The 59,487-nt window shown below is 38.5% G+C and overlaps 4 protein-coding genes and 2 pseudogenes across 6 annotated transcripts in view; 2 read left to right on the top strand and 4 right to left on the bottom strand.

Annotated features, from left to right (window-relative positions):
• The window catches only part of LOC137708309 (putative transcription factor GLK1), a 4,282-nt gene extending 4,239 nt beyond the window's left edge, over positions 1-43 (bottom strand). The window contains exon 1 of the mRNA XM_068447359.2: positions 1-43. This exon is cut by the window's left edge and continues 1,108 nt beyond it. The gene's annotated coding sequence lies outside the window, so the exon portion shown is untranslated.
• A 31,936-nt stretch (positions 44-31,979) lies between these two features.
• On the top strand, positions 31,980-35,475 carry LOC137749564 (transcription factor VOZ1). Of its 3 annotated transcripts, none has more exons than XM_068489683.2 (5): positions 31,980-32,186; positions 32,373-32,668; positions 32,781-32,960; positions 33,663-34,176; positions 34,379-35,475. In XM_068489683.2, the coding sequence occupies exons 2-5, from the start codon at positions 32,444-32,446 to the stop codon at positions 34,852-34,854; spliced, it is 1,395 nt and encodes a 464-aa protein (XP_068345784.1). In that variant the 5' UTR covers positions 31,980-32,186; positions 32,373-32,443; the 3' UTR covers positions 34,855-35,475. The 3 variants fall into 3 exon arrangements, with proteins under 3 accessions (XP_068345784.1, XP_068345783.1, XP_088545766.1); XM_068489682.2 differs by having other exon boundaries at positions 31,981-32,186; positions 32,403-32,668; XM_088689640.1 differs by having other exon boundaries at positions 32,074-32,186; positions 32,369-32,668.
• A 537-nt stretch (positions 35,476-36,012) lies between these two features.
• Positions 36,013-41,511, bottom strand: LOC137749563 (acyl-coenzyme A oxidase 3, peroxisomal). Its single transcript, XM_088689639.1, has 14 exons — positions 41,418-41,511; positions 40,282-40,908; positions 40,051-40,168; positions 39,858-39,965; positions 39,452-39,624; positions 39,251-39,350; positions 39,096-39,170; positions 38,836-38,966; positions 38,117-38,252; positions 37,920-38,039; positions 37,253-37,399; positions 37,034-37,138; positions 36,844-36,945; positions 36,013-36,437 (listed from the first exon to the last, which is right to left on the bottom strand). Exons 2-14 carry the CDS (start codon positions 40,737-40,739, stop codon positions 36,186-36,188), a joined length of 2,025 nt encoding a protein of 674 aa, XP_088545765.1. The 5' UTR covers positions 40,740-40,908; positions 41,418-41,511; the 3' UTR covers positions 36,013-36,185.
• A 988-nt stretch (positions 41,512-42,499) lies between these two features.
• Positions 42,500-51,576, bottom strand: LOC137707524 (uncharacterized). Its single transcript, XM_068446409.2, has 19 exons — positions 51,078-51,576; positions 50,860-50,934; positions 50,587-50,737; positions 49,684-49,752; positions 49,261-49,433; positions 48,650-48,787; positions 48,050-48,175; positions 47,510-47,608; positions 46,639-46,759; positions 46,394-46,457; positions 45,848-45,902; positions 45,645-45,769; positions 45,236-45,309; positions 44,840-44,889; positions 44,365-44,451; positions 43,748-43,798; positions 43,572-43,655; positions 43,259-43,309; positions 42,500-42,912 (listed from the first exon to the last, which is right to left on the bottom strand). Exons 1-19 carry the CDS (start codon positions 51,414-51,416, stop codon positions 42,829-42,831), a joined length of 2,016 nt encoding a protein of 671 aa, XP_068302510.2. The 5' UTR covers positions 51,417-51,576; the 3' UTR covers positions 42,500-42,828.
• Positions 51,577-52,744: 1,168 nt separating this feature from the next.
• LOC137749585 (pentatricopeptide repeat-containing protein At1g06270 pseudogene) lies at positions 52,745-53,790 on the top strand (annotated as a pseudogene).
• A 317-nt stretch (positions 53,791-54,107) lies between these two features.
• On the bottom strand, positions 54,108-54,993 carry LOC137708910 (KDEL-tailed cysteine endopeptidase CEP2 pseudogene; annotated as a pseudogene).
• Positions 54,994-59,487: the final 4,494 nt, after the last annotated feature.

Below are 59,487 nucleotides of genomic sequence, written 5' to 3'. Positions count from 1 at the left end.
TTATATGAGACTGCTACGTATAATTTTTCCTTTGTTATTATGTATGTTTCTGTTTGTGGATGGCCTTTTTTTGAAGCTTTTGAAAATCTATCAGAGATTCAGAATGTCTCGTGAGCTTTATTTAATAAACTTTTGATATCTAAAAGTAGGTGAGAGAAACTCCAAATTGCTAAATTGCTGTCAGTGTAGGGCTGAAATTGGAAATTGAAATTGGAATGATATACTGTCAGCTCATGTTCATCCATTTGTACAGTGAAAAAAATTGATGCAATGGTCATATATGGACGCGAAAAGAAATCTTATTCGGATCTCTTCTTTCAAAGTCATTAAATTAAGTGATATGGACTTTTGAAATTTAATCTAACGGCTAAAAACAAAGAAGTTAGTAAAAACTTTTAAATATTATAATAATTTTTTACCGTTAGATCAAATTTCAAAAATCTAGATCCCTTGATTTAGTGGTTTTAAAAGAAGAGATCTGGAGATGACCTCTTTAATTGACCTTTGTACTTGTATGGCAGTTAATTCGTAGGGAAAATGATATTCAGACTGCCATTTTTAACAAGTATGTATTTAGTTTTGTTGATTATTTTCGTTCAATCCATCCAACTAATTAAATGAGGTAATTGAAGCAATAGTTCTTAAATTTTTAGCTTTATTAGAGGTTTAGTCGATAAACTAAAAATTCGTTAGTATTGATTTGTGAGTTAAAGATTCTGATTTAATTACAAGCCAAATTAAAAAGGAGACAAACTAACTTTAATTTGATCAAATTATATCAATTAGGATTTAACTTCCTAATTAAAGATTCAAATTAACTAATAGTTAAATTAAATAATTAGTACTTATTAAATCAAATTTGAAATCAATCCCACAAATTACGAGAATCATATTGGAGATTCTAAACTAAGATTCAATTGCTCGCTTATAAATACTAGGCTCATTTTCAATAATAAAGAAGATTGGAGACAAATGAAGCAAGTCCAAAATCTTGGAGAAAACTAGAAAACTCTCTGGCCAAAGCAAACACCAAACACCCCAACACTAGTGTTCTTCATCAAGCTCATGGAGAATCAACATGCACAAACACATGTGTCGATTCATCCAACACCAAAGCCGAAGACGGCCCACCACGTGAAACTCCTCTTGGTCCTATTTTGTTCAAGATCCAGCCTCGACCGTCCTTGAAGAAACTTCAAGCCCGAAGATCAAGTGTTCATCGCCCTCGAGTCGAATTCTACCTTGGAGATCGAATTAGAGGAATATTCTTCTAAGAAAATAAATCACAGAGATTGTAACCATAAACATTAATTTAATACATATATTATTATGTATATGTAGGAAATTTTGTGTTCACAAATGTCATACGGTTCTTTTCTATATCAATAACTCATATTGACATTGTTTGGTTAATAGTTTATTCATGTCTATTATCCAATGTGATTCACTTGTCTATATGATTACTTTAAGTGTGATTTGGAGCGTACTTCCTGAATTGAATCCATGTGCTATGGTCATAGATCTTAATCATATCCTAAAGCATTCTCCTTCAAATGGTTTGAAGATTAATTAGAGATCCCTTGTGTACCCTCACTTGCCTCCATGATTGGGTAACTTAATCCCAATGATGCAATAGACACCCTCACACATCAAAGTGCATTTACATAGTCAAATATTAGAGACCTAACCAAAAGAACATTGTGGTGTCTTAGGTTAAAGGACTACATTGCATTATCCAAAATAGTGAGTTCTCAAATGACACGGGTATGAGAACTCCTGGTTGATTGTGTTCAATGGACTTAATTTCTATTGAGCACTTACATACTTGCCTTGGTGTCTTTTTCACCAATGACTCGAGAACAGTCAATCTCTGAAAAGAAGACATAGTATGTACTGATTATCCGGATTATCAATGCCCAATTTGCAATTCAATGATCCTAAACGTTTAGGATATGTGTATGAAAGAGAAATGTCTCATAAATCTAAGGGTAAATTATATAAAACTACCTCAACTATTGGGTTAGTCACAGTTTCAAACTTCGTCTTTAAAAAGTTTCAATGTCATAAATCATCTTACGATTTGTTACAATTTCATACATTCCATCAGTTTGTCTATCAATTCTTCCGTTAAATAATGACGTGGCTTAAAAATGAATAAAATATTTAAAAAATGAATTAAATATTAAAAAATAAAAAAATAAAATCATTTATTTTTTTTCTTTTTCCATGGGGGACCCACCCCTTTAAACCACCCGTATCTCCTTCCTCCCCAACTTATCTTTCTCACTGTGCCCAGAACCCCCCCAACCCACCTGGGTTTTTTCATCCGCTATCCTTTTTCCTCATGTATTCTCTCTCCCTTTCTCCTTTTCATGTTGCAACAGTGGCCTTGTGACAACCCGTTCCAAATTTTACGTTTTTATTTTATTTTAAAAGCGTGAATTTACGAAATTGCCCTAGAGGCAAGGACTTTGACTTCCGTTGACCATCGTCTAGAGAGACGTATGATTTATTCTTTTAACATATTCTCGTAATACTTGTGGATGTGAACGCATAGGCGAAAGCCGTTTGCGAGTCCGGAATATAACGATACAGTTACGGACGTTCGAAATTGATTATTCAAGGTTTAGTGTTAATTAAATTAAATCCCCAATCAGAAATTGGTTATTTAAGGTGAAGCCCAATCAGAAATGGGGAAAGAGAAAGAAGAAAAAAAAAAAAAAAAAAAAAAAAACAAGTTTTCCCGTGGGTTTTTCTAACCCGCGACCACCCATCTTCCAAGGCCGATTCCGGCCAACTCCGGTGGAGTTTTTCGATGCCACCACCACCATCTTGAAGCTCTCATTCCCCTCTACAAAACCCACCCAAGAACCACCTTGATTAACCATGGCATGAGGCGGTTTGAGGCCACGAAAGTTGACAAAAATCAATGGTGCTCCGGCCACCCTTTTCAATTTTCCGTCAAATCGGCAAAGCAATGGTCGATGCCACCACTTGGGCTTTGTAGCCCATCATCCCAGGAGCAAAACCCAACCAACCTTGACCCCGTTGGACCACCGTAGACGACGAATCGACGTCGGGAAGTTTTAGGCACCCGCCGGCTTTGTGGGCAAAATTGACCATCTTCCGTCCACTTTTGGACTTCGTGGCAGGTATGAAAGTTGCTCCACTCACTGAGATCTTCATTTCTGTGAAGTTTGAGAATTTTTGGAAATAGTTGAATTTTCCGGCGAGTCGGGGCGGCCGACCGCCACCCGCGGCGGCGCGTGCGGCGGCGCGTGGTCAGTGAGCCGCCAATGCTATTTTTAGGCTATGTCGAATGTTTTGAATTCAGTTTTGTCATTTGAATGACGTAGGTTGATAGTTGGAACCTAAATTCGTTACGATACGTTACTTGATAAAATGTGAATCGATGATCCGACCGTTGGATCGTCACCAAAATTGGATACATTATAATACGTAATATTTAAAGATTACAGGAATTTACAGATCGGGAATCCGACTTACGGATCTTCCTGAATTGGATTTGTAAGTTAGTAAAATAAATGTTCACGACCACTTATTTTAGGCAATTGGCGGAGATCTGACCGTTGGATCGTAATGAAATTTTAGTATGTTATTCTAGAAACATATTGTGGATCGTTGGGAGTTGCGGATTGGAAATCTGATATGCGGATCTTCCGGGTCAAGTTATACAGGGTTGTAAACCCTACCGTCGATCAAAGATCGACGGTTGACTTGTGGTCAATGGGTATCAAACTATTTTAGAATGTCGTTGAGGTTGTGTTTTATGTGAATTACATATTCTACGGATAAGAGTTCTGAGATGTGATTTGATAATTGGTCACAGGGACCAATCATTCAGGACGCCTCGATGTGTGCGCTAGAGAATCATAGCGTGGGCTCCAAGTGAGTGGATCTTTTCCTTTTTATCTTACATATTGTTGACAGTTCTATCGACACTTTTAAATTGATTAGGCATATTACTTTCATATATAATTATTGTGAATGCTTGAAGTATTATATGAACTACGAATGGCTTGATCCCTGTCTAGGGTACGTAGGCAGTCTAACGAGACGTTAGATGCAGCCATAAAATATTTGAGACAAAAGCCTTGCTTGGGAAATTGAGTAAGGCGAAGGAAATTGGTAAAGGCAAGTTTTAGTTTTATGAATTAGTTAACTAAATTAGTGTTAATTGGGTCGTCATGGATAATTATCCCTGAAAATAAGTAGTTTGGGAGTAAGGCGTTATTGATTGTACACTTCTCACTGTATTGTTTATAATTGAACATGCTACGACATGGTTGAGTATTAGATTGCATCATGGTATAGCAATATGTATATTACTTGCATATAATTATTGGGAATGCTTTCAAGTGCAAAGGTGAACTCAGGACGCCCAGGTAAGTTCAGGTGAGTTTATGGTACTAGTTGAATCGATTGCGTTATAGCATGACTACAGTTATGTGTTAGGCAACTTCGATACTGTCGTACTAGTTGCCATGAGTTGCATATGTTATATTGAGATGCATTGAGAGCTCATAAACCTGCACCCCGGTGTTAGTGCTCCCGCCCGTGGCCAGGGCACAGTCCTTCACGTGATGTTCACCTCCCGCACCTTATGCTCACCTTGGATTCAAGGTAGGTGCACAGTCCTGTCGTACAGACCACTTTAGGTGGTTCCGACTCGTAGGTGACCCGCGATTATTCGCCCAGTCTTCACGTGATCGTAGCACTTATTTACACCCAGCCCTGTCGTACAGACCACTTTAGGTGGTTCCGACTCGTGTGCATGTATACTTATTGAGTTATTGGCTAGCCAGGATTGATGAGATATGGATAAGTCGTACAGGTCACTATAGGTGACTCCGACTTATATGCTAGCCAGGATTGATGAGATATGGATAAGTCGTACATGTCACTAGAGGTGACTCCGACTTATATGCTAGCCAGGATTGATGAGATATGGATAAGTCGTACAGGTCACTATAGGTGACTCCGACTTATATGCTAGCCAGGATTGATGAGATATGGATAAGTCGTACAGGTCACTAGAGGTGACTCCGACTTATATGCTAGCCAGGATTGATGAGATATGGATAAGTCGTACAGGTCACTATAGGTGACTCCGACTTATATGCTAGCCAGGATTGATGAGATATGGATAAGTCGTACAGGTCACTATAGGTGACTCCGACTTATATGCTAGCCAGGATTGATGAGATATGGATAAATCGTACAGGTCACTAGAGGTGACTCCGACTTATATGCTAGCCAGGATTGATGAGATATGGATAAGTCGTACAGGTCACTAGAGGTGACTCCGACTTATATGCTAGCCATGATTGATGAGATACGGATAAGTTGTACATGTCATTTTAGATGACTCTGACTGATATATCACTTTGTATTGATTTAGTTCATTTGGCCTACTTATTAATGTATGGTGGAGTTAATGGCAAACCGTGGTTTTGGTCATTTCTGAGTATGGTTTGGATATATGTATATATGTCGTATTGTCTTATGGAAAACGATACGGGTTTTACATTTAGGGGCATTACTTTTAGAAAGGTAATAACTTTGGATAGCTTGGTTTTATTGCTTACTCACACCTTCTGTTTGGTGTCCTCCAGGTTTTAGCTGCTGAGTTTGTATCGACCAGAATCTATAGCTAATCTTAGTTTTGGTGGCTTCTTTTAAGGGTATGATTCTTACCCACACTACTGTACCTTACTTATGCTCTGACATCGCGTGTGAAATGGGTTCGCTCCCACTCGTAGCGCACTCTGTTAATTAGACACTTTTAGATTCAAATTTATTCACTTTTTATACACTATCACATTTTATGGCTTCGTCACCTTCCAGGTGTCGGCCAGCACAGCTCGATTCAGGGTCCAAGTGGACTTTCTGGGTCGGGGTGTGTCAGGCCTCGTCGGCCCCAAATCCAGATCCCACTCCAAACCCAGATCCCACCCATTCTCGTCTTCCCCCAACCCACCCCCCAACCTAATCAAATCAAATCAAATCCCAATTTTTCTCGGAAAATCCTTCACTGCAAACCCAAGAACCCATTAGAAACATTTATTTTCCCAGGAACCAAACAACCCCCTGAGAAATTTTTTGATTCAGATTAAGGGTTGCTTTCCTCAAATTTTCTTTTTTGGCTTTGGTGGGTCGATGGGTAGGGATTGATTCAAAAGAATGGTGGTGAAGATGATGAGGTGGTGACCATGGCAGCCTCTGACGACAAAGAAGTACGAGGTGAGGCTGGTGGTGCGGAGGCTTGAGGGTTGGGATTTGGTGAAGGAGGGTGTAGACGGGGCCAGTCTATAGGACAAAGAAAAAGAGGACAAGTGGATAGCAAAGATTAGGTGGAAGGGATCCAAGGTCAAGGTCAGGGTTGGAGATTAGGTGGAAGGGATCCAAGGGGATGGTAGATGAAAAAACTCAAGTGGGTTAGGGGGTTCTGTGCACAGTGAGAGAGAGAAGTGGGATAGGAAGGAGATACGGGTGGTTTAGGGGGGTGGGTCCCCCATGTAAAAAGAAAAAATATTAAATGATTTTATTTTTTTAATTTTTAATATTTTATTAATTTTTTAAGCCACATCACTATTTAACAGAAGAATTGATAGACAAATTGATGGAAGGTATAAAATTGTAACAAATCGTAAGATAAGGTATGATATTGAAACTTTTTAAAGACAAGGTATGAAACTGTGACTGACCTAATAGTTGAGGTAGTTTTATGTAATTTACCCTAAATCTAATTTATTTATATTACATTATCTTAATTACATATTTATTGGACTTATCATTTAAGCGTATAACGTTTAATATAATCTTTGTCCATGGATTAATCTGGAATAGTATAACATATGAAATATTTGTAAGTATCATATAATGATTGGCTTTTGCGCACATTTCTAACATCCATATTACATAAATTTTGATCAAGATATGGATAATAGAAGAATCGAATTGCATTGTAAATATAATCAAGGTTCGAAAGAGTATCATGATTATATCACGAATACTTCTATGTAATTCAGGTAGCCATGACATGGTGCAAGATGTTACTTATGCCATGTGGAATTAAATTAATTAATAATTTCATTGTCGTCTTTAGTTAGAACCTAGGAGGTCACACACCTATGATAGTAATAATGACGTTACATGAATGATGTAATTAATTGTTAATTTATTGGATTAATAATTTGGTCATTTTAGACATGATTTTAATTAAATAGGTTTTGGGCTTTATTTAATTAAAAAGGGGTCCAAGTCACAAGCTCAAAGTGAGCAAAGGAATGGGCTTGACACAAAGCACAAGACGTAAGAGTCAAACCCTATAGGGAGGTACGACTAGAGGATGTAGCAACGTGTCTATTTATAACACTTGTGTTCTAATATGCTAAGTGAAATCAATTTTGTCTCTCAAAGAAAAGAGAGAAAAATCCAAAAGTCAAAAACCACCTTGTGTCGCCTAAACTAATTGTTCTAAATGAATGATCTTGTTAGGACAATCGAATTCCTCACACTATCATCTGTCGTTGGTGTGTTAGTGTGAATACTCCTAGAGGCACACTTGGGAAGTTCTCTCATGAATCATCATGAAAAAGAAGAGCGCAAGTACAAAAAAGATCCTACAAAACAGTACACACTTTATTCATGTAAGTAAATCTCTTCACCCTTGTTCTTTGTTGCATTAGTAATTACAACCAACCGAATATATAATCAAGATAACTGGTTGTATGTTATTCACTGCGTAATTAACTATTCAAATTAAGTTTATTCTATAATATGCCAACAAGCCCAACAAGCCTAATTACTCTGGCCAGAGTTTGCCAAACTAAGAGGTTCATTATATTCGACCCCTAATATCACCAAGATCTTTTATGATAAAACTTCACATTTAGTAATAGGTTGTTAAGTTGGGAAGAATATCGGTGAAGTTGGTGATCGGTTATACTAGGACTAAAAAAATTATTATGATATTAGAGCAGGTTATTCTTCTGACATGTCATTGGCTAGATTTTTATAAGCTCGATTTTCTTCCTTAAATTGTGCTTTTGAAAGGTTCCGCTAGCTCAAACTTAAGGGTATTGACTGAATGACTAGGCCAATCTTTACTGAGCCTGAATTTTCTTCCTTAAGTTTTGCTTTCCAAAAGTTCTGCTAACTCCAACTTAAAGGTATAAACTGAATACTAGGTCTTCAAAAGAATTGATTTTGGCTCCAGCCTCCAGTGAGGTTTTCGAAAAGAAGAGCATTGACTCTAGTGAATGAATATTGATCGGGCACTTGAAAAGATTGACTTTAGCTTCAAAATAATTAAATGACCAATTCTGCGTGACCCTATGTGGGGACACTCATTAGGGGTGGAGAATATAGTCTCATATATAACAAAATAATATATAACTTATATATGGAGATTCCACCTCTAATATCATCGAGACATTTTATGATAAACCTTGCATCTAGTAATAGGTGCCTAAATTGAAAACAGTACGAGTGATGTTGGTGGCGGACCATGCTAGGCCTGAAAAGCTTTCTCCAAAAAACAATTCCTTACTTAGCCGAATAATCATGTGGTCCAATATCCTAGTAGCTAGGATACTCATGCATCCCAAACTCCTTTCCTGAATTATTTGTAATGTTTCAAACTCGAATGCAAATGTATGAATCATATATACTCTCTGTCCAACGCATCTACGTTCTCATGTCTGCATTTTTTTTCTTGAATTATGATATAAATTGTAAATGTAGAGGATCACAAGGCTTGAAGATGAAGATGGTCCTTCCCTCAGATTCACTCAAATGAAATTAAAACTGAATGAATGATGCACATCAATTTTTTTTTTTTTTTTTTGAAAAATAACATTGACCATTCTTGGTGAGGGCCATTACATCCATCACCATCTACTGGCTCGTGTCATTCTTGTCTCTATACCTTTCTTATAATAGTGCTGGTGCCGTCCCTTTCACCTATGTCTCCATTTGTCCTTTAACCTTTCGCACAAAGGAAAGGATCATCAAACTTGAAATGGATAATTTGTTTTCTTGGTCAATTATTAGTAGGGATGTGCTATCCATATACACCTTTTTACTTCTCACTCACCCTTTGTTAATTTCTGTTATTTGATCGTCTTCAATTCATCCAATCCGACGACCGAAAATTAGAAAGGTGTGTGAGAAGTAAAAAGGGGTGTGTGGATATCACACCCTTTATTAGTATTATTATCAATTCATCTTTTACAATACATATAGGAACTTAGTAAACGCTTTATCAGGACTTGACTCGATCTAACCTAATAAGTGGAAAGTAAGAGCATCTTTATTGGAAAATGTAATTTTTTTCAAATTGAGTCAAGTCATGAGAACACGTTTTAAATTATAAAAAACGTGGTTGACTGAAAAAGGTAAAAATTCTTATGAGTTTAAAAATGGCATTTACATTTTTTATGGGCATGTTTGGAAGAGAACACGTTTTAAATTATCAAAAACGTGGTTAATTGAAAAAGGTAAAAATTCTTATGAGTTTAAAAATAGTATATTTACATTTTTTATGGGCATGTTTGAAAGTGCTTTAAAATAATTAAGCATGTTATATCACCAAAAATGCTTTTGATCATGTTTCGCAAAAATAAAAAAAAAAAAGAAAAAGATTACTTAAGAAAAAAGAAAAAAAAAAAAACACTTGAAGTGATTTTTGAAATAAGCACGTGTTGTGTGCTTCTTTCAAAAGTACTTGCATTTTTATTAAAAACTTCAATGTGCTCCTATTAGAAACGCACGACTATTTTGGAGTTTTGAAATGGATGACCTAAAACACCCTATGTCACATCCCGGCCCGGGCAGGACCACTTCCCGGGCCCGCTCCACCACCGTAGCGCGATATTGTCCGCTTTGGGCCCCAACCACGCCCTCACGGTTTTGTTTATGGGAACTCACACGAGAACTTCCCGATGGGTCACCCATCCTGGGAATGCTCTCGCGTATTTCTCGCTTAATTTCGGAGTTCCTATGGAACCCGAAACCAGTGAGCTCCCAAAAGGCCTCGTGCTAGGTAGGGATGGGAATATACATATAAGGATCATTCCCCTGGGCGATGTGGGATGTCACAATCCACCCCCCTTAGGGGCTCGACGTCCTCGTCGGCACACTCGCGACCAGGGTTAGGCTCTGATACCAATTTGTCACATCCCGGCCCGGGGTGGAACCACTTCCCGGGCCCGCTCCACCACCGTAGCGCGATATTGTCCGCTTTGGGCCCCGACCACGCCCTCACGGTTTTGTTTTTGGGAACTCACACGAGAACTTCCCGATGGGTCACCCATCCTGGGAATGCTCTCGCGCATTTCTCGCTTAACTTCGGAGTTCCTATGGAACCCGAAGCCAGTGAGCTCCCAAAAGGCCTCGTGCTAGGTAGGGATGGAAATATACATATAAGGATCACTCCCCTGGGCGATGTGGGATGTCACACCCTAAGTCATCAACAAGATTGAGATGATTATGAGTGGAAGTTTAAAATTGTTTTGGTAAATGATAAATACAAAAATATAAGGTTTTGATATTCTTCTTCTTTTTTTTTGGTCGAAAGTCGTATCTTAGATATTCTTCAAGATGGTCTGTTTGCATATGATAATACACATTCATTTTCACTGTCAAACTGTCACATGCAAGAAGAATACACTAAGATTTTTTTTTCCTACCAGACAAATGTTGAAAGCCAATCTATGACTTACACGTATAAGCTAAAATGTAAGCAAGTATAAGCTAAAATGTAAGTAATCAGTTTTTATTTTTTATTTTTGTCAAAATTTTAATTAATTACTTGAGCTCCAGTAGTTTTACCTTTGTAATGATCGACTGGCTAGCCTGCATTTAGTTTTCACTTCATCGGAGGTTAAGAAAAAAAATTGAAATTGGGAAAAGGATCCTGGGATTATGGAGATCTCGTGATTATGATCGTTTATTGTATATCGTGCGATCAGTTTTTATTAGGTACTATTTATATTTAATTTTAAATTTTAAATAATTTCTGACCGCACGATATACGATGAACAGTCACGATCACAGAAATTGGGCCAAAAAAGAAAGAAAAAGACAATTGAAATGAAATAAAAAATGGTACTTCGATTCATTGTTTTTGTTTAGTCTAAATCTTAATCATTTCTTGTTCGAATGAGGATCCTCTCTGGATCCTCTTTGTGAAGATTTTAGGAATCCTCAAATCACATCCGTTTATCGTATATCGTGCGGTTAGAAATCATTGTAAATTTTTTTATTTAAAATTAAATATAAACAGTATCTGATAAAAATTGACCGTACGATATACGATGAACGGATGTGATTGGAGGATCCACGGGATCCTCACAAAGAGGATTTGAAGAGGATCCTCATTCTTCTTGTACATATATCGTTGACCTATTCACATATCCTTTTTCATTTAAGATTATTTTTGCTATCAACTTTTAAGTAATGGTGATGTTCACCACCATATTTATAATCGTTGGATGAGTTTAAATTTCGAAATCTGTGTAGTTGATAGACATAAATATTAAAATTTAAACTCATCCATGATAATAAGTTGAGTGGTGAGCACTACCACCACTTAAGGGTGGTTTGCATAAATGTACCATTTTTGCCTCCTCTACACTTCTTGTTAATTATGTAATTTGATCTTCTTCAGTTTAGTTCATTTGATCCAACGAATTTAAAAAGAGGAATGTGTAGAAGGTAAAAATAAAGAAAGAAAGACTTACATATAACGATTTTGTGGATGCAAATTTCTGCCTCCTTCTTCTTGGACAAAATTGCACCTACAAAACAATTAACACCTTTGGTTAAGGCCAAGAGCCTCACGCACCACGATGAATGGGGGGGCTTTGGCCGAAGAACCTCTGATGCCAAAGTTAGAATTTAGAGAGAAAGTGATTGAGAATTTTAGCCAAAGAGTTGGAAGTGTGTTTTGGAGAAAATATGAGCCTTTTTATAAGAGAATGGCCGGCCTTTTTGGATAAGAGAGGACTGGCCACCTAGCTCCTTTTGTGGGCTAGGTTCTTGATTTAGGTTGAATTTAGGAGTTATGGGAATAATTGACTAGTTAATTTAGCAAATAGAATTATTTCCAAATTAACTAGCTAATTAGTATGATAAAATAGGTAAATATGATGAGATCAACAAGGGTGGTCGGCCTTTTGGGATTTTAGGGTATATTTTGTGGTTAACTGGGTGACGTAATTGACATTTAATGGATTAATTAGGTAATTAATCCATTAATTAGCCAATTAACATATTTTTGGAATGAATATTTTGAAGGTTATGTAATGATAGCTAATTGATTAGCTAAAAGAGGGAAAAAGAGATAAGAAATATATGGAATGAAATAGGTTTTGAATTGTTACCTATTTTGGGCATTTCTGACTTAGTTGAGGGTGATTGTCTGCTACTCGCGCGTAGGAATCCTGATACACCCCAAGGGTATTTTTGACTTTTTCATCCAAAAATCCATGTGTCGCCTTGTGATTATTTTTGGCTACACAAATGTCCCCACACCTGTTGGGCTGCTCGCAGAAAAGGGCAATAGGTGTAGAGATTTTCTTGTCTTGGGAAACTTTGAATTGTTTCCTATTTTGATGTTAATTCTCTCTTTTAATAGGAAATTAGATCCTTCTAGGAAAGGGAAATAAATTTCTCTCAAAACCTATTGAAGTCCACCTTAAGTGGGTTATTAAATCAACTTTGGAGAGCGATTTATTCTACCCTACAAGAGAGAGAAAGCTTAGAGGATATTTGTTCCCCTCCTCTAGCAATCTTCTACATCTTGCCTGTGCAAAGGATAGTCTTTCGTTGCTTTCTTTGTCTTCTCCGCGACGCACCGAGGTAAGAAAAAATTAATTTTCCTTGTCTTCTCTTTGGATAATGTTGTTGCGGGGCAGCCGTCGGGGTGGTGCGGCACGTTGGTTGGCAGGGGCCAGGAGTCGACTTGGCATGGGCTAAGAAGGTGTTGTGGCAAGGACCACTGCTTGGGTTGCTCGACTTGGCTAGAGCCAAGGGCAGCTTGCGCGGCTGGGGCCGCAAATTGAGGCGCTGGGGCGCAATGCTAGGCAAGTCGTATGGCTCATGTCTTCTGGCTTCTTGGACCTGACGAGGGTCATGCCTGCGATTGAGAGAGATGATGAGGTCGAGGACCTCATGAACTGTTGGAATACTGGGCATGCAGGCCTCCTGCCTGCTGGTCTGAGAGAAAAAAATGATGCTTAGTTCTCTTCGCCGAGAGAAATATGGGTTGCTTTCTCTCGAGAATGTAAAGAAGATCAAGGCGGAAGAGATCTTCCCCGTCTGCTCAAGAGACGCTTGTGAAGAAAAAACTGAAGACTTCCTCCGCTGCTTGTGAGGGTCCACGTGCTGTCAAGAGGCCTGTGATTGACATGACTTCTTCTAACAGGAAGAAAAATGAGGCTGGTAGATCTGAGCCTATGGCGCCTGTTATGTCGAGAATGGCTAATTCGATTGTTGATAGTATTGCTCAGTGTGGAGGTCTTGTCATGCCCCCAGTGCCGAAGTCTGTGCCAAGACGTCCGTTGGGAGTTAAGTCCGGTTCTCATTCGAAAAGGCTTACTATTATGAAAAGTGATAAGGTGGGCTCTACTGCTAAAGTGGCGCTAAGGCTCACTCCCTCTATTGCTGAGACTGATTCACCTGCTGGGAAGGAGGAGACTGCTCGTATGGCAGCTGTGAGAAATCCTCTAAGCCTGCTTCTAGGGAGGCTGCTGAGATCTGTGTGCTCTTGAAACCAAATCTACTTGAAGACATGAACCCTTGTGCCAAGTTTGTTGATGGCGTTAGAAAGGTTTGTTTGCCCAAGTTCTTTTGTGAAGCATACGACCTAATATAGAAGGACTGCTCTGCTTGCTATGATGCATATATAACAAGGCTACCAATAAGGTGGTGAAGACTATGGCAGCTAAGGCTTATTCCTCGTCCAATGAGATCAAAAGGTTGGACTCTGAGCTTGTTGCTTTGAAAAAGTCTAATATTTCTGCCCTCACTTTTCTGCAACTTGAGATTGTTCACCAAGATATCGTTGTCTTGAAGACTAGGCTTGACGTGATCCAAGTTAAGTATGAAAGTGCAGAAAAGGAGATTAGATGTTACATACATCATATTCAAGATCTTGAGTTTGCAGTTTCTGAGTTTCATTTCGCTGCTTATGCAAATGATGAAAAGTTGATTATTGCTTATAATCAAGTGATCCACTTCAAGAGAATCGTCGATAAGCTTGAACCCTAAATGTTGGAACTTCAAGGTGTACTGAAGATCAACGAAAGTTTGAAGAAAGAAGTGGATGAGCTGCAACGCGTCCGTGTTGGTATGCTCGAGGAGAACGGTGAGAATTATGGCCTCAAGGTTTCGAGACCTTCTCTATTTCTCCGGAAGACTTGTTTGTTTATACTTTTGAGGCTTCCATTGGTGAAGTAGTTGAATAAGTTGGTGCCCAGGCTATGGCAGTCAGGGGTGAAGCACTAGATGATGCCACTGCTAAGAGCGTCACTACTGCTGAAGGTGTGGTGACCGAGTAGTTGTGGGATGTCCAAGCTGCTGGAGTATAGTATTCTAGGTAGCCTTTAAGATTTTCTTTGTTTTTCCTTGCAGCTCTTATTTTTCTTGAACTCCTTTGGCCTTTTCAAGTTGTTTATAGACATCATTCCTTCGCTTTCTTCATCTTCGCTTCTTTTGTTCATACCCTAACCTTTACACTTAATAGACCAATGGCAGGCATGCTACTTTTTTATAAGCAGACAGGCCCGCATAGTATATGCAGCCGTAGGTGTTAGTATAGAACTTTGCAAAGTTGTTAGCCATAGGGTTGGCAGCCGGATGCCTTACATACAGAACCAAACAAATCCGCGTAACCACTAGGCTGTTAACCTTGACTTTTTCCAATTCCGTAGGTTGCGTAGCAAGTATCACAACACTTTAGGATGGTGTAAGTTGTTTCACGCTTGGCAGAGGTGAAGTTTATCGACTACGTAGCATGTCAGCAGTGGATAAAGCTTTGTATATGGATGCTAGCTTGTTTAACCTTTCACAAGAATGTGCGGTTGTATAAGTCTAGCATGGCTTTACTACTCAAAGGGCAAGCCGTAGGCAGTTTTCTAGAAATTGTAGGCTACCTTATTGCACTCGGTAGCAACTTTAGGGTTCCAGGGCAGTCGTCCATTGGATATACTGCGTAATGTGCCATTTTCGTTTCTAGGGGCCGGTTCCCCATGAATTAGGCCAAGAAACCCAAAATCCTTCAGTTAGCTAAGCCTTGAAAAAGACCATTGTGGCTACTTCTAGGAATCCTGACGTAAGCCATCGTGCATCTAGTTATACTAGGGCAGCCAGACTCATCCACGTCTGGATATTCGGAGTGTAGAGTTTATCCTCCCGTCTTGGAAAGCTGACCTGTGTAGGTGTCGTGGAATTGGTTTACCCTCTCGCACTGGAGAACATGGTTGGTCTCTCGGGGGGCGTAATTCCTGCAATGAGTCCCTAAGAAGGGAGTGGTCTTCTTTTGAAATACAGGAGTGACCAGTTGTTGTAAGCATGCAGCCGAGCCAAGTTGTGATTACTTCTGAATTCGTCATTTGAAAAACAAGTAAAACAAACGAGAATTTAGCTGTAAGGTAGGAATTACATAATAACTGGATAGTGCTGGTATGGGCTTGTAGTGTTGGTAGCGGTCACACTTTTGTACTAACTTCTTAACATCTTGGTGCATGGTAGGGAGTCGTGGAGCTGGGGCCATGTTACACGTAGCAGGAGATGCTCAACTGCCAGTATTAGACCATTCTAGAGCTAAATTATGGAGCAAGGGTTGGCTAGGGCCGTGCAACGCGTAGTAGGAGGTATTGTTCAACTGCCGGTACATGTTGCTCATATGTAGAATCTTTTGGGGTGACGAAGACAATTGCTTCCGAGTGTGTCATTCCAGTGTTCGTCTACCTTTGGCGTGTCTTTTAGGCCAAGTTGTTGCGTTCGTCAAAAAGCTTTGCATCTGCCAGGGTTTACGCCTTTATCGTCGCGTGTTTGGATTGGGCAGAATAATGCGTCATGAAGATGACTGCGTGCGTTTGAAGGTAAAACTTAAGCTTCTAGGTTGTAACAACTATCGCCAAAATTAGCTTTTGAATTTATGATAGCATCGAGGAGAGTTTTTAAACTGTGGAATACAGGTAGTCGAGCCCCCAACTCTTCTCATATAATGGTAGAGCTTATTGCTACTTCAGATATCATCAAACATGTGAATTAGTCCTTTTATGCCTCCGGTTTAGATAGTAGGGAGGTGATGTCGGGTACTTCTTCAAGTCCTTGAATGTGCATTGATGTGCCTCGTCTCAAAGTGCATGCTTCTCTGCCACAACGAAAGAGTCTGCTAGAGTTAGATTTTCTTTCATTATCAATTTTTCGAATAGCAAGTGGTCTGCTGGAAGTCCTTTTTGGAAAGCTGCTCTAACTATCAAGTCGTTGCATCTGACTATCCTTGCCTTCTTTGTTTTGAACCTCTTCACATAATCACGAAGCGACTCTTTTGGGTTCTTCTTGACGTTGAACAAATGGTCGGACTTCTTTTTGATCAAGCGATATGATGAATATTCTTTGGTTAAAACCAAAGAAAGTTCATCAAAACTTCGGATAGATTGTGTCGGCAAGGTGTAGAACCAATCTTGTGCCTCACATTGTAGAGTGGTGGCGAATATCTTGCATATAAAATCTTTGTTGTTTCAATAGAGGATCATTGCGCTTCGGTAGTGCTTTAGGTATCTCTCTGGGTCTTCATCCCCTTTGAAAGATGTGAAATGTGGCATGCTGAACTCGCATAGAGGCTCTACCTGCTCAATTTCGTCCGTGAAGGGTGACCTACTTATGTTGGTCATGTCTCATCGTAGAGCCTCGTCGGCCACTTCGTTGCGTTGGAAATCACGCGATCGTTTGTTTATGAACCATTCTATTTCTTCTTGAATTTTCCTTTGTTGGTGTAGCGGAGCTCTCGGCTGCCCCCACTCTTGACCTGCTGGTCTAGGCTACTTTTTTACGTGCTCGGCTCGTTTATGTCCCGACAACGGTGCATGTGGTAGATTCCTAGTAGGCGATGAATTTCGTAGTCTGTTGGTTGAACTTAAGCTGGATTGAGTGACTGCTTCTCTCCACCCGTCATGCTGCCTACTCCGATGTGATGTGGATGATGCTCATTGCGGGCCTAGCTACGAATGAACACTTTACTTGAAAGGCTGCTCATGTTGATTATTGGAGTGTGGCCCCAACCGTGAGTGTATGCTTGTCCGTGGGCCTAGTCGAGAGTACACGCTCCTCCACGCGCTAAGACAAGAGTATACGCTAACTTGGAGGCCCAATCGGGAGTGTATACTGCCCAAATGCTCGGTTCGTGGTTGGTCGAGTGGCTACTTGTCGGGACGCTATTGGCGAGGTTCTTAGTCTGCCCTTGTCCTTCTTCGGGACACCTCATTTGGAACACGTTGCATCTTGGTGTGCTGCAAGAGCTGGTTCACCAAGGCCGTCTGTTGTGCTAGGGCGCTCGTCAACTCTATGACTTGTCGAGACAAGTGTTGTTCGCTATTTGGATTGGAAGATCTTGGAAAGAATGTTTCTCCATGAGCAGTGGAAGTGTGGTAGACTTCGGGCACGAGATTTGAGCTGTGAAATGTCAAATCCGCTGAAAAATATGGTGAAAATGCTCCTGATTTGATCATCGGTTCTGAAATTTAGAGCCGGGATGATTGAACTGGTCTTGGACCGATTTGGGATGCTTGGAAGGCCACAGGAGCAGGCTGCTCGGCGAGATCAAGTTGGGCCACATGAGTGGGCTGCTCAGCGTGCGGCACACGTAAGTGCGAGGTTAGGGCTCAGCTTGGCAACGCATTGGTCTTGGAATGACATGGCTTAGGTTATGGTCTTGGTGCCATGAGCCTTGGATGGCACCGCTTGGGCTTGCTTTGGTGGCACGGCTCGAGCCGTGGTAGTGGTGCTACAAACCTCATCGTAGGTGGCCACCGCGGTGGTTCTTATGGTGGAACCTTGTGATGGTGGTGCCGCTCCCCTTAGGATCACATTTAGTCTCGTGGATCGTCGCAGTCCCATTTCTTGAATGTTGGAATTTTCACTCATGGAGTTTTCTAAATTTCTAACCATTGTCTTTCTCTTTTTCATTTTATCAACTAATCTTTGCAAGTAAAAAGATTCTAATAATAAGAACGTACGAAAAATACAAGTGGACTAGAAAATAGAGAAAAAAACCTTTTTATGCGAGAGTCTTCTACGAGTGTGAATTTCAACTCTCAATGAAAGCACCAATTTATGGATGCAAATCTCCGCTTCCTTCTTCTTGGACAAAATTGCATCTACAAAACAATTAACACCTTTGGTCAAGGCTAAGAGTCTCACGTGCCCACGATGAATTGGGGGGGGGGGGGGGAGGGCTTTGGCCGAAGAACCTCCGATGCCAAAATTAGAATTTAGAGAGAAAGTGTTTGAGAATTTTTAGAGAATTTTAGCAAGAGAGTTGGAAGTGTGTTTTGGAGAAAATATGAGCCTTTTTATAAGAGAATGGCGGGCCTCTTTGGGTGAGAAAGGACCGGCCACCTAGCTCATTTTGTGGGCTAGGTTATTGATTTAGGTTGAATTTAGGACTTATGGGAATAATTGACTAGTTAATTTAGCAAATAGAATTATTGCCAAACTAACTAGCTAATTAGTATGATAAAATAGGTAAATATGATGAGATCAACAAGGGTGCCTGGCCTTTTGGGATTTTGGGGTATATTTTGTGGTTAATTGGGTGATTTAATTGACATTTAATGGATTAATTAGGTAATCAAGTAATTAATCCATTAATTAGCCAATTAACATATTTTTGGAATGAATATTTTGAAGGTTATGTTATGATAGCTGATTGATTAGCTAAAAGAGGGAAAAAGAGGTAAGAAATATATGGAATGAAATAGGTTTTGAATTGTTACCTATTTTGGGCATTTTTGACTTGGTTGAGGGTGATTGTCTGCTACTCGAGCGTATGAATCTTGATACACCGCAAGGGTATTTTTGTCTTTTTATCCAAAAATTCACGTGTAGCCTTGTGATTATTTTTGGCTTCACAGATTTCATTGCAACCATGATGTTTTGTTCTAGTAAAACAATTACACATGTAAATTTTTCAACATGTATTATTATTTTGGGTTAATCTCAGTTTACTACCCTGAAGCTTCTTAGTTTTCAACATTTGGTACATGAAATTTTTTTCGTCCCAGTCTGGTACCTTAAGTTATAATTTTGGTGAACTCTCATACATCCGTTAAGTTTTCCGTTAAAACTTATGTTAATTGATGATGTGACGCCTACGTGGACAATAATTGGGCACCATATGTCAATATGGGCCCACTTGAATATTAAAAAATTAAAAAAAAATACAAGAACACAAAAAAAAATTAAAAAAAAATAAAAAAATAAAAAAATAAAAAATACCCACCCGTCTTCTACCTCCCTCCCTTCTTTCCTCTGCAACCCCCACCCACCTTTCTTCCCTTTTCTCCTCTGCAACCCGCACCACTATCCCTCATCTCCTCTGCAACCCACACCCACCTCTCCTACCTCACCTCACCCCCGCTCCCTCCCTTCTTTCCTCTGCACCTACCCAACGCTCTATACTCAACCTACCTCCACCCTCTTCACCTTCCCTCCCTTCTCTCTCCTCCATCATTTTCACCTCCACCCTTTGCAAAAACCCTAATTGCCAAAATTTGAGGAACACAAATTCGAAATTCGATTCGAAGCAGCTATGGTTTGCAAACCACTCGAGGAGAGAAGAACCGAAGCAAGGGAGTCACCACGTGCCGTTGTGGAAGTCCAGTGGGGTGGTGGCAGGGGCTAGGAATGCTCAAGAATCGGTTAGGATTTGGGAATTTATCCAAATTAGGGATTTGAGTCAACTGGGTTTTTGATAAATTTTAGAAATTGGATGGGTTTCTTGTTGATTTGGAATTCCTTTGGGTGGGATTTGTTGGGTTAGGTGTGCATGAAGGGTGGGTGCGGGTTACATAGGAGAGAAGGGAGGGTGGTGCAAGTTGTAGAAGAGAGAAGGGAAGGAAAGTGTGCGGGTTGTAGAAGAGAGAAGGGAGGGAGATGGACCAGAGGGTGCGAGGGATGAGGTAGGAGACGGAAAACTTAACGGACGTATGAAAGTGTCCCATAATTATAATTTTAGGTACCAGACTGGGACAAAAAAAAATTTCATGTTTCAAATGTTGAAAACCAAGAAACTTTAAGATAGTAAACTGAAATTAACATTATTATTTTAATAGATCGAAACGCGCCTAATGATGAATTCGTTTCATATATAAGATCAAGATTTATTAATTAGAGGGGCTCTTGACAATTGACAAGTTTGTTAGTAGTACTAAAAAAAGTAAAAAGGACATACACGTCTTCATTGATGGTTCTAGTATGCATGCACATGTACGAGTTCAAATGGGTCCTCAAAATAGCAATAATTGCGGGTGCTGGTGCTTGTGATTATATACATATATATTGTAAATATGAATCTGACCTTCTCTATCAATCCTGTTTCAAAGAGGTCACCGATTGTCACAGCGTAAAACAACACAAACATAGACCCAACTGTGAACACGAAAGATTCCTTGAAACAAGAAACCAGAATAACGTGTACAAAATAATATTTTTTGTGTTTATGATTTTTGGGGTTACGATCTCTCTTAAATTTGGTCCTCTGATTCTATCTCCGTAAGATCTAGATTTGTTAATCCAAGGGCCGTCGAGGCTTGATCTTGGATGAACAGTTGTAAGTTTCTTCAAGGGCCTTCGGGGCTTGATCTTGAATGTTGATGGATGAGCGGATCTTCAAGGGCTTTTGGGCTTGATCTTGAAGAATGGGTGTATGGGTTTGTTGAGGTTGTTGATCCAAAGGGCCGTTGGGGCTTGATCTTAGGATGAACGGATGATGAATGATGAACACTTTCTTCAAGGGGCCGTCGGGGCTTGATCTTGAGTTGGTGGGAGTTCTTCAAGGGCCGTTGGGGCTTGATCTTGAAGGAGGATTTGACGAAGAAACGAAGAGTGCTTTCTTGATCCTTCGGGATTTTCTTGAGAGCTTTAGAACTTTAAGGCTTCAAGGTTTTGGTGTGTAGAGAAATGTATTTGTGAATTGGTTTTGGTGTGTGTTGGCTTTTCTTGGGAATTTGGATGGTTGGAAGCTTTGGAGTTTCAAAGCTTCAAGGATTTGGGGAATTCTCTTCCAATTTGGGAGTAGAGAAATGTATTTGTGAATTGGTTGATGTTTGATACCTTGATGGAGAAGCCTATTTATAGGCTTTGAGAATGAATCACCACCACAAAATATTTTTTTCCTTTCCAAGCACCATTGCCTAATTTTCCCACTTAATGCAATATTGAAATTGAAGTGGTCTAACTTATGGCCTAATTTCCCACTTAATGCAATATTGAAATTGAAGTGGTGTAACTTATGGCCTAATTTCCCACTTAATACCATTTTAAACTTGAAATGTGTATGCTTTGTCATTGCCCAAATGAGAAAAACTTTCTTTGATCCGTAATGGATTGAAGTGTGCTTACCTTGTCATTGCCCAACATGAGAAGAAAAACTTGTTTTGATCCTCAATGGATTGAAATGTACTTGCCTTGTCATTGCCCAAAATGAGAAGAAAAACTTGTTTAATCCTTCAAGGGTATTTCTTCCTATTTTGTTGAGTCACACGCCATGTGTACAATTTGTACAACACGTGGCGTATGCCATGTATGCCTTGACACGTCAAAACTTTAATGCATTGGTGAACATTTGTTTTACTGAAATTTCGATGTCTACAAATGCCCCCACTTCAAGGCGCGTCGTAGACATGTGCTTGTCACGTGTAGAAGATGCGTTTTGAAGTCCCTTAATGTAGATGTCAACACAAGGGCCGTCGAGGCTTGATCTTGAATTAGGCTGGAAATTTCTTCAAGGGCCATTGAGGCTTGATCTTGAATTCGACTGGAAGATTTTCTGGTTTCCTCCAATCGTTGATTTTCCTTTGTGCTACTCTTGAACTGGGCAGCAGGATTCTTTTGGTCTCCCCCGAAGGTCTGAGCTTTACTCTTTTTTTCTGTTTCTTTGTTCAATCTCTCCAATTCGTATTGAAGAGGGTTCGAGGATAGCTCAGCATATGCAGTTGTTGCTTGTCTCCACATGCTTTAATGTATCATTTTCACTTGCCTTACTTGCTCCCCTTTGCAGAAGTGGTCCCTTCTCTGGAAGTGTATCAACCGTTGAAGATGACTACTCGAGAGCAACGCTAGGTAAGCAACCAGGGAATAGATTCCAGGCAGTCGGTTCCAGATCGGAAGACTGACTCCAAGTGCCGGCTGATTGCTTCTTTCACTTTGCCATGCGAGTAAGAACAAGGACAAAGGAAAAGACAAGGAAAAAGCATGATATGAGATACCTTTGCTTTCGACCTTGATGATATGAGATACCTTTGCTTTTGAAGAAGCGGCGAATGGATCAGCACATGTATTTGTTGTGCTTGTCTCCACATACTTCAATCTACCGTTTCCTCCTGGGTCATCTGTACTCCAGGCATCTGGTATCTTCTTTGGGGAAGAAGAAAAAATTGAGTATTTCGAAAGGCTTTGCTGGGAGTGCGCCCTCAGAGGTGAGGAAGAGTTGGGCATTTTTTTTTTTTTCAGGTCTGCCTTGCCATAAAAGATGAAGGTCGACATATATAGGGATTTCCCAATAGCAAGTGGTGGTTATGTTCTTTTACCCTTGTCGACAAACGTCTCTTCGATTTTTTAACAAGCGTCTCTTCGATTTCTGAGCGAGCGCCTCTTCGAAAAAGTAGTCACGGGTGCGGCTCTGTCACCACGCTTGTTGGCAAAGGCGCGTAGTTGGGATGATAACCTTCACGTGTTTTCAACTTTGTCAGAGATCTTTTGACAAAGTTGAACGCGTTATCTGAAAAGCCGCGAAAGCGTCGCCGAACTTCACGCAGGAAAATCCGATTTTTTGAATCGGTGGTCGTGTCGCCTTGGCTTTTTATAGAGGTATCGATCACCTCCAACATGCACACTTTGAAGATCGCCCGTTTGTGAAAATCGTCTTCGGCCCTTTCTGATTTTACTCCATCCACCTTTCTCTTTTAACCTTTTGACAATGGCTAACCCGTCTAACATTTGCTTAGATTTGAGTCTCAGCAGTGATCCGAGTGCGCCGCGTCAGGTAAATGTATGGTGCCCTTCTTTCTTATCTTCTAATGGCCCTTTGACAGGTGAAGATTCTGTGATGAAGGACGCAACAACAGCTACGATAGTAGCTAGGAACTTCCTCACTCCAAAAGATAGCAGGCTGCTTTCAGAACGGTCCGATGAGTTGGCCGTTCAAGAGTCCCTAACTCTCAGTGTTCAGTGCGCAGGCTCTGTGTCCAACATGGGCCAACGCCTATTTGCTCGATCCCGCCAAGTGGAATCATTGATGGCGGAGGTGGAAACTCTTAAGCAAGAGATTAAACAGCTTAAGCACGAGAATAGAAGTTTGCATGTGCTTGCAAATAACTATTCGACGGGCATGAAGAGGAAGCTTGATGAGCTGCAAGAATCCAGTGGTCGAATTCAAAGTGACCGTCAAAGTGACCGTCGAAGACTTGCTGCTTTCTTCCAGAGGCACATTTTTCCTGGCTCATCTAGCGTTCCACCAAGTATTGAGGCCTCTTCTTTGATGCCTCCCGCTTCTGTAGTTTTCCCAAGTAATGGGGCTTTACGTGAACAACCTTTATGAAAGCTCCATCTCTTTTTTTTTTTTTTTTGTTTTTTTTTTTTTTGTACGCACTTGTAATTTCTCGGAGATCAATGAACATGCTTTATTTTATTTAGTGTATTGTGCTAAATACAGATAAAACATATACATCACCAAGATGTGTTATTTCCCTTTTTTTTTTTTAATTTTTTTTTTAATTTTGATGATGTGACTGTACTTGAAGTTTTGAAGTTTCAAGTTGCCTACGTACCCTTGGTTGAGGAGGGATCAAGTCATGACGTAGTTCAAATGAGTGATGGTTTTGATGATGATTTTGCCGTACACAGTTTATGCTCTTGCGGGCCAGGAGCGTTTGGTGCCGTTTGCAGTTTCAGCTCGTGCAGGCAAGGAGCGTTTGTTGTCACCTTTTAGGCTCGTGCGAACGAGGAGCTTTGGTTGTCGCCTTTTAGGCTCGTGCGAACGAGGAGCGTTGGTTGTCGCCTTTTAGGCTCGTGCGAACGAGGAGCGTTGGTTGTCGCCTTTTAGGCTCGTGCGAACGAGGAGCTTGTGGTGTCGTTTGCAGTTTCAACTCGTGCAGACAAGGAGCTTTTGGTTGTCGCCTTTTAGGCTCGTGCGAACGAGGAGCTTTGGTTGTTGCCTTTTATGCTCATGCGGACCAGGAGCGTTGGTTGTCGCCTTTTAGGCTCGTGCGAACGAGGAGCGTTGGTTGTCGCCTTTTAGGCTCGTGCGAACGAGGAGCGTTGGTTGTCGCCTTTTAGGCTCGTGCGAACGAGGAGCGTTGGTTGTCGCCTTTTAGGCTCGTGCGGACGAGGAGCTTTTGGTTATTGTTGTGGATTTGTCAAGCGGTCTGGGAGAGGCGTTCCTCGCAATCTTCATAGGAAGGAGCCTTGACCGAGTAATTGAAGAAGTCTTCTGGGAAGAGGTCGCACATTGTGATGGGGATGGACGATCTTTGTGTCGAAATTTCATTGTCTCCAACACTTTCACATTGTTCTGGAGGTTGACAAGAGCTGTTTTGCCCCATTTTCGACTGATAAACTTGTGGACAAGATGGTTGCTGCTTCTCCAATTTCTTCGAAGCGATCTTCGAAAGGCATTCCTCACAATCTTCATAGCAAGGAGCCTTGATCGAGAATTTGAATAAGTCTTCAAGGAAGAAAAGATCCCGCATAAACGATCTTTGTGTTGAAATTTTTTTATCTTCAACATTTTCACATTGCTTTGGAGGTTGGCGAAAGTTGCTTTCCCTCCTTTCTGATTGGTGCACTTGTGGAGAAGACATATGTTTCTCGTGCAGTTTCTTCGGAGTGACATGAGTCCATCTTTCAATTTCACTTGACTTAGAACATGCCCCCAACAGTCGAGGTGAAGACTTTGAGTCGAAAGAGCCAGAAGTGACATCTTTCTTAGGGATTTCATCTTCAGTGCCGTTCTCTTGGGTTTGTTGGCATGAAGATTTGCTAGTGTGGACGATGATGCGCCTCTTTACCTTCAGTGGTTCTTTTGTGTCGACCTCTAGGATTGCTTGGCGCTTCATCCTTGAAGGAATCAAGCTTCGAACGTCGCCTTTTTCTGCTAACCCATCGAGCTTTTCTTCCTTTGGTGTTGTCTTCCTCTTTCCAAAAGGCTTCTCATTATCTTCAAATCTTTCCGAAGCTGATCGTCGCAGAGGAGAGATAGCTGTGTTGCTTTGTTTCTTAGGCTTTAACAACCTTTCAAAAACAGAGCTTTGGGATGTTGGCACGTTAAGCCTCTTGAAGACGGAAGTTCGGTCTTGCCCACCAATACGATCAAGTGCCGAAATTCTGGGTTTTGAATGATTCAGCCTATCGAAGACTGACACTCGAATAGGAGGTTTAGGCTCCTCTTGATTTTTTTCAATGCTCACGCTGATGTGTTGAGCGCTAGCGTTTTTCGCTTTGCTTGAAATCTTCACGAGTGCATTTGGTGTGAAGCCAAGTCCAGCTTTGTTGTTGTCAACTCCGTAATCATGCTCCTTCAACTTCTTTTGAGTCTCGGTGAGGTCATGATCTTTGTTGTTGACGGTGTTTGAAACCTTATTTCCAAGATTTGAAGAAGAAGCAAAGTCATGCCTAGCCTTTGACATGAGTTCGTAGGCATTTGGGTCAAAGCCTTCTTCGGTCTTCTTAGTTGGAAGAGAGCTTGGTTTCACTTTGACGCCATGCTGTGCCTCTAGACGGTTGATGAGTCCGGCGGTTTGCAAGTTTTTCTCCTCTGCAGTCTTTATCAGCCTTGCAACTGTTTCCTTCATCTGAACCAGCTGTTTTTCAATGGAGGTAGTGCCGATAGTCACGACTTGTTCTTTGTTTGAAGTCATGGACTGTGCTTGAATATCTTGAACGGAGACAGAGATGAGAGGTAGAGATTGTCCCACTGGGCGTGCCAAATTTGTGAACACGAAAGATTCCTTGAAACAAGAAACCAGAATAACGTGTACAAAATAATATTTTTTGTGTTTATGATTTTTGGGGTTACGATCTCTCTTAAATTTGGTCCTCTGATTCTATCTCCGTAAGATCTAGATTTGTTAATCCAAGGGCCGTCGAGGCTTGATCTTGGATGAACAGTTGTAAGTTTCTTCAAGGGCCTTCGGGGCTTGATCTTGAATGTTGATGGATGAGCGGATCTTCAAGGGCTTTTGGGCTTGATCTTGAAGAATGGGTGTATGGGTTTGTTGAGGTTGTTGATCCAAAGGGCCGTTGGGGCTTGATCTTAGGATGAACGGATGATGAATGATGAACACTTTCTTCAAGGGGCCGTCGGGGCTTGATCTTGAGTTGGTGGGAGTTCTTCAAGGGCCGTTGGGGCTTGATCTTGAAGGAGGATTTGACGAAGAAACGAAGAGTGCTTTCTTGATCCTTCGGGATTTTCTTGAGAGCTTTAGAACTTTAAGGCTTCAAGGTTTTGGTGTGTAGAGAAATGTATTTGTGAATTGGTTTTGGTGTGTGTTGGCTTTTCTTGGGAATTTGGATGGTTGGAAGCTTTGGAGTTTCAAAGCTTCAAGGATTTGGGGAATTCTCTTCCAATTTGGGAGTAGAGAAATGTATTTGTGAATTGGTTGATGTTTGATACCTTGATGGAGAAGCCTATTTATAGGCTTTGAGAATGAATCACCACCACAAAATATTTTTTTCCTTTCCAAGCACCATTGCCTAATTTTCCCACTTAATGCAATATTGAAATTGAAGTGGTCTAACTTATGGCCTAATTTCCCACTTAATGCAATATTGAAATTGAAGTGGTGTAACTTATGGCCTAATTTCCCACTTAATACCATTTTAAACTTGAAATGTGTATGCTTTGTCATTGCCCAAATGAGAAAAACTTTCTTTGATCCGTAATGGATTGAAGTGTGCTTACCTTGTCATTGCCCAACATGAGAAGAAAAACTTGTTTTGATCCTCAATGGATTGAAATGTACTTGCCTTGTCATTGCCCAAAATGAGAAGAAAAACTTGTTTAATCCTTCAAGGGTATTTCTTCCTATTTTGTTGAGTCACACGCCATGTGTACAATTTGTACAACACGTGGCGTATGTCATGTATGCCTTGACACGTCAAAACTTTAATGCATTGGTGAACATTTGTTTTACTGAAATTTCGATGTCTACACCAACATTGTCCCCACTCTTCAATAATTTCGCCCAAACTAAATATTCAATACATGTTTTGCCTTAGTTGTTAAGATATAAATATTGCTTATATTAAAAAAATGTATGCAATATGTATTGTCACATTAGTTTCTTTTGAGAAATTATGGGGTATGACTTCAATGATACGTATTGTTTAATGCTCAGAGTGTTTTAACTGTTAAATTTGATTTTCACAACTATTTTGATCTTCTATTTTAATTTCAGTTTTATTTTTTCGTAACATTCAATACTATGTAGTTCCTAAACTAGAAGCTAGCTTTGACAAACAAAGAAAAAGAAGAAAAATAAAGAGATTTTTTATTTGTTTTTCCTTCACAAAAATACTAGACGAAAGCATACAAATCTTCAAATATAAAGTAAATGACTAAAAGCTGATAAAAATGCTTCTAAGGCCTTTCATATTAGACCGGAAACTAAGCGTGATACCAAAATATAGGAATCAATATAGGAATCAAACTCCTATAGTAGGCCGAAAATCTAAGTGATAAGAGGCGAATCTTACTTTTTAGTTCAATATATTAAACTCATGAATGTGATACTCATACAATAAATAATAGAAAGAAAATCGGTCGCTGATCATAAGATAGAGATAAATAAAAAGTATATGAGTCTCACATTTAAAATATAAAACTCATCTGTATCAAACTTATACCACTATGACAATATTGTATTACGAATCAAACTCACGATGCTTGATTCTTATATATAAATATCACACTCGCCTAAACAACTAACGTACATATCAGATTAAACGGAAATTGAGGAGAAAGTAAGATCAAGCCATCTCAAGCTAGAAATTCGCCATATACGACTGGGGATATGAGTGTCAGGCTAAAATTAGAAGCTTTGTTCGATGAGAAAGGATGATCAGTCAGGAAGAACATCAACTAATAGTTATATATACTAAAATGTAGCGTAGCAATTGTTTTGCATTGTGTTTTGATGAGTAAATTTAAGATTATTAAGAAATTATGAAATGACTGAAATTAAAATGACGAAATTTCAATTCGTCTCTATCAAATCTTACCATGTGAAATATGTAATGTAATAAACAAGATAACTTGTACACAAGTGCATTAAGGTTTTTTTTTTAATTTTTTTTTTTAATTTTTTTTTTATAAATGAAAGTTTATAGGTTATTCTCATCACCAATGCCAGGACATACCTACAACCTTAAGCTAGAAGGACTTATGCGTGACACCTAACTGTCAGCTGCCATCCATATAAATTTACATAGGAATTTACAGATCGTGCACTAAAGAGAACTGCTGACGGCATGAATTGAAATTGGATTAGGAATTAACCACAAGCACACCCTTACCAACTAAACCAAATTCTCGTTGGCGAGTGCGCCAAGTTTTAAATCATATTGTAGGTAGAAAAAGTGAATTTTCGCATTATGAACAACATTGTTTACTCGATTTCTACCTTGTTACAAAATATACATTGATTGTTACACTAGAGCGTCCATAAAATGGTTTCTCAATATCTTTGTGTATGGTTTGAAGGGTAGCAGCTTGTTGATTTTGTTCATGTTTGTGTGTTTGTTAAGACCAACATTTTATGCCTACAATCAGAATTCGTTAATCTATGCTATAATCCAGCACATGGCAGATCTCGCAACTAGTTATAGTATTTAAAAAATGGTTAATATATATTTAAGTATTTGGAGAGAGAAACATAGCAACTATTAGGTTGTGGAATACTTTAGGCCGCATGTGCGCAAGATTGACAGGTGAAGTAAGCGTAACTAATCATATTAACATGCATAGTTAACAGAACGTTGGATTTTGTTTAATTATATTAAATTAATTCTAGTGATTGTGGTTAATCGATGTGTTTGTGTTCATGCAAAATAAATTAAGAACACACGCTAGATACTTAAAAGTAATTTTAGAATTCCACCCTTTACGATTCGTATTTACTTGAAGGAGAGGCATGTGCTCAGCCCACCTAGCTCGCACAAGTGCCGCTTAATAGACTTTTCATTTTTTTATGCGAATATGCATTAATCGAGGCAATGACCAGTTGCCTAGCAACAAGGCCTATTTTCAAAACATTGTTTAGGCATATGAGATTATGTCTTTAATAGAGATCTTGCCGCGTGATTAGATCAATCAATTGTATTGGCCAAACGTTCCATCTTATAATTGGCTTTTAGGGCATATCTAACGCTCTCCGACATGTAATAAAGTCAATTATTTACTAATTCCTTTTGATGTCAACCGTAAGCACTAAACTAGTAGGCATATTGCGTTATGTGTAGAAGCTTTCCTATGATGTTATTACTCAAAATGTTTCCAAATCATGTAGTGGTGTCTCACTGCTTTGTTTGAATCTATAAGACTAACTAGAACTTGATTCTAGGGCTTGAGCTATTGATCTTTTACGTTGCAGTATAGTTATACTAACGACCTTATGGTTTGAGACCACTAATTCGTTCAAAGCGAACCCTTTTAATCCAATTAAGTTACCACTTAAGCAGTAACGCGTACATGTATATTTGTTATATGCATATAATGATATTCTCTTATAGATCATTGTAGTATTATACGTTGGAGTATCAAGTCACACAATCAGTATGTAACAAAATAGTATACAGCTGATATGTGGGGGATTCAAAGAGGCATTTTGTGATAAAACGTCACATCCAGCAATACGTGATTAAGTTGGGGACAATATCGATGATGTTGGTGGTATACCTTTTGTTAGAAATTTTGAGTATAATTTTATCGTCCCATATTGGTCACAACCAAAAAGTTCCCTCACTTTATAAGGCTTTGTCTCTTATAGAAAGTGATTGAAGTGATAGACCATGGAAAATAAAATTGGACTCAACCTTAGTTTGGGCTCGGGCTCTAATAATTAATTTCGGATTTAATTAATTAATTATTTTTTACCAATAGACTCATCTTTTCAAATGAAATCTGAAGTGTGGTGAAAGAACACAGAGAGCAAACACCCATTTGAAAAGATGTCTCCCAACAAATGCATCCCTTCTTCATATTTGTTGCGAGCATGCATAATTATATACAAATTTCATACCTCTTTTACCTATTATTTATTCATGATTTTGTATTAAATCGTTGGGTTGAATGTCTTTTACACGAGTTTTATTTTATTTTTTATTATCAAAGTACGAGTTTTGTTGAAAACATGATTTGAGAACAAAGCATGGATTTCATGATTAAAATACAAAAAGACCGGTAGAATTTTTAAGTGGGCCGAGTGAGCTATGTGGGCTGGTGCTAGATTTAGAAGATTTTAATTTGGGCTAAGTGCAATTTGGCCCGGTATAGCTGGAAAGTGGCGGTGCAGTTTACGTGGGCCCAGGAGCGCACAAATATATAGACCCTAGGAGCGCGCGCGCATATTCGAACGAGAGTGACCTAGATGGAGGAAAATAACGTCTGATGGGCTCAACTATAACTGAATTTTGCCGAGTGACATTATTATTTACTTAAAATTTGTCACATGATAAGTTGGAGTATAACCTTTTACTACGTATTTATCATTAAAATCATCATAATTTTTTTCTTTAAAAAAGGAGACAATTATTGGCAAACTACAGTTATTCACCCATTCCAAAGACGAGGAAGACTTACGAGATATTTCAACCTTCTCTGGGCACAAGTTTGATTTCCTCATGATTAGATGTATCAAATGACCCATATGTTTTCCCATTTTCTTCCCATTCTTTTTTTCTTCTTAGACTTTCCCTTCACCATGTAGTAGTCGTTCTTCCCCAACTAGGTTTCTTGTTCCCAAAAACTTTGTAGAAACGTATTAAAAATGAAAAACCATCAATACAAATCATTACACCTTTATTTGTTATTTTTCATTAGAATTAAAGGTTTTTTTAGACTTTTCGGTAATTTTCCTTAAAAATAATTATTCCAACCTTTCCAACAAGTCTCAGTCGTAACAAGGCACCAAATTTTCTCCGCCACCTAACTCATAATTTGTTCATGGGTGTTTCAAGTTTGGTGATAAGTAACAATAATGTTATTGTTACCATATTTTTGTAACACAATTGTATACTATCTTAGGTGACATCTAATTTGGACTGACATATCATCTAAATTAATTAGCATTTAATTTTAAAATGTTAATCAACAATTAATAAAAAAATTGTTAATTAAATAATGACTGTGGTATACTAGGAGTCTCCTTCTTCCACCTAAGATTATTTAAGTGTTTTAATTAATAAAAAGATTGAAATTAAATGATGTAGCTTGTCAAACTCATCTGCCACTTAATGTAATATAGAAATGTGATATAAAAACATGGTATGAATAACATTACTCCGTAAACTAAATGATATGTCACCAATAACAAATAAACATGTTAATCAATACTTAATTAATAATCTAATCATCTACTACCAAATCGTTAGATTTGTAAATTTAATTTAAAAAGTTTAGTACTCATACAAATAGTAGTACAAATATAGGGTAAGACAACCATTTTTGTTCTCTCGAGAGAGACGCCACCCCAGTACAAAGTAAAAAGGACAGAGGTCCCGCCGTTGTACCCTATAAATAAGGGATAGGTAAAAAATCGAGAACAAAGAGGGACGGATCGGCCGAGTGAATGAACAAATCGCGGAAGGAGACGGAAGAGCAGCCAAAATCTCGGAACCCAAAAATCTGCACAAACGTTTAGTTCAGTTGATTCGAAGTATATACTCTCTCTCTCTCTCTCTCTCTCTCTCTATGCTGTTCGTTTTTCCATTTCATTCAAACATTCATCTTTCTTTGGATTTTTATAATTAGGGTTTGTATTATCCCCAATATGATTTCAATTATGTTTTTTGTTCGTTTAATTCTCTAATTAGATTGCTTATCAACTTAACATACAAGAAAGATTCTTGAATTTAAAAAAAAAAAATTTTAGGGATTTTATTAGAAGCGGAAGGGAGAGAGCAGAGGGCAGCAATGCTGAAGGACTCCAAGGGCAAGTGTGAGGCTGCTTCTCACAAGCTACTGAAGGAAAAAGCAAAGACTCGAGTCCAAGAGCTTCAAGGGATGGTCACCAATATTCAAAATGCCAGGAAGGAGGGTCGGACTGCCGACATTGCTATCTGGGAGGACCAAATGCATCAGATGCTTGGCGGGTGGGGTGCCGAGCTCAATGACCCGTCCCCTGCATCTTCTTTGCACGTGGGTTTTTTTCTCATTTGCTGGTTTTTTATTTATGTTTTCGTATTTTATGTTTTTGTATCGAGTAATGTTTGGTATGTGTATAAAATCCTATTACATTCGAAATCTGTAGGGTGGTAGCCATGGAAGCCTTGGATCATTTTCTGAGGAGTTAGCCCGGCTCTTGAAACAACATTGTGATGAGAAAGATGATGCAGAAAGTCCATTGAAGGAATTGCCACAACCTAAGCTTGAAGGCCCAGAACCTAATCTTCAAAACCCTCACTCGATTAATTTCACGGAATTTACAGAGGTAAATACTTGTTTCTTTTTTATGGTGGAAGATTTCCAACGTTTGTTTATGTGACTCGTCTGCATATTAGTTTAACTTTTCTTCATCATTCAGTCTGATCGTATATTAGCTAAATTTTCATATGACATTTTCTTGATGTTTTCGCAATAGGACATTTTCTTGATGTTTTCGCAATAGGACATTTTCTTGATGTTTTCGCAACAGGACATTTTCTTGATGTTTTCGCAATATGACATTTTCTTGATGTTTTTGCATTTAGTGCAACATGGTTTTCCTTTCCTGTTGTGGAATTCTGCAAATGAACAAGATTTTGAGATATATTTGACATTGTTTGGTGTTTATCGTCCTTCACATAACTATCTGGAGTCCTGGACAACCAAGAGGTTTATTGAACAACATATTTGTTTGATTTAGGGATGTTTTGTCCAAGTTTTCAACAGTTTTAAAGTCCAATTCAATGTTTTCTTCCCATATTGGATGCTTTCTGGTGACTAATGTAAATCTTGTCAATTGACCCAAATGTGGAATGGAAGATAGAAACCATGAATTGGGAAATTAAGCATATGATTTGCTAGGTATGATTTATTGTATTCTTGACAGTACTCATTGTTCTTCTATGCTGTGGTTTCGGAATTTTTAAGGATATGTCTATATGAGTTGTGATTGATTACTGATGAGCTCCATGCTTAACCAATTTTTCAGGACTTTTTCATTTCTTCTAAGGAACCTCAAGAAGATATTTTTCAAGGATTGGACCTTGACCAATGCCACACTGCGTCCAATTTCCCGAATACAGTGGTCGATATCCCAGATTTGACTACTCAAATGAATGATAATCACTTTGAATTTCCTGATTACTTAAATGAAGGGCCTTTCATCAGTCACAATGACATTAAACAGTCTGAAGAGGATGTTGTGCCAAATGTTATGCCGGATATATGTCCTCCAGTATCTGCTTTCTTGGGGCCAAAATGTGCTCTTTGGGATTGTTCCAGGCCTGCCCAAGTTTTGTGTCAGGACTATTGCAGTAGTGGCCATGCCCTTTTAGCAAGAAATGAAGGTCTTCCTGGGAACACTCCAGTTCTACGACCTGGGGGCATCGCTTTGAAGGATGGTTCACTTTTTGCCGCGCTTAATGCTAAGACACAGGGGAAGGATGTCGGAATCCCCAATTGTGATGGGGCTGCTACTCTAAGATCTCCATGGAATGATTCGGGTATATGCCGGAGTCCCCTCTTTTATATATATATTATCTTGTTTGGTGTTATCCTCCAGACCATTCTACAGCATTGCTCACTTCTGTCAACGTACTTTTGTTTGTCATGTTTTTCCTATTAGCAAGTCATTTATCGGTTCAGAGTGAAGTAAATTATTCCTTTATTTATCACTGACTGGCTACCAATAATTCAATATTGCAGAGCTATTTCATCTTTCTTTGCTCGAGGGTGAAACGCTTAGGGAGTGGCTCTTTTTTGGTAGGCCTAGAAGAGCCTTTGAGAGTGGAAATAGGAAGCAGAGGTCACTGCCAGACTACAGCGGGCGTGGTTGGCATGAATCAAGAAAGCAGGTAATGAAGGAATATGGGGGGCAGAAAAGGTCCTATTATATGGATCCACAGCCTTCTAGCGATCACGAGTGGCATTTGTTCGAGTATGAGGTCAACAACTCAGACGCCTGTGCACTTTATAGGTTGGAGCTCAAGTTTGGCACGGCAAAGAAAAGTTCCAAAGGAAAAGTATCAAGTGATCCGCTGGCTGACCTGCAGAAAAAGATGGGAAGGCTCACTGCTGAGGCTTCTACAGAAGTTGGAAACAACAGTAAGGGAAAAGCTGGCAAAAAGGCTGATGCTGGAAATATTTTTGGCTCGGATAATCAGACAACTCCAACTACCTAAACTCCGAGATGAGTTGGAAATGTTAGGTTAGCTCTGCTCTATAAGTAGACGACGGCAGCATTCACCAAAACCTTTAGTTTTGTGATCGCTTAATCATATCGCCTCTAATATGACTTGACGACTGTGGCACTTGGTTGTGAATACTTGCCTGCATGTTAAACGTATATAACAGTCAAGTGGTCAAGTGGTCAAGTTGCTGGAGTTTAGTGGCATTTTGTTTGGGTTAATCGCCAGGGATGGCGTTTTTCTACCTAAACACTATTTTTCGGTGGGGTGTGATATCCACACATCTCATTTTACTTCTCACACACCTTTTTAATTTTCAGCCATCAGATCGGATAAATTGAAGAAGATCAACAAACATAAATTATTAAAGGGTGTGTGAGATGTAAAATAGGGTGTGGATAGCACACCCCTTCTTCGGTCATGAGGGGACCGATATGTTTAGTTCCTTTCCCTAGAGTGTTTTGATGCTGGCAGGTTTCCTAAATTCTGGAAGATGTTTACAGGGATAAGTTTGACTCCAATATCTGGAATCTCAACTCAAGTTTCTCGATTCGGAATTGATGAATGCTCAATGAAATAGTTGTGTCTAATAAGACAATGAACGTTACTGCTCTACTCTCCAATCTTAACAAAACCTTGTGACCTTGTGTCGATTGGCGTCGATTGTGTGTCAAGCTTGAAAGTATTTCAACAACTTGATTCATTTATGACCATTCATTGCAAAGATTCAAATCCAGCCATTCAGATAATAATTGTGCTGCTACATTCGTATATTTTTGTGTAGCACACAACCTTCGTTGGTTTTGATGGACTTTTTATCGTTTTACAGTTTAATGTCAATTATCGTGCTAACATATGTAAAAAAAATATGAGACAACAGAGTTCATGAAGAGTCCCACTATTGAGAGTCTTCTTAATGTTTGTCCCTTCTACTTGTTATAGAAGGTAACCTACTAAAAGTCCTTGGTATCCGTTTTGAATCCAATTTTTATTTTCAAAAATGATAAATGTAGCTAAATTATTGAGAACTTGTTAGTTTCAAAAACTGAACCGAATTCAAAGAACAATACCAAACACCGCCTCTAATTTTGGTAAAAAAAAAAAAAAAAAAAGAAAAAAAAAAAAGCCAACAAACCGAGGATTAAAACTAAATGAGAACAAGAGCAGGATTCATTTTTTGTTGTTAAAAGCCAGCAGATTTATTTTTACAACATTACTTTGGAGTTGATGCCATTAATTAGACATAAAATGGCGTACATTATTACAAGTATTAGACGACAATACTTGTGGCTCAAGAAATCATTTGGGAAAAGCTGCTAGTTGTGCTAATGCCGCTCAACTGAAGACCACGAATTTGAATCGATCCAGTTAAAAGCTATGGGACTCAGACATGCATCGGGGATGCCGAAGGAACTCACCAAGGCCAGTGCATGCGGCCGCAATTCACCACAGAGTCTCCTTACTTCTTTCCTCACAGCAGCGACATTATCGGTCGATAAGTACCCATATCGGAGGAATGCCGCATCTTCTTCCAAGCAAATCAATGCGTACATAGACCTCAACAGAGCTAAGACATTCTGCAGTGAAACAAAACTCTGACCATAACTTCATAGGTTTTAAAAATGATGTGGGCATAAGCGAGTTTATTAACAAACATTCCAGATTGGAAAGTGTTCACATCATTAGTGGGGAAAGCAATCTTCAGGCAGAAAAAGAACCCAGACAAAAATGTCCGATGAGGGACGATTTTGACTCAGACACAAAGAAAAACCCTGAGATTATTTCTGCATCCATAAATCTAACACCCCCTCCCTTTCAACCCATCTCTCATTCTAATCCAGTTTTATGACTGCATATCCGATTACTTCAGTCATATGCTAAACTAGAATGTGTACTGCAGTAATAAACAAGCAGTTTCAGATCCTAGGACTAAATTATCAAGCATCATGTCTGACAATGTCAAAAACAGTTGGTAAGATTTACCTTTAATGAACCAGCAGGTAGTGCCGCCTCAGCATCTATGAAGGTTTGCAATATTGCTCGATCTGCAAAAGCTCTGCCCAGGTCCCCTGCAAGCTGATAACTCTGGTACAGGAAGAGTGAAGAGCAATGAGAGAGTTCTACACAGAGAGAGACAGAGACAGAGAGGTTTTAGTAAGAAGACGATTCTTACAAGAATGATTGAGTACTCTTTGCTTTCTCCCTGTTTTTGACGTTGTGACACTTCCATAGCAAATCTATTCAATAGATCTCGCTCTCTTAAGCAGAAAGCGTCCATCTAATGTCGACAATCAATGAGAAGATTTAAACATGAATAATCTTAAAAAACAATCCAATGATGCTTCTAATACTATTTAAACATAAACCAGTGGATCTAAGAAATAAGATCAACCTGGAACTGGCTACACTGGAGGGTAGAACTTGTAAGCTGAGATGGAATGACAGGGCAAGGTTTATTCATATGCTCTAGTCCCAAAGCTTTAAATGGTTTGCCTCTCTTCTGAGCTGCTATATACTCTGCAAGCAGTGCTTTGCTGACCTGAGTTAAAATCCAAAAATTCCACTATTTGAGATAGAACTCCGATGAATGGCAAAAGAGAAAACACTACTTTTCTGGCAGGTTCAGAGACTAAAAGAATACTTATCTACTAGCATATTCCCACCATTATCCGAACACTAACCTAATTCATCCGTGTTACTATACATTCTAGCAAGAAAGCATTTCCGGATATAGTATTAATCTTACACACACACACACACACACATATATATGTTACCTTACTAAAAGCTTGGTTTCAATGCAAAACAGGAAAAGTTACAATCAATTTCAAAGTAACAAACTTGGAACCTGTTTGAACATAAAATGATGTCCATCCAAAAAGGTCATTCCTATATTACAGTCAAATTTGCGTCAAAAGGCAATTATAAAAGAAGTTCTGAACACACTACAGCTCACATCAGCCTTTTTCGTTTCTAGTTAAGAAAAAATTACTTCAGTTCCTAGAAATTCTATGTCAACAGAAAATATCTTGCAGTTTGAACAGAAGACTTGAAACTACCTGTTGCATCAAAACATTGTTGTCCCCCTCAAAAGTGGACTGCACATCAAATTCACCTTTAAAATGACCAACACGGTTTTCAGTCTTTATACCTTGCCCTCCACAGGCTTCGCGGCATTCCTGAAGTATACATCAACTTTCAGCAAGGCCAAAGAGAACAATAACTTTAATTTGCAGTTCATAATTCAATTCCTAACCTGAAGAGTCCGCATGTTATGCCAGGTATGTATAGCCTTAAATGCACTAGAAACAACATGGATGGTTTTGCTCGACTCAGGCGTCCTCTTAACATAAATCATCTTTAAGTAATTTGAAGCAAAAGTCATAGCATATCTGAAGAAACAGAGAAATAATAATAAAAATAATATCAAAACCTAGTGGTTTAATGTTTCAACATTCTGCTCACAGTGCCAATAATTTCATCACATAATCATTGACCATTTGTACCAAATCTGAAAGAATCAGGACCAACCCTTAAGCACATAATTATAAAATAGAAAATATCTATTATTCACTTTTTCTTATTGAACACATGTTCACTGTAATATTGACACCAACAAGAAAAGAAATTTCAGAATTTGTCTTCAGTTTGGTTACAACAACAACAACAAAGCCTTTTCCTACTAAGTGGGGTTGGCTATATGAATCCTACAACGCCATTGCGCTTGGTTATGTGTCACGAGTTTGGTTACAGAAGTAGCAAATATATTATGAACTTGGCTGGCTGTCTTAGTTACCACAAAATATCCAAGATCTAAGAGCATGAAATATATCAGTAACTACAATGACAATAAGAAGTATTTCCTAGACATGAAAAACCAGTGATTCTATACAGACAGTATAATTTAACTTGTGCAAAAGCTGTTCTAGCAATAAGTTCCAATTGAACCGAGAAACTGCAATGCTACAATCTTACGTCTTTGCAAGAAGAGGTAAAAGCCGCTGTTGATGACTGGGGTAGTCAAGCAATAGGACTTCAGGCCCATTTGGCGTAACAGAAAAGGCCCGCCTTGTCAATGAGTACCTTATGGCTATTGCTAAACTTACCTGACCATAGGGAAATAAATGATTGGTCAATGATGAAAATTCAGTTGGCAGAAGATATCTGCAATCCCTCAATCTACAAATATGTAGATGCAAGAATAGTTAATTGCCACCATACTTGAAACCCATTACCTGTGATGAGTAAATGGAACTGACTGCTATAGTTACACGACCAGATGTCAATGGAGCCATGAATGCTGCAAATCTCTGAATGAAAGAAACAAAGTGACAATAAAAGGAGAGAAAATGAAAGGAAAACATATATGTCCAGCTGGAAATAGAACTACCTGATCTGGGTCTTTTATTGCACTCAGATATTTCCCATCTGGAGAAACATCAGCTACTGAATTTAACAAATTTTCCCTTGGAATTCGAACGTTGTCAAACCTGTAAACACATTTCTAAATCCTCTAAGCCAGAGTTAAACTTACAGAAATCTGTAATAGACATGAATAGTCAATTAAAATGAAAACTAAAAACATGATTACCATATTCGACCATTATCAACACCATTTAAGCCAATTTTGTGACCACAATCGGCAATACGAACTCCTGGACAGACATTACCATTTTCATCCCTGATCTGAGCTATAAGAGCATGGACGCCTTGGTTGTTCCCGGAGATACTGAGTTGTGAAAAGACTATAGTGTGTGTGGCATGCTAAACATCAACAAGAAAAGTAATATATCAGTGTACAGACAGCACAGATGGAGAAACTTTATTGGGAATTTGCAGTAATGTGAAATATAATTGGGGCAAGAAATATAAAAAGCACGACGCTATGCTTTTAAGGTGATCCTTGCATTATTTTAAGGTGATCCTTGCATTATTTTAAGGTGATCCTTGCATTATCTTATCAAAGGTAAAAAAATCAGAAAATTAATGATCCTTACATTAGCTGCTCCTCCAATCCAATACTTCTGAGCTGATTCACAAGGAGTATTAATAACAAATTCTTCAGTACTTGAATCATAAGTGGTGACTGTTTCAATCCCTCGAACCTAAAAACACAATTCCGAAAGCAATAAGCGAAAACTAAGCAAAATATAAGACAAACAACAATCTGCAGGCATGAGCTCAACATACATTACTGCCATGGCCCAACTCAGACATTGCAAAGCAACCCTTGATTGCATAGTTCTCAGTGTCACTCAGCCACTTGTCGTGATGGCGCTTTGTGCCGAAAAATTGAATGGCACCGCCCCTGAAATTCATCAACAATCCGAAAACTTGGAAATCAATTAAATCCTTCCTTAACATTCCACAATTGAAAATTTGAAATAACAAACAATGCCATGAAAATTCAATTGGTTATACCACAAAAAGAAATGGACACCGAGCTTGACAGCAAGGGAATGATCAAAAATCCCGATAACCTCGAAAAACGCAAACTTTCGCAATTCGGCATCGACCCCTCTATCAGTAAGCCAGCCTTTGAAAACCCCACGATCCAGCAAGTAGGCAATTCGCTTCATGGTCATCTGCCGCTGCTGCTCCATGCTTTGGTTGTAGTCCGGCGCGATAAACACCCGGCCGCCAGCCTCTCTCGGATTAAAGAGCTTGCTCTGCTTCATAAGGCCGAAGAGCCAGTCCCTGTCCTCGAGATTGTGCGCGTCGAGGAGCTTGCGCATCTCCTTGGTGTCGAATTCGAAGGGTTCCGAGAGCTCGGGAGGAGAAAAGCCGAGGCAGGGGTTGGGGGAAAGAGGGTTCGAGCTCCATGAGGGTTGGTTGAGATGGTTTGAGAGGACTCGAGTTCGCCATGTCACGCGATCCATCGCCGTATGCGGAGGAGGAATTTCAGATGAATTTCGGGAGCGAGCGAGAGAGATAGAGTTTGGTGAAGGGGGTTGGTGGTTGCCTGACTCCCCTAATATATGAATATATGAGAGAGAGAGAGAGAGGAGTGATTTGGATTTACCCGCGCAGTGAGGGAGTGGGCCAGACCTGGTTCATCCACTTGAATCGCTGAGTGGACAGTTTTTATACCACATTTATATATCATTTTAGATGGTGTAAACAGTCACGTTATTTGAGAGAGAGAGAGAGAGAGAGAGACAAAGAGTGATTTGGATTTACGTGCGCAGGTAGGGAGTGGGCCAAACCTGGTTCATCCATTCTATGAGTCGTCGGTGAGTGGACATTTTTTATACCACATTTATATATCATTTTAGGTTATCATTTTAGATGGTGTGAACAGTCACATTATTTGAGAAAAAGAGAGAGAGAGAGATAGAGAGACAAAGTGATTTGGATTTACGCGCGCAGGGAGGGAGTGGGCCAGACCTGGTTCATCCACTCGATGAGTCGTCGGTGAGTGGACAGTTTTTATACCACATATCTATATCATTTTAGATTACCATTTTAGGTGGCGTGAACAGTCACATTATTTGAGAGAGAGAGAGAGAGAGAGGAGTGATTTGGATTTACGCGCGCAGGGAGGGAGTGGGTTAGACCTGGTTCATCCACTTGATGAGTCGTCGGTGAGTGGACAGTTTTTATACCACATTTCTATACCATTTTAGGTGGTGTGAACAGTCACATCATTTGAATTAATCAGATTTTTAAATTTAGTTCATTATTTAATAAACTAATAATTAAGAAAAACTATTTAATTAAATAATAATTGTGGTATACGAAGAGTCTTTCTTCTTCATTTCTTTGGATTTTGCAAATTTTTTAAAATAATGTGACCCGTCACATTAGACGCTAACTAATTGAATGTTATCTTTTTGAATTGGGAATTGTCGTTCATACTTGCCATTCACATTCAATATCGAAATAAAGTGTTAGATAATTTATTTTGTCTTTTCTTGTTGCTTGTCAACGTAAACAAAAAAATGAAAAGGACTTTTGCACAAATTTTTCAACCTCATGGACATCAATTTATAGTTATTAAATTAAACAAATGAAAGAAGACCCACACGCTAAAATCAATCATGCCAGTTAATCAGCTAACTGAAAATATTTGTGTTGAGTTGTGTATGCTTTAACTAAAGAAGAAATCATTGTTGCACGTCGACAAGAAGGTGAAGGAGATAATCTTGACAATGCAATACATAAATTACCAAAAATTTCATACCAAAAAATTTTAAACATACTTAAGAATCCAAAAATATGTCCACATTGACGAGATATTACATACTCCCAGGCTCAAAAAGCCATGATATCAACTCTTATAAAATAAATTATGGTCCCAAACAACATTATTTGTGACATTGCATTTATTTTCATATTTATAGAAAATTATTATCATGTGGAGGCAAGTTTCTTCAAAACGGAACCTAAAAAAATTATAACTTGTTACAATGTAGAGTTTATTTTTATACATAGCTGGCCCAAGTTAGGACCAGAATATATATGAAGTTCGAGAATATCTAAAAACTTTCCAAAAGCTCCAATAAATTCCGATTCCATAGTCCGAAAAATCCGAATGGAAAAATTCCAGTGCAATTTGAAATTTTTAGAATAATAGAAAATTGAAAACCTTAATTCCTTGGAAAATCATCCCTGTTCACATCTCCACAAGATACACATGTTATAACCAAAATCTGGTATCATATTATTAACTCCAACACTTGCTTCATTTGTGTGTGCATTTAAGTTTACACACAAAATGGCAAGAATCAAGAATATCCTACTTCCATTATTCCTTCTCACCAAATACAACATCAAGTTTCTTTGCTCATCAATATTTTGTTCAAGAATATCAAGAACACCAGACATCCAATAAATCTTCCGCGACGCATCCAATTCCAGCAAAAATGCGGTCTACTTGTAAAGTGAGAGTATACATCGTATAATTACTACTCGATACATTCAAGTATTATACCTAATGACGTTACAAAACTGCAGAGAAGGCGGGATTCATTCCTTTTGCCTTTTACTCATACTTTTACGCTTGTTAACATCCAGATACTTCTTCCTTAACCGTATTGTCTTTGGTGTAACCTGTATGTATAAAGCATCATGGGATAATTACGCGTCTAAAGCAACAACTTTAATATAAAACGAGCAGACTTAGCACCTGTTTGGTAACCTTCTGGTTTTCAAACCTTTTTTTTTATATAGATAATGACATAAAATTAAGACTGGAAAATGACATTATTCTATTCGTCCATTTGTTTTTTTTTTTTTTTTCTTTCTGGAATTAGCAAGTCAATAAGAATTTTCTCAACTAATTCAGCAACTAGCATCTGTATGAACTTTGAAATGTAATTTCCGTTGCAATATACGACAAACGTTAACTATTAGGTGTTAATCATAAGTTGAAGGATGAAGTTAAAATCAGACTTACCTCAATCAGTTCATCAGAGGCTACATACCCTATTGCTTCTTCAAGAGTCATCTGCATCCCAATGCTTTCAGATATTAGCAATCACGGAACAGATACAAAAATATATAGCAGTAACCTTTATATATTACAGCAATGATCTTCCTATTATTTTCCAATTTCTCATAAAAAAAGAAGAAGAAGAAAAAAGGAAGATCGTTGTCCATAATCCATATCTTTATAATATGGCTACAAACCGATCCCGATTAAAGTGCAGTGACCATACGATGCATACTATGAAACAAGAATAAAGAAGAATAGATTGGTTGATACGTACAAGGCGAGGAGGAGATAGTTTCACATTCTCATCCTTGCTAGCAGCACGCACATTTGTAAGTTCCTTATTTCTAACTGGGTTGACCTGCACAAGCAAGGTCAGTCAACTAAATACCACAATTTTCAATACCCTAAACATTAACACAATTCATAACATGAAGCATAAAATGTACTTACATCTAGATCTGTGTCCCTCGAGTGCTCGCCAACAATCATGCCATCATATGTCTGTATTAATGAACAAAAGAAAAACAAGTTTACTATCAAACAAAACCAAGTTACCCGGTTCCTTTATCTAAGGTACTCTAGGTTCTAATTTGTTTTAAATCGAACTGCTTACGCAGTTTTCTAACATATTTATTTCTATGAAACACAGCTTTGACCCTTCTACTACAGTCACATATTTTTCACCCGTTATTGTGGTTTGAAATCAATTTTATCCTGGGCCACTCTGTTTCAGTTAATTTGCCCCAAAAAATTCAGAAACACCGATGTTCTTGTCCATTATTTCTTACCCTCTTTATAATCTGGAAACGAAAAACAGCACTTCACTCAATTTTTTCTTCTTTTTGTCGTCGGAACAGACCACACTCATTTCTAGGAAAAAGGATCTAAAGTATTCCAACTTTCCAAGCATAAAAGATGTTTTTCAGCAGAAAGCCAATTGTTAAAAGGAACATACTGGTATCTTATAAAAATAAAGAAGCAGCCTTCGGTCAATATGAATTAATTTTATCAAATTGTGGGAAGGAAGAAGACAAGCAGTGCCATGAACCGATCAAACATTTACCAACCTCCATCCCAGGAGTGACAAAAAGAGTTCCGCGAGGTTCTAAACTCATTAGTGCATACGCTGTGGTTGTACCATAGCCCATTGACACCTATAGAATTAAACACAAACAGATATTAATTGTCATCTAACTCATACAACTTTGATATAAAAAAACAGGGGCAACATATAGAAGATTTAATAAGATATGTTAGGAGCAGAAGTACATCATCTTTTGTTTTAAAATAAGGGAAATCAGGCTTACAAATTTTATTTCATTTTATTTTTTTTAAATAGCCAATGTTGTAATGAGCCACAACCATCAGCCAGCTTTAGATCAAAATATAAAACCAAAAGCAGATTTTCAGAGACGTCTCTAGTATTTAAGATGTCGTTAAATACATACATCTCCTTAAAAAAATAGCAGTTTGATCAATAAAGACATTTTAACAATATTAAAACGGAATACATTATAAATCTAAAGGCAAGTACACACATACCAACACTCCTTTCCTGACATCTCCAAGGGGACCTCGATATTTTTCATATTCTGTGTAAAACAGATAACATGCATGAGAATGTTAAAATCAAACGAATTTTCAATCAAGCAACAACAAAGCTAAACAAGAGTCTGGGTGGTAAACTGGCAAGATTTTAGTTAGGGTGGTATTTGTCCACCCCTAATATATGAATATAGGCACAGATATTCGGACATAAACATGTTAAATCCTTGCAATTTCCAGCCTCAGGGTTACCGTGTCCTGGCTTAATTTAGGTAATGAACAATTAGGATAAGAATTAACTCCCTATCAAGAACCCAATTACATGACAGATTCATAGGGAACCAGAAAGGCAAAGGAATGGATAGGTAGGAATAACAATGGGGAAAATCATACTTAAGAAAGCACGGTGCATAAATCCAGTTCCACGTGTGTCACTGCTAAATACGCTTCTGTAACCAACCAGGCCCCTGAAGAATGCAACAGAAAAGATCAATTCTATTATTGATTGCCGAAAACCTGTCATCAAGATGGGGTCCAGATAAAAAAGGAAAACGTAAATGATAATCCAACTAATTGATCACATGCTTTGAAATGGTTAAAGATTATGCCATGCGACATTGGTTGTGCAATGGTAAATAGTCACCGTGAGACCAAATCAGTAAGATGATTTTTTTCCTGATAACAATATCAATATGCTAGAATATATAAACAATACAATATATAATGATATAATGATCGCTTATACAGCACAATAACAAAATGAGGAAGAAAAGGAGAATTGACATTGAGGGGGAAACAGAACCTTGATGGACATGTCAAAGACAATCTAGTCCGGTCGGCACTTCCTGGAACAGGACCCATCTCAACAACCTCAGCTCGCCTATTAGATAAGGCTTGCATAACCAACCCCACATGCTCTTCATTTACCTGAAAATAATAGCCAGTGCATATGAGTCTCAGTTGTTGAAAGAAAAGAGCAGCAAAATTTACATCTCAAAGTCTTACCTCAATAGTAACTTCTTCAATTGGCTCAAGTTTATGACCACTCTCTGTTTTGTACCTGATTCATTAAAGCAAAAATTGCGCCAGCTGTTTACATGAGTAATGCAACAATAAAAAAGATAAACGAATAATCATACAATAAAAAATCTGTGTGTGATATACATACAATAATATGTGAGCACATACACATAAACACATGCAAAAGCCGTAAATGTACCAAAATAAAACAGAAAATAGGAGCTGCAACTGAATAATCACTGATTCCCTTTTTCAAAGATCAGGTAAAGGTAAAATATGGGTATTATACATTTTTGTAAAGCGTATGATACAACATTATGCCTATCGGTATCTCGCAAAGAAAGTACACATTTTGGTGCAAATATTTGGTTGGTTTTACCAATCTACTCGATTATGTTTTCGGAACCTCAATATCTCCGTAATATGGGGATTCTTTTTCCTTGAAGATAAAATCACTGTATCGGGGAACTCGATGTATATAGAAAGAAAATCACATTGCATCACAATAAAAGGTACAAAAGGGTGCCTCACATGACTTTGGGTGGTGAGACAGACAGCTCGAAGCCTTCCCGCCTCATATTCTCAATTAAAATACCTGTTTTCCACAATATGAAAACTACATTAATAATATGTTTAAACTTAATTGCCAATGAAATGTAGGGGCAAGAACCTTGTTAATATAAGCTAAACTGTCTTCTTTTTATTGATGATTGATATATTCTCTTGGAATTAAACAAGGAAAAGGGAAAATAACTGCAAATTTAAGAGAAACAAACCCAGCTGAAGTTCTCCCCTCCCCTGAACTTCAAATGATTCTGATAAACCTGGGAGAACATTAATGGCAAGATTTGTTTCCGCTTCAGCTGATAGTCGATCACCAATTTTTCCTCCAGTGAGCTACAAAAATAACACCACCAGTATGTCAGATTATGCACAGTGGTCCATAAGTCCAACCCATTCTTAAAGATGCAGTGATCAGTTTTTTTTTTTTTTTTTTTTCCCCTTACATTAAGTAGAAAGGAATAGGGGGAGGTAAGGCCATGAGGAATAGGGGGAGGTAAGCCATGTTAAAACTTCAAATAAGACGTAACATGAACAGTAACCCCAATAACATTTGTCGAGAACATGCCTAGGGTGTTGACAGGTTGGTGGACAAAAATAGATATTTGAACATTACCTAAGAGGACAGAGTACCCTAGAAGGAGTTATTCACATATTATTATGCAAGTTCAATGAAATTCCTTACTTAGAATTAGGAAGTTGCTGGACATCTTCCATATTCCTACCATGCTCATGTCCTATTTTGTTTCCATTGGACATGTAAATCAAACCCTACTTTAACGTCAAATTTAGGAAAACAAATAGATGCTAAGAATGAAATATGATACAAACTGTCAAATCTCTACTCTTCCCATATACATTTTGTCCATATAATTTCCGCACTTTATCCGAGGCGTGTATCAAGTACAGATAATTCATAAATCAATGATTTTAAACCAAAGTGAGAAAATAAAGTGCATGTGTTTTCCACTATAATAAGAAAACAGCTCAATGAAAAATACGGACATTGATGATAAAATGTAGTATAAATAGAGCATATATAATAAGTTAATAATTGATTGCAAACGGGAAAAAATTATGACTTACATGGGTACCGTCACGACCAGCTAAGGGAGAGTCATTGACACCAAAAGTCATGGAAATAGTTGGTGGATCCAACACAACAGTGGGCAATGCAGTCATAGTCTATCAGATGTAACCACAAGTCAGTTTTGCATAGAATGTACCACCATGACATGTTATAAAAAGAAACAAAGTTTCTCAAAAGAAACGGATAAAAAGTTAAAAACCCTAGAATGATGCTAAAATACCATGGCAAAATAAGAAATCCATATCATAATGTTTTCCATCTTCTTGAGACAGAAGTAGCTAAAGTTATCAAAGCAACTAATTTGACAGACAAACACAATGGATGTAGGCTACCTACAACAAAGGGAGATGACAAAACTTAGTGAGGGCCCCAGTATCAAGCCTTCTCAAGGTAGGCACAGAAGTACAATGGATACAGGAAAATATACAACGAAGCTATAATTCATATTTACTAAAATAAATAGGAGAAAAATAAAATAAAAAAGAAATGCAGACAAACTAAATGTAAAGTCTAAAACCAAGATTGCATTAATATACCTCAACGCTTGCAACTGTATGGCCAATAGATGGGCTTGTTAACCCCGCCATTGACACTATGTCACCAGCTCCAGCACATTCAATTACGACCATATGTGTTCCCTTCTTTTTCATCAGCTTCACAACCTGCAGAAACAAGCAGTTATCCAGTACATTACTTCAACAAAGCTTGTAGAAGATGAAGTAAACAAAAAATTAGTATTTTAATATTTTAACATTTCAATCTGAAGTTGAGCCTTTCAATAACATAAAAAGCTGCAGCACTTGAGAACAAATATCAAACTTTTCATTGTTCTCTGAGAGATGAAGATGCTTCAGATGTTTTTTCATATCAGATTCTTAGTCAGAGAAAATAAAGCTAGAAGCCTCAGTAATCTAATTAATCAAATTTAAACTGATGGCTTTTGAGGGCAACAGTAGTTAAAGGGGCCAATCTGAGAAAAATTAAGGAAGCCATTTCAGATAAGTAATGGTGAACGCTACAAGAGCTTTAACCCAACATGGGTAAAATCTCACTGTCATAAAGAATCAAACATTGTCCAGTCCAAAAGAAAACTTCTTGATTTTTAACAACCATGAGGCAAATATAGAACCACAAACCTTCCCTTCTTCAATTTTCTCAACTCCAGAATCTTTGTGACGAAGCCCATGAACTCTGTCACCAATGCGAATGCTGCCAGAGGAAACTCGTCCGGTCAATATTCGTCCAAGGTAGAAGTCTCGTTCCATCATAGAAACCTTACAAAAACATCAATAAATGCTATTTTAATTTTGCCAGTACTATGAACAATAAAATGAATGAGAGGAAAATACAAAATTAGTCATTTATCTGTCAAGTTTAAAAAAAATAATAATATTGCTTGGCCAGTTTGTTTTACCAGGTCAGTGCAGATGACACAGGTTTTACAGTCACAGAATTATAGACTTCTACAAATGAAAGTATGCCAAAACGTTCACAAACTTAACTGCGTTTGACACAAAAGACAAAAAGATGCAGTGCATAGTGAGCAAAATATAGGAAAGTAAGAACACAGCCTTTGTTTAGAACTTTTTTATTTTCTACAAAGAATCAAGAACAACGGCCTCTATCGAATTTGAAATGTGCACATGGAAATCTCAAGTGAAAGCACTTTATAATTAATATTGACTCAACCTGCATATTTCCAGTTTAAAGGGGAAGATGAGAGCATACAGGGGATAAGTATACAAACCAGCATTTGAAAAGGTGCATCAAGATTGGCTGTTGGTGGAGGAACATGACTTATAATGGCATCAAGCAGCCGTGACATGTTTCTTGCATCAGCAGGAGGATCTTTGGTGAAAGTGGTCGAAGCCCATCCTTCTTTAGCAGAAGCATATAGCACAGGAAAATCTAGCTGCTCCTCTAATTCAAAAATAGGAATAAGTTTAATTAGTTTTTCATCTGACTAATACGAAGTTAGGAAAGTGAAAATTAAAGTTAGAACATAAAGCAAAACCAAATAGAAATGGACAGAGAAACCCAGGATTTTGTATATTGTGATGCAAGGCTTCAAATATCAGATGTGAGATTTTTATTTTCTCAAAATAAAAAATAAATTAAAAAGACAACAGCAAACGTGGGTGCAACCATATTGATTCTTGTCTTTCCCCACCTGTAGCACCAAGATTCGCAAAAAGATCAAATACCAAACTCTCGACTTCATTACACATCTCCTCAGAAACTGCACAATCACAAGAATGAATAACATAAGCAATAATCCAAGTAACGGAAAATATTTTAAGGCTTCTAGAAAGTAAACAAAAGTAATTGTGATCTGAGAGATGAAAAATGTTTTCTTTTTGGAAATGAAAAGAAAACTATTTGCCAGAATTCTAGAAAGTAAACAAGAGGAATGTAAAACAGTAAATGGGAAAACTTTGAGACAAATTAAGTGAAGAGAACCAGACACAGACACCCAACATACAGAGAGAACATTATGCAAAAACAGATTGCCTTCAAAGAAGCAATCCAAAATCATCTTCACACAACTCTTCTTTTCTTATGATGTAACCTGTGTTTGCTTGTACCTTGGGGTTTATATATAGTATATAAATCAGTCCTATGGGTGGGACTTTGGTTGGACGAACCCGGCCAACTCAAGCACAACACAATCTTTGGATAACTCCAATTTTTGGAAAAGGATAGTTACTAAGTTTAACTAATAAAGAAGTTATTAAGCTAAACAAAATAGAGATGTTATTTCTTTTACCCAAATCAAGATTTTAACGGATTATTTCTTAAACCCAAACCAAGCAACTAAAGAACCCAAATAACCTATACAAAGTATGTATTCATTCTAAAAATGTTACACTATGACGAGTCACTGACAATTTTCAAATGGAGTTCATTTAGTTATACCATGACAAGTCACCCAATACGGACTTGAACAAACAAAGACCTCTTAAACCATCCAGACTGCTAATGTCCTCCTTAATCAATGTCCCCAATCTAGAAGCATTCATGCAATATAACTTCAAATTTTCAAATTAAAGATGCACCAAGCACGGATAAGTACCTGCAGGACGATCTACTTTGTTTAGAAGAAGAATAGGGCGCAGCCCGTATTTTAAGGCTTTAGCAAGCACAAACTTGGTCTGTGCAAGCGGACCTTCTCCGGCATCAACAACTAAAATCGCCCCCTCAACCATACCAACAACCCGCTCCACCTACGTAGCCATCCACAAAAACGTAATGAAATGAGTTTGCAACATTCATAAGCAATAGATACTTTACATCCATTAAGGGACAAAACAAAAGCATTGGTCATTGGTTTCGAAAAGGGACTGACTTCACCACCAAAATCGGCATGTCCAGGCGTATCAACCATGTTTAACTCATTCTCCTTCCACGGAATTGATGTAACCTGCAAAACCATTTTAAGGTAATTGATGCAACCACAATAAAAAACAACCGAAGTAAACAAAAACATTTCCATTTTTTTAAGATTTCAGATTCCAATTCGCATAGCAGTATCGGATTACACTTGAATACAAAGCCAGTGCTGACCTTGGAGGCGATAGTAATCCCGCGCTCGCGCTCGAGGCTGATGGAATCCATGGCTCGTTCGTGGGGTATGTCGGCGCCGCACTGGCGGAGCAGGCGGTCCATGAGCGTCGTCTTGCCGTGGTCGACATGGGCTATTACCGCCACGTTGCGGAGGCGGCTCGGATCCAGGGAGCTGTTCGGTGAAGTGGCACTGGAGGCCGCCGTGGCTGCCGAGAAGGCGCGTGCGAGTGGAGATGCGCGTGGGGTTAATGGGTAGGGTTTGAGAGTGGTGGACGCGGAGGATGAAGAGAAGGAGTTGCGCGTGGAAGACCAGAGAGAGCGAAGCAAAGGCCCCGCCATTTCTAACAGCGAGACAGAAATGGCTGAGTAGTTCCCGTGCAATTGCCAGGGTTTAAGGTTTAACGTTGTTTTAAGACTAAACCAGATTTTACATGGGCCATGATGTTCCACCACGGTGAAAGTTCGAAATTATATCAATTTACACATCTCTACCTTTTGCAAATAATGTTCTTTCATGGCGTAGTTACCACTTTTATCCCACCACCAACGGTGACATCCTTATTGTCAGCATTACTATCACCAGCCAATCCTTGAGAACAATGGAAAAAAAGATATCTATGTAAAGAAAACTATAGGAGGGCAAGATCCAACGGTGATGTATGGTTGCCCAAAAGAAAAATCACTTGGAAGTCCAACGGTGATGTATGGCGAGATCCAACAGTGAACAGCTACCCAAAAGAAAAACTGCATGGAAGTCCGGGGACCTTGCCCGACCACCATAAGCTACTACCACCAGTGCCACCATTACTCCTAAACACTAAATTACATTCCATTCTAAAAATGCATTTTCAAAATATCATATATGTATTCTTAAATTATAAACATGCAGCAAGTGGCCTCTTACCACGATGGTGAAAAAGTGATAAGCTCTTGCATGACGGCGTGGGTTCAAACTTCGTCGATGGTTAATCTAACTTCTAATCTAACAAGATCTATCATTTCATAAAAAATAAATAAATAAAAACATGCAAAATCCTATTTGTCGTTTTCATTCCTAGAAATTCACTCAAAATATAATCAGTCTCTACTATGCTCGTGTTATTATATTTATAATATGCCCCTAAATGCTCGCTTCCTGTTCGACAATATTCCTCTGAGCAAGGGCGGAACCAAGTACAAGGCTCCCCTAGGCTATAGCATAGGGAGAGTATATTTAATAGTAATAAATTAAAACTTCCATATCACAATGGTTCCTTATTTTATTTACTTGAAAGCTTTGAATGCTAGAAACCTAGAAAACATAGCATAAAATTCTTGCTTGAAATTACTACATTCAAGTTTTTACTATTATATAACTTTATGTAGGCAACATAGGATTAAAAATTTGATTTCGTAGTAATAATTTTAGCTTAGCCCACCCACCGAATAATTTCTGGCTACCAGAGACAAATTCCTTGTAATCTTTTTCTCAATTCTTTGTCCAACCAATATCCTTATCTTTGTAGCACGTTTACAAGTTCTTTTGCTTAATACCAACTGCAGATTCACGGCAAGACACCCATGTTAATGTTGTTGCAATGATAAAATTCTTCAGATTTGGTTTTGTAATTGTTGAGATGCCGCTTATGTCGTGCAAATATTGACGTAACACAATCTACAAATACAACATGGCTTTCAGAGCAGCAAATACAAGGCTTTGCAGATGTGTTCTTCCTCTACATTGTCGTCTCCTGCAGCATCGTTCCAATCACTTGATCTCTTCATCAGAATTGCTCCAAGAAACCATAAGAAATACGGTTGAAGCCAGAGCATACGAGAAAATACCTGATCTTATCGTTTCCTCTGCCCAAGCATGCCAAAACCCCAATCATTTCTCACTCATTTCGACCTATCCCGACAACCTTGAACACAGGTGGTTGATCAGTTGATCAGATTTTGCAGTCTTTCATCCCTCTAAGGCCTCGCTCTCGAGTGCATATTACTTATTCTTGCCTCCTTTCATTTACACTCCAGAGCTCCAATCCCTTCCCTCTTGCTCTTGCCATTCTCCAACGAACTCTTCGCTCTGGCTGCGTCCTTGTCCCCCAAACCCTTCTTCTCCTCTCTTCTGCTTGGATGAACTGCCGGAAAGAATCTATGTCCGTGTCTAAGATCTTATTGGAAATGCATTCAATTGGATATCATCCCGACTGTGGAGTGTGCAATTACCTGATATCTTCTTTGTGTTCTGTTGATCAGTTGAATGAGGCGGTTAAACTCTTAAAGGGTATGAGTAGGGTAGGATGTATTCCTGATTTGGAGAGTTTTGACGTAGTAATTGGTGCAATGTGCAATGTCCGAAGAACCGCCAAGGCAGTAGACATGATAAAGAAGATGGTGGAGAAAGTTGGGTTGACACCAAGGCAGGGGACAGTTATGAAAGTGGCAGCAGCATTGCGGGCAAACAAAGAGATATGGAGAACAGTTGAGATGATTGGGTTCTTAGAGATGAAGGGTTACCCTGTCAGCTGTGAGAGCTATGAATTGGTGGTTAACGGGTGCTTGGATGTGGGTGAGTATATTTTGGCAGGGAAGGCGGTGATTAGGATGACGGAGAGATGATTTATACCTTAAATCAGGACCAGACTGAAGGTTGTTTAAGAGGTTGGCTGGCGCTGGTGAATGGGAGCTGGCTTGTTCTATGAGGCAACGATTTGGAGAATTGAAGTCGTAGCTCCCTGTATTTCTTTGAGTCCATGGATTCCAGACGGGAGCTTGTACTCAGTCCGTTTGAAGGTAAATTCATGGTTCTTCATTCTTCATGCTAGGGCCAAGTAGAGTTCGAGTTGAAAAATAACTTGTTGGTAGAGCTGAACAAGTTTGCGCTTTTAAACTTATTTGGAACCATATGTTATTTGATAAACTACATAATCCCAGTTAATACCCATTACGTTTGAATTATTTTCCTTGTTTTCTTTTCACTAATTGGAATTCGACCGTTGCATATTTTACCTTGTTACCACATTGAAGAAGGTTAATTTATCATACTGCTCAAGCCTTAACAGGGTAGCTAGCCTGCATGGCAATGCTGTAAGTACCTTCCTTATCAACCGAATTGTGTTTCATTCTTGCATAACCAGATCCACCCCAGTAAAGACCCCAGGAATTCTTCACAAGCCAGTACTTTTTACCACTATCTTCCCCATAGCCCGACCGCGGTGACTCCCTGGTTGATATTTCCACAATGACCAGTGAAGATAAAGAATAGACTTGAAGTTGAAAAACAAAACTGCCAGCATCGATTGCAACAGAGACTGGTTGGTGAGCAACTGCGGCTTGTAGGCTTTTCTCATTATTGACGGGGTATTCTCTTTCGTAGCCACTTACGTTCATAGCGCGCGTTTTCAATTTATCAGCATCACAGGTACCATCTGATCTTTTGTAGGGATGATCTTCTCCGGTGGAGAGAGTCCATTATCTTTTGTGAAACTAAATGCTTTCTTCGTGAATCCACCACTACAACATTGGTTCCCGGAGTTGACATCGCAGTCCACAAGTTCTTGTTCTGGTAGTGACACCAGGTTTCCAGTTTTGATTTTGTTAATTCCTTCAACAGCTGCTGCTGCGGAGAACGCCCAACAACCTCCTATTTTGAAAGTGTATTACTATCGGGGGCTGCTACTGAATATGCAATCTTTCACGCTACTTACTACTACGGTCTGGTGGTATTCCTCTTCATTTGTAAGTGAGAGGTCTTGGGTTCGAATTTCATAAATGGCAAATTCGATACCAAATGAGGTTGCCTATTATGTGGCTTAGCTGAACTCCTCCCTCCCCTTAGTGTAAAATTTACTAAAAAGAAAAAAAATGCAATCTATCGCTATCTGACTAACCTACTGTTTGGACCCGATTTTACACTATCGGCCCGAGTAATCATAGACGTTGAATGAGTAGAATTTTAGACCATGGAATGACAAAGTCGTTGAAATGATTTTTAGTTATTATGAGAAATAATATTGTGATTTTAATCATGATATTATCTCTTAGTAATATATTAAATTATTTAAACCTAAAATTTGTCTAAATCCCAATTAATTTGAATGATGGTGGAATATTGGGATATGGACGGCGTTAGATAATGAAGCAAGTAGTACAGTTCAAATTGATTTGGATGTTTGGCAGTGGACATGCAGATTGAAGTAGCTTGGAGTGGAGATTAGCATATGGGATTTGATGATCTTAAAGTCATGGTCTTGGATAATGATGAGATAAGCAACCTAGGTAGACTAGGTCTTTTTGCATGGTGATAGATGTTGTCATATGGGTTTAAAAGCTACTAATGGAGTTTTTATGATGAGATAAGAAGCCTAGGTAGGCTAGGCATCTGATGAGATGTGATAAGCCTAATTTTTAGGTTTGAAAAGTCAAGGAACAAATCCCACGAATCAATTTGAAGGACATGCCTTGGCTTCTGATGCGGATCAAGTTCAGTTTCGCGAATTAAAGTTGCAGTTGGACACTACAAAATTATCTGGGCGCGCCACACAACATTTGCTTCTATAAATACAATGTCGCGGACAACATTCAGGGCCTTCCAATTCAACACACAAATTGCCCTGTGCAAACCTCTTAAACATCTTGAGATTTTTTATTTTCTTTTTCTGCCAACACATCTTCAGTTTGGATAAACAACATTGTTACTGTAAAATCAGCCGACCGAGGAGCACCTTCAGTTTGGATAAACAGCACTGCGTAGAGGCCGACTGGTTACCTATCCAAGTCTCGATCGAGAAGGGTTTCAAATCCTTATTGGCAGAGGTCATCTTATTAGCTTTCTCAGCAAAATAAGGTGTTACAAGTTACAACATTTACCATCAAGACATACATCTCTTTTGAGTACCTATGTAATCACCGTGACCAAACCCGGCGCCGACAATTCATGAACTTCGCAGAACTAGCAGCCTTGTCTTCAGGCTTGAGAACCCAAAGACCCAGACGTGTTCCTTCCTCGGTCGCAGTTGCAAGATCAAAAAGTCAGTAGTGCGTTCAACGCAACATCAACAAATTTTACTCCTCAGCCGACGAGTTGGCACGCCCCGCATCAACCGAAAGACGTAGTTAGCTCATTAGTTACTCGGCCTGCGCGCCACGTAAGCTTTGTAGTTTTTAGGGTCAACACCTACATATTAAATCCAATGTCTAAAAACAAGTAGGGAAATTTTATTTGAACCCGTACAACCTCTTTCTACATCCAACTTACTTTTTACACCCATATTACTTTTAATTAAGATACCAATATCTTTTTAAACCCAAATTTATTACCTAAACTATCCTCACAAATCCAATTCAATTTATAAATTTAGCTATACATCCATTTATCTACAATGCAGTCGCCAAAATCTCTGCCTTCAATTTTGCAAAACCTATCAATGTAGCACTGCCTCATGCCCAATATATGCATCTACAGTAAGGCAACCCCAAATTATTTTAGAAATCAAACCCACAACAAAACTTCAAAAGGTCCTCCTCGAAAATTTGAATTCTTACAACTTAATGCCATTTTGAGAGCTGGAAGATCTACGGTTTTGTGGGTTTAAAATTTCTTTGAATTTTTTTTTATTTTTCTATCAATTGCTTCAATGAAATTTTATTTGATATTTTTCCTAAAGTTTCAAATTTCCAAATCGAATTTTAAAAACCCAACCCAGCAGAGACCAGTGATGTAGAAAGATTTCCTGATTTGATCTTTTTCTTAAAAGCTTTTCTTTTATTATAAGAGCTATTAGGGGTGTTGCTGAAATGAATGTAGGATAAACAAGGAGAGTGATGATAGGGTTTAATTATAGAGTGTGGGTTTACTCATAAATTTTAGTTTTATTGTTAACTTTATCTTGTACTTTATGGTAATTATACAATAGAGTAAATAAGACAATTCACATTTAAAGTTTAAGTTGGATGTATAGAGAGGTTATGTGGGTTTAAATAAAATTTCCCTAACAAGCATGCCTTAAGTTGCTGTGCAAAATCTGATCAAGTTGTGGAGCATTCAAAGACCATGCTAAAACTCCCCACACGTAATGAATTAAGTTGAGCTAAAACTCCCAAACGATGGTTTTGTTAATTCAAACCCCAAATCTCAATCCTAAACCCACCCCACTAATCATGATTAGTGCCTCCTTGAAGCTTCATTGATAAAGGCAAATTAATGCATATTCTAAACACCCCACTAATCGTGATTAGTACGACAAAAATTCTAGTTGAGGTAGTGATGGAAAGTAGCACGAAACTCTCGAACTCGCTTTGTTTTTTATGATTCTGTAAGTCAGCTTTGGGTTGTATTTTCCGTTTCTTTACCCAAAAAAAAAAAAGTAGCACGAAACATATACACCCTACATGTGGGTATGGTTTTGGGACAAAGCTAAAGGAAGCTTAGAACGTCCGAACAATTCACATGGGGAGAGACTACTGTATAACGTGATTCCCTTCCCTACAGACTGAGTATGGCCTCATGCCCCAAATCCCCTAATCCCACTAATAAAGTATCTTATTATTCCTAATCTTTTTATACTCCAAATCTAATCTCAGGTCCAGCTACTTTGTGTTAACCCTCACACCAAGAAGACCGAAAACGAATGGAGGAGGTATCCCACTACACAATTATGGCAAACTAATTTTGGTCTCTCTGCAGCTTCGGTGCTACATGAGGTGGCGGTACTTTTAACCCTCAGGTAATAAAGCATGCGCCCCTAAGGAAGGCCTTCATGGGAGTTTTGGACGTGGGTTGGGGGTTCCAAACTTTTGCTCGCTTTTCACTACTGAACATGATTATTATTAATTTATGACTTAATTTGTGTTATGATTATTAATTTATGACTTGGGTTGGGAGTTCTAAATGTGATTATTATTAATTTATCACTTAATTTGTGCTATACCCCTTATATTGTACACGAAATCTTAATTTATTCTCCACACTCTGTTATGTTTGATATGAGCATATTTATACTATTTTGTTATCTTATTTCCCTATATTTACTTAATTAATTTCCAGTAATTATAGTGTTTTATATCATTTTTATTTATTATAGGTCTAATTTGGTAAAGTTGACAATTAGAGATTAAAAAGAACAAAACGAAGCAAAATTGGACTTGGAGTTGGATGGCAAGCATTGGTTGTAAGGGCTGGACGTTTTGGAGCTGTTAGAATGTTTCACGTGTGTACATTTGAAGTATAGAGGTTCAATTCAAGAAGGATTTGAAGACAAAGTTGGAGTTGAAGACTACCAAAGAAATAAGGCAACTCCCATGCACATTATACTATCTTATCTCCAGCTGAAAAGATAAATCCTAATTAACTTTAAATACTTTCCAACTGATTTCCTAGAGTTCTACCACAATCCAAACTTTCTCTTACACATATATACTTATTCCTTCAGCCACACCACCTTCTTATCTCTGCAGCATCCCAATACCACAAATTCCCTGAAGCCTTTCACACAACCCAGCCGTGTTCCATCCTTCCATTCAATCGTTGATCCACTCATCCATTGAAGTTGCAGGAGCTTCTAGTTTCTTTCGAACCTTTGTTATTTATTTTCTTTTCAATGTTTGTTATAATTAAGTTGCTTTTTAATTATGATGAACATGTGTAACTAATCTCTTTCTTTGCTAAAGGTGAACTAAAGCCATGAACATATGTTAATATGAGTTGATTCAATCCAGTTATTTCTCATTAAACGTGAATGTTGTTTACTTATCCAGTTTATAAAGAACTTATTCTTATGTTTATTAAGGGTGCAAAGTATCGCATGTTATTCTCTTGCTCATTGCTTGAGTCTTATATTCCCTACTAACTTGGTCGTAGGAGAGCCTTTGAGTGGCACATCCCCGGTCTTTGACTAGCTTACCGTTGTTTGTTCTTTTACATGTTACTTGGATTTGTGCATCTCCACCTTTGGTTCCAACAATTAATGTTTTCATTAAGAGCAAACTCATATGCCTCTCGACTAGATCACTCTACCACTGCGTTGACAACTTCAAAGCAACCACGCTGCAGCTGCGCCGCCTTCAAGCACGGTGCCGCCTCTGAAAACAAAGACGCTCCCACCATGGACCGAATATGTGAAGGTCTGCTGCAAATCTATGCTTCTGTCGACAAGCTTTGAAAGGCTCCAATAAATTTTCCACCCATTAACTTAACGAGTTAACACAATACGAATCATTAAGATCGTAAATTGACACAAACATGACAAATACATTTGTTAGGTCTAGTTGGAGGACGACATGAGAGTTTATGTTTGATAGATATGATGAATCCTTGACCCATGTGGGTGGATCTGACGGTTAGAATGGATGATGGTAAATTTTAAGATGTAGTGGTGGGTTACACAGGAGAATGTTCCTTCGGGTGTGGAACAGTGGAAGTAGAAAAAAT

This window comes from Pyrus communis, chromosome 17 (genome assembly GCF_041283825.1).
Source record: "Pyrus communis isolate YQ-2024b chromosome 17, ASM4128382v1, whole genome shotgun sequence".
Lineage (NCBI taxonomy): Eukaryota > Viridiplantae > Streptophyta > Magnoliopsida > Rosales > Rosaceae > Pyrus > Pyrus communis.
Note: the sequence above shows the minus strand (reverse complement) of the source record. Positions and strands in the feature narration are given on the sequence as shown.

Coding starts and splice junctions, on each gene's coding strand:
- LOC137749564 (XM_068489683.2), top strand. CDS start 32,444: ATGCTGAAGGACTCCAAGGGCAAGTGTGAGGCTGCTTCTCACAAGCTA. Junction 32,669..32,780: donor CCCCTGCATCTTCTTTGCAC/GTGGGTTTTTTT, acceptor CGAAATCTGTAG/GGTGGTAGCCATGGAAGCCT. Junction 32,961..33,662: donor ATTTCACGGAATTTACAGAG/GTAAATACTTGT, acceptor CCAATTTTTCAG/GACTTTTTCATTTCTTCTAA.
- LOC137707524 (XM_068446409.2), bottom strand. CDS start 51,416: ATGGCGGGGCCTTTGCTTCGCTCTCTCTGGTCTTCCACGCGCAACTCC. Junction 50,738..50,859: donor ATGCCGATTTTGGTGGTGAA/GTCAGTCCCTTT, acceptor ATGGCTACGTAG/GTGGAGCGGGTTGTTGGTAT. Junction 45,770..45,847: donor TTGAAGAAGTTACTATTGAG/GTAAGACTTTGA, acceptor TATTATTTTCAG/GTAAATGAAGAGCATGTGGG.
- LOC137749563 (XM_088689639.1), bottom strand. CDS start 40,739: ATGGATCGCGTGACATGGCGAACTCGAGTCCTCTCAAACCATCTCAAC. Junction 39,625..39,857: donor GGATTGGAGGAGCAGCTAAT/GTAAGGATCATT, acceptor GTTGATGTTTAG/CATGCCACACACACTATAGT. Junction 36,438..36,843: donor TACCTGCTGGTTCATTAAAG/GTAAATCTTACC, acceptor GTTTCACTGCAG/AATGTCTTAGCTCTGTTGAG.